This window comes from Melopsittacus undulatus, chromosome 7 (assembly GCF_012275295.1).
Source record: "Melopsittacus undulatus isolate bMelUnd1 chromosome 7, bMelUnd1.mat.Z, whole genome shotgun sequence".
Classification (NCBI taxonomy): Eukaryota; Metazoa; Chordata; class Aves; order Psittaciformes; family Psittaculidae; genus Melopsittacus; species Melopsittacus undulatus.
This window is the reverse complement of record NC_047533.1, coordinates 67,015,235-67,087,323: the sequence shown is the minus strand read 5'-3', so window position 1 is coordinate 67,087,323 and position 72,089 is coordinate 67,015,235.

Below are 72,089 nucleotides of genomic sequence, written 5' to 3'. Positions count from 1 at the left end.
AGCATGAAAAAGGATGTAAAGAGCAAGATCCTCAGTTTCGTGAGCCCCAGCTTAATACTGATCACAAAACAACCCTTACTGAGATAATGTGTATGGATTCGAAAGCTAAAAAGTGGGCTTTTCCATATTAATTTGTTTTGCTTCTTATATCTGATTGAAGATTTACAGGCAAGTCATATATCTCTGAAGTTTTCCTCATATATATATATATTCAATAAGAATGTAATGTCATATCTCTGTTACTTGTATTTCATAGTACGGCTTCTCACTAGCAAACTTACTTATTTCAGGTTATAACTAGTGCTTTGAGGTGATCTCAGCTGAGTGTTAGGATTAATAGTCTCTGTTTACTTTGCATCTTTCCCTTTTCAGTTTAAGAGTGGGAACAGAATAAAAACCTCCTCATATTAAGTAAACTGTTCTTTGTGGAAATTATGCAAATTATAATCGAGTACTAAATAAATTAATTGTGTTCATCAGAATAGCATGTGAAAAATGATATTTCCAAATGTTAAATAATGGCTAGATCACTCTGAAATTAAAAAAAAATAAAATTAAACAGATACATGGTCATAGTCTGCTATTCACCCTGTGAAATTGCATTTGACCTCCATTTGGGTAATTGTATTATGCCTGCCTAAATTCCCATGCACAGTGATTTACAATTGAACATATTATTCTACTCCTCCTATTCTATTGTATTGAATGCTGCTGCTATTTATTGCTATGCAGTTATATTTATTTAGAGGATTATTGTGTTTTAGTGGTTGACTCTCATGGCTCCTATACAAATTTCTTTCCATCCAGGTAATTAATACCATATAAACAAAGGATTATTTATGTGTCATATATATTCTCTTGTACTTCAGCCTTCTGATGAAAGAGAGAGAGAAAGGAAATGAAATTGTAGAACAAAAGTAAAACCTTTGCCTCTGTTTTTTTCATGAAAACTGTTGGTGACTTCTTTCTAAGGATTCCTCCCAGAAACACCCCATAAACTACTTAGTCCTTTTTATCAGCAGGACACAGTTTTCATGATGCTGGTCTATGGCTCCAAGCAGTACCTAGGGAATATAACTATACTACTCAGTGCCTGAACAGAAGTTATGTGACATCAGTCTTCAAACATAAGTGCAAGTTTAAACTCATTGAAGAGAGACGTATTTTATCACAAAGTAGTATATGTTTATTCTTTATTGATAATTAGGCTTTACTCTTTAGCTTTATAGTCTAAGAAAGATTCATATCAGATGGGAATAATAGGCAGAGAGGCTAATTAATGCCTAAGAATTTGAATCCTAAATTTACTCCTCAAAAAATAGATTGCTTTGGAATAGTTGAAATACAGTGTCAAAGGGTTGTTAAAAACAGGCCTTTTCTTCCTCTGTGGATGCAGTATTGTGCTTTGCAAAAGGATAGGAACTTGATCTAAAAGCATGGTTGACTTAGACTCATGAGCTCTGAGCTGTACATAATGCCTATTCTTGCTGTACATTTACAGTCCAACCCGAATACTAAATAATGCATATTGCAAGTAAATGTTAGATCTGAGTGGCTGGAACTCTGGAGACTCATGAAAACAAAGAGGATCTTACTGCTTTTGTTAGTAAATATTTGGACATTAGTAAGACAGAGAATACTTCTGTGAAACCTGCCTGACATGCTTTGTGTCATCCTCTTAAAGTATACTTCTGTAAGTATCTGTAAAAGGAGCAGTTTAGATAAAGTAAGAACTACTCTGACTCTGTCCCTGAAATACAATTCAGGCATGACCGTGTTCTGATGTTTAAAAGTGTCAGGAATCCTTATGTTTTCTGTCTCCCTCTCTTGCATTGGTATGCTCTGCTTTCAGCGAGACTAATACGAAGTACCAGTTTCTTGTTCCATTTACTGAAGAGACTAGGAACTGAAGTTTTTTCAATGCAGGAATCACATCATTCCCCAAATTCTGAACAGTTCCCAAGAACTATCCAGCACTTCTTTGATTTCACTGTTCTCTAACAAAGAGACATTTAGGTGGAATGCCCACCTGAAAATGCAACCTTTGGTCCTTCAAAACCTGAAATGCATTCTTGAGAATTACAAAAGTGCTTCATGAAGTGCTACATTAGATTTTGAACTAGAACTATTGTTTGAACTAAAACATATAATGTACATCCTAAACTCCTTAATTTCGTTAATTATCTCCTAATTATATTCTAATTAATTACTAATTCTTAATTTCCTATTGTAATTTCCTTATTAATCCCTATTTTAATATGTTACCTTTTTATGCTTTCTCCTTTAACTGGGAAACAGATTTTATAGTCTTTACTATGATAAAAGGTATGTTTCTTACCTGCTGTAAAACATAGCTAAAGGTGGCTTTGAAGTTAATCATGTTTTCATTAGAGTCTTGAATCACCAAACAGTAGTCAGACTCACTGAGAACACAGGAAAACTTAGGCTATACATTTCTCACAATAACAAGGAAAAAAGACAAAAGGAGGTTTTGTGTTGAGACCAAAGCATCCTGAGATTTCTTCATGAAATACAATAATTTCAGTGTTTAGGACCTCTGTTTCTACTTACCTAGATACCATTTCTTCTGTGTCTCCTTTGCGTAGATATATATGTGAGACTCTCATTTATTTTTTGCATTTCAGAAAGCACTGAAATAGATATATAGCTGTACACAATAGGAAAAGCCTATTCCAGAGTTCTCTCTTGCCTGAAAAACTGTACATTAATTAGAATATCTATTTATTTTTTTCCCTTCTCATTGGAATAATTCAGGCAGGAGGCAGAACTCAAATGCTTCTATCTTACATCCAAATGGAGAAAGAATATTTCTAAGTGAAGCAAGTGCATAGTTCAAATGAACTTTCACAGTATAACTCAGCAACATTTTAATCAAAAAGGATTCTGTTGTTAGCACAGATGGAGGCAAAGCAGTGGGAACATAAGCTGTCCAGCAGTAGCAGAGCCAGAAAAAGAGAAGTCCTCAATTTAACAGTGTTGGCTGGGTGCAGTTGCCTGTAATTGTGCAGCAAGTCTGATGCTGCATACAGGGATAAGTTGGAATTGTTTTATTTTTGTAGAAATTGTTTTCAGGAATAGCTTTCAAATTCCATACCACACAATTGTAAAATGAGTAGATTTATTATGCTGCTCAACTAGTCAGCAAAGAAGGCACAGAAATGCTCCCACTCTCTATGATATTAACAATCATTACTGATTTTAACTGTAGAGATGTATGCTTGGAGAGAAAAGGAAGGGTCAGAAGAAGAAAGTAGGAGAAACTGCAGACAGGTATTACATGTCTTTATTCACAGTTTATGATGTGTAACTTAAGGATGGTAACAAAACCTACTAAAGCTGTAAGTTGCTTAGGCAATTATGCCTAGGAAGCGTCTATGGTGAACTAAACTACTACTGTTTCTTGTTACTGCCCTGGATGCTGCCACTTCCACTGTAGTCAGGCCATTGCCCTAAAGGCAAAGTCCACAGACTGGCCACGTAGGGCCAGGGACAATGGATTTAATTGAAGTGCTTGATTATGAAGAAGCTCTGCAACATTCTCCTGAGAAGATGATAACCTCTGGCAGAGGGGCAGTAACAAACAAGTTGGAGTGTGGCATCTGTAACAGCCACAGCTGTTTGCTAATTAAATGTGTATCAGGCCTGTCAGTGTGGCCTGAGGTAAATTAGAAAGGGAACAGGGGACCTTCAGCTGGCACTTGGTCCTGTGGCCCCAGTCCATGCCTTCTCCAGAGAGCAGTGAGACAGTAGGGCTGGGGCTTCTGCAAGCTTAAAGCTTCCAGTAGCACTCTTCACAAGATGCATTTCTGCAGGCAGCTACACCCTGGATAGATTTTTCTTTCCAGAGGTATAATTTAAACTAAAAATCTAAATACACTAAAGCTTGCAAAAGTGGGTGTGAGTTACCCTTTACTCCTGGGACTTATTTTAATTCACTGATCCTGTGCTCTTAGTATTTCCCTATTCCTTTTAGCTTTCAAAGGTAATTTATTAGAAAAAATATTGCAGTATTACCATTTGCATTTAATTTCCCAGTTACCTTTCCATCAGGGTTTTGAGGTTGCTTGGGCAAGACGTTGTTTGTTTACTTCATGAGTAAGATTATCTGCTGCAACTGCTAAAATTAAAGTCTTCCTAAAATCTGGAAATGTGTCTGTGATCTCTCTTGGTCTTCATGTCCAGGCTGGATAGAAATCACAGTTGTTTTACTTGCCTCATAATATTTTGTAATACAAACCAAGTGGTTATGTATGACAAAGGAATTCAGAGAGTGAAGAAGTGCTTGACTTTCCTTTTCTGTTTGTCTTTTAAGCATAAAGAGTGGCCTCCACAAAGCCAGCAGCAAGCAGCCACATTGCTGTGAAATCTAGTCAAGTCCTTGTTATTTGATGACTTCTGCTCTTGGGGATTGATTCTTGATAACTCGCAAATCTGAGTCCAGCTCAAGGGAGAAAGAAAGGTGAGTGGAACAGGGGCTAATAAGCGACATCCTCAATCATGAACAAGCATTTAAACTTGCTGTTGCTGCAGGTAGTGAAGGTCACAGGGCTGTAGGAGTCTGCCTTGTGTACTCAACAACTCAAGCTTCAAAAAAGTCTCATCCCTTGGCTCACAGGCTGCTTAACTTGCAGCATGGAAAGGCCTGCAACAGAAACTAGACCCATGTATTTAGTCAGGCAACTCAAAGGAAGTCAAAAGAAAATCTTTGTAGATAAATCTGTATGGAGGTACTTGCTTTTCCCAATTATAATAATGTAGGACTTGAAAAAAAAGCAGAATGCATTCCCTTTGCTGAGACAATCAAATACACTCACATACAAATATTTGAAGGAAAACTAAAAGAGGAAAAAAATAATTCTCTTCTAGAACATAAGTATTCCCTCTTATATCTCTTGTTGATGAAGGACAAGAAATATGCTATCAGTTAGCATATTACTTAAGGGGTCTGCCCCCCATCCTAGGAATATAGCGCTTTAAAGGCATTTTGTTTTGTTTTGTGTTTCCCCTGAAGGCAGGAGATTTTGGTTTCAGTAAAAGTTATTTGAGTCCTTGATTTATCCCCCAGGCTATCTTTAAATCTAGTCTTAGCCAAGCACTTACTACTTCTATGATAAAGTCAGAGATTACGGGCCAAATTCTCTTTTCAGTTATTCCACTGAAACCCATTGAAATCAATGTGAGATTGGACTTGTGTAAAAGGAAAGAATTTGGACTACTATCTGCAAGAGATAAGAATGGGACCAATACTATGGCAGCATTTTTAAACAAACTGATTCAGACAAACTTAGGGTCATGTGCTGTCCTTGATGTGCATATAGAGCTTCAAGGGTTCAGTTGACTCTATGATTCTATGTTCGACATACACTTAGAAAAATGATTTGTTCCTAGCTTTTTCAATGAGGAGTTTTGATGGAAAGCATCCCAAATTTAATTAATTTTACAGTCAAGCTTAAGAAGCCCTACATTTATTTCATAGATGAGCAGCATTTTCAAAGTCAGTGTATCACAGTGCAAGTGACACTCCCAACAATCAGCTGATATTCTAACTGTAGGTGATGAGGAGCCTGGACAAAGTAGACTTTGCAGCATAGTGTTTCCATATGTTCTGTGGAAATAATGTGATCTCATCTCTTCTCCCTTCCCTTTTGTTTTTCACTACAGCACTTAATAAAAATAGTAACATTTGGTGCTGTCATGGAGTTTCAATCAAAGCATTCAAAAGGGGTAAGTCCAGTTAATGTGAAAGAAAGAACTTTAGCATAAAGTGTTAGTTTGGCCATGAAGTTGAATAAAGAACAAATTCTCACAGTGTCAGGACCTTCTTTTAGTTGGGAGTTAGAGAGACAATAAGAGTGGTTTTAATTTGCATTATGCTAAGTTGTTAATCTGCTTCTTCCATGGATCTTTAAATTCAAGCTTGGTGCATTTCTGTTTGTGCGTTTAGGCTTTTTGGGTTTAGGCTTTTTTCTTAATGATTAAGAAGGCACCTTAGCATCTTAGACACTGCTCTATTGTTGAGTTAATTTCATCCATTTTTACAAGCAGTGCCTCAGACTTCCCCTTAAACCTGCTACTATGGGTCAGCAGACATGTGGTCCTATTTTCTTGGTAGCAGTGAACATAGGAGCAGCAAATTTGCTGATACTGATTCCTTCTAACATTGCCTTGTGGTGTTTTTGCACTAAGATGCTTGTGATGCTGTCTTTTGTAGCCGATGTAGTAACATAGACAAGTTCAAAATGGTGTAATGCTGCTTTGTGCTGCTAAGCAGATAGGTTGTGTGTTAAAAGGAGATGTTTTTTCAGTGGCAGGTTGAACAATCTGCAGCATTATATCCACAGGAAAAAAAAAATCATAAAGTATTTTAAGACTTGTGGATAAAAGAGGATTTATATAAATGTAAGGTAGTATTATTATAGTCATTTTATTAAATAACAATAGTAGGTGTCTTTCTTTAAGCATAAAATCTATGCACATGAAAAACAATAGTTGGCAGCCTGCAGTAACAGCACAGTGTGCTGAAATAATGACAGTAATGAATAGCTCTGGAACACCAACAGAAGCCACTGTATTGCATATGTACTGTGCAGTATGTGAAGAGACTGCAACAGTTTTATTGAGGATTCTAAGGAAACATGTAAAACCAAGTTACAGCAGCATAAGAAAAATACAAAATAAAGTGAGCAGGCAAACTACAGCTGGGGCCCTTAGAGAATAAATTGGATAGATAGTAAAGAAGAACTTGTGTTGATTGGCAGCTGACACTAGTTTGCTCTTAAATTGGATATTTATTTGGGCTTTTATTGTAGCGCTGAACACAGGAAAAAGACCCATACGAGTTAGTCACCATGAATCAGAGGTGGTGAACCTTTTGAGGGACCTGCCACAATGAAGTTTGTTTATCCCCATTTGTACAGATTTTGTTCTCTGAGATGTACCTAAAAATCCTCAAGATAGCTTGATCCCTTTTGTTCCTTTATTCCTGTTCTCTCATTTTAATTCTCCAATGAATGCCTGGATTCCTGTAGGGTATTGCTGAGTGTGAAATACTGCCTTAAAGAAATAGCTAGTGTATTTCTTAAGTAAAGATTTTGCTATCAACAGCAAAGCAAATGTAGACAGATTTGGCTGGAAAAGAAGAATTCCACATGGAATACAACACTGAGCTTTCCATATTTATTTTTATTCTTTATTGGAGAGAACACTGCAACACTAAGTTCCAAATTATCATGAAAACCCAGAAATAGAGGCCTAATTATGTAGCCTGCTGATCAAGGCAATCATCTGGGTTTTGGGACACTTGTATACACATTCCTTTCCAATTGGTACATTCCAGATGAGGTCTCAGTAACTTGCCCAAAATCAGTTTGTCATAGATTCAGTAAATATTGTTCTGTGCAAAGGGAAAAACCTCAGGAAGTCATGGGATAGGTAGATGATATCTTTGAATATCCTGTTAGATATTACCCCCTTGCTTAAGATGTACAGCACGCAAGTCTCTAATCTGAATTTGAGATCAAAGTGTCATTTTTTATACAGTTTTGTCTTGTTGAGTTTAAATACAGTCTAAATACAGAGAGTTGAAAAATAAATACAATAATTTAAACCATTAGCATGTCATCATATGCTTGTGTTTCTTGATAATGCTCTCTGCAATTTTATTTAATTCAGGTTTAGTTTGACTTTTTCAACTTTCTGTAGTAGCTTAGTTCTGCATTGAAGATTTGATCAGAATCTTTACAGGAATATGTTTGTCTTAAACCAGTCCCTTTCCTGGTATCTGTAGGAATGGATTTTTTTGTTGCCAAACCAGTGCTATATTAACTTTTTCACACACAAAAAAATACTACTTGCACAATTTAAGAGTGTGATCAGATTAATGAAGTACTGAAACTGACAATGCAGGAAAACTGAATTCCTGCTGTCTGATTTCAGGAAAGTCTGGAATTCACAGAAGGAAAAAGCTTGCAGCCTTGTCACAAGAACTAGCTAAAAGGCTATGCCCTGCTATATAAGAATTTAGAGAGAACAGGGAAAAAGCCATTCATATTTAAGAAGTACACAAAGAGAATATACACATTTCCCATTTATCTGAAATAGCACATTTATTGGGCAAGTCAGGGAAGTGCCTATGTATTTTATTGATGTGATTTAATTTTTCCTCCTTTTGGTTTTCATCTTGCTGCATAGAGCACATAAACCAGCTTTTCAAGAACAAAAGCAAATGAAAACTATGATTTTCCTCTTTTCTCTTTGCCCCAAGTGTTCTTAAGCCAACAAGTAAAAATATGACTAGAAATAATTTTTAAATACAACTCCAGGTAAAGCTTAAAACTAAGGAGAGACATTTTTCAACCCACAAAGCCTTTGGGAGGCTCAGGGAAATGAGTAAAATATATATATATATATGTATGTGTGTGTGTATGTATATATATTTCTTCTTTAATGACAGTTTCTGCCAAAAGAATTCACGTTAGATTCGCCTGTCTCACTAAAATTCTACTTTTCTGTTTTTCTTCATGTTTCTAGTCCACTGTTTCTATCAGTCCATTAGTCTTTGTTTCATGCTAGTAATGATATGCGTAAGCTTTTCAAGAATGAATGTGCATCAAACACAGTGGTGCTCATGCTGTGGGTGAATTAATTAAAGCACCCAGAAATTCATGCTAAGCAACAAGAACAATTGGCTTGATGCACTCTAATGTAGATTTACTCACAAAGACCTAAGGGCATGTGAAATAACTGCTGTGAGCATCTACCACATATTGGAGCATACTGTAATTTCTGTGTCTCTATTCTGAACTTAGACTACTAGTCATACTGCAAGTGGCTCCTTTGCCCGCATCTGTTCATCCTGTCTCATTAATGGTGAAGACGCTGTCTCTATTATGCTTCAGTGGGGTGAGGTATAGTAAGAACAAATGTCTGGAGAAGATATTATGTGTAGGAAAGATGGGTAGGAAGGTGTCCAAGACCCTGGAATGAAGGTAATTCAGATAAAGCTCGTATCTGACAGCAGGACCTGGAGGAGAGTTACTGCCAAGCCATCTGGGATGGAACTTTGGTAATGAGAGGACACTACTACAACATTCCATCATCTGTGAAGATTTCCTGGAAATTGCAAGCCTTGATACACAAGAAAGTCCAGAACTGTAGAATAGGAGAGAGAGGATTGGATTGACGGCCTTTGTAAGGATTAAGCCAAATAAGGAATACTCACTTTCCCTGATGCAGTTAGATTTTAGCAGCCTAATTGAGTTACAGATGAAATTTCAGAGGTTTCACTGTGAATAAACACAATGTGTGTGTGTCACAGCTCATCCATTATTTAGCCAGTTATTCTTAGAAACCGGGTTCGCATTTGGTTACTGGGATCCTGCCTGTAGACATGTATTGGCGGAAGCAATCAATAGCAAGGGCCTACCGCTGTCCTTAGCAATGTCAACGAGTTTTGCAAAATGACTTCAAAGAACAGGGATAGCATTTAGGTCCACTACTGCATATCTGAAACTAGAACAGAGTTGAATGCACACTGATCCAAGAAGTCTCTGGTTATCAGTGTCTGTTATTGCTATTCATCAGCATATGATCTTATGACTCGCTTTCACATGAGCTGCATTGCTTTTTTGGATACCATTTTAGAGTTTATTTGGTTAAAACTATGCAACTTCCTGTATGAACACTTTTATTAACTTAGTTGAAGATTCCATTGATTTAATTTTATATGAGAAAGGAATCACTTCAAATTGATATGAATTGGGTTTAAATTGGATTATGATAGATTGCCCACAGACACTGTTGAGTCCACAAACTCTGGCAACCTAATAATATCTTCAAGCTTTCCTTCATTTTCGCTCTTTCAAACTCTATAATAAGTCAGTTGTTTGTCACACCACTCATCTTGCAGCAAGACTTCCCACAGTGAATTAAAATCAAGTTCAGCATCTTTTTATGCCTAACCTTGTAAAACCATAGACAAATATTACCTAAAAGCCAGAAGTGCTATACATATAATGTAATTTAAAACTATTAAAATCTATTAGATGCATTTAGTCTTCTAATGTGGCTGCGAGGGCTTTCTATTTTGTTTGTATTGAAGATTTTCTTTTTTCCCTCTGTACTATGTCTTAGTAGGAAATTTTAAGGGAATAGATTCACTTTCCTAACTTCAGACTAAATCTTCTTACTGAAGTTTTAGCATAACACAATGATGCAGTGAGCTGGCTTTGAGTTACTATCACACTCCTCTTGTTCTAAAATTGGGCACTGGTCAATCTGGTTTGCTTCATGAATTAAAGAAAAAGAAATCTTATAGCCCTAGTAGTGATTATTGATAAATAGGGGCTGCTGGAACTTTGGGACATCACACATCTGGGTTTTTTTTTTTACTGATTATGTTCTCTGCAGTAGAGCCCATAAAAAAAAGGGACATAGCATCACACCAGTATTCCTGCTCATTAACAACAATCCTGTCCCAAAGAAAATGGTGCTATTGGGCATATCCACTGATTGGCTTCAAAGCAGCTGAAGTGGTGTTATGGCTCTAGTATTTAGTAGATTATTGCATAGCAGTGCTACCAGTTGTGTCCAGAAAGTTTCTATCTGAAATGCATTCCTTTATAAACATGTGAAAGATGAGATATTGCAAAAGAGATAGTTGTTGCCTTGTAATCAGGTGGGTTGTAACTTACTGCAACAGAAGCAGGACAAGGATATTTTACAGCCTTTTGGTTTTGCCTCTTTGGTGCTGTTCTCATGAGGGGAAACAAAACTGTGCGCTAGCAAGCAGAATCTGCCAGTTGAGAGGAAATGTAGAGGTGAATGAAGGTGGTAGGAGAAATATGGTGAGACTCGTGGAAGTGACAAGACAAAACCAGATACAACTGCAAGCAAAAATCTGTGTCCTACAAGTATTGATTCACATGTATCTTATTTTTCTGGTGGTTAGGCATCCCACTTCTGGAGAACATGTACAGATAAAGTCTAAAATATGATGACACTGGAATTATACCAGATTTGAAAAAGGCCATTTGTTCGAGGAAGCAGTATGCCAGTGGATACATTGCATAATGGTAGAAAGCTAAGTAATGCAAAGATATTATCATTTAGCATTGGACATCTAGATGTGGCATTGTGTCAGACTGCGGGGCCTGAATGAGAGCTGTAAATACATTATGAACTGTTATTCTAGTAGCACTCAAGTAGCAGAGTTTCATTTGAGAAAGTCGTTTCCCTGTCAGATGCAGGATGACAGAATTTGCAGGAATTATGATGATTTTTGTTTGCACAATCTGTTATATCTGTGGCATGTGACAGTAAAACAGACAAAATTACCAGGAGTTGATCTTGCAAGATTTCTACCCAAGATAAAACTAATGCCAATAGCTCCTAGAAGTAATACTCCTTCTGAAAATTTTAGGCACCTTTTTGCAGATGTAGGAATTGAAAATAGTTAATGTTTACATTTCTAAAGGCATGTCTGTGTACGAGCTGGTTGAATCAGAACAGGGATCTGCATGCAGATCATGCCTTGTTTCAGTTACACAGCAGGTCAGATTAGATACCTTTTTCCTACTACCAAATTTCTATGATCTGAAACCAGTTTCTGAACTTTGGAGGCATCTTAGTTTTATTTTTTTTTATATGCAAATTATATCTTTTTTTTTTCCATAGTAGTTACAAATCATCTGCAATCAATGTCACTAGGATGGGATCAGGTTAAATCCAGTTCACAGCTCTCTGAATTAAACCATTTAATTTGCTTTAGTTTCTTTGACCTGCAGAAAGCATTCATATAAAATAATCAAAGTGTTAATTACTGCTGTAAAATATACACCTGAACACAATGTAGATTAAATTACCATGGACAATGGAAATGTGAACCCACTCAAGGGTTAGGTCATGTCAGCTGTATCTCAAAGGGGATTGCCACTTGTCCCATAGAAAATCATACTTTTCATAATACATTCTCAAACCCTGCATCCCTTTTGGAGGTGTGTAGACTATTGCTTAATGTGTATTTTCCAGTTCTATATAAAAAAGAGAGTCAAATCTGGCAACAGTACTTCTACAAAATCTTTTATTTGTCCCTAAGGCATTTCTGCTCCTTTCCTTTTTGGATGGGAACACCTCCTTGTTTCTGAAGGTTCCAGTTGGAGGCAACATCACCGCAACAGAACTGCTCATGATAAGATTTTTCTCCCCTTTGAGAGGAGCACCCAAATGAAGACCTTGAATATTCATAACTGGATACCTCCATTTTCTTCTGCACCTGACAAGGTGAGCTACTATTGCTAAATCTTTTCAATACTAGTCTAGCACATCTGGCTGATCCAGGGAAATTCAGAATCATTCAGGGCTGCCATTAAGTGATCATTACAACTAAGTGCATTTAAAAAAACAAAAGATTGACAAGGTTTTGGGAGAGGCCACCCTGATCCACATATTGCTTCTCCAGCTGTTGCCAAGGCTCCATAAAGCTGTGGCAATGTTTGTTGGAGAACATGGATAGCGCCTTGGCATTGTGGCACTGGCATTTATTTTCCTTGCTGGCTCTTCATGAGAGAAAGGGATGCTTGTGTCCAGTATGTTTTTAAATGTCTGTTCTGGCACTATAATCTTGGTCACTTAGCAAATGCAGAGAATGTGAGTCTCAATGTCTGTATGACTCACCTGAATGACACTTTAGCTTCACATACACAGTTGCTGGGTCTGCTGCACTGGTAAAGCTTTATAAGTAGAGAAATGAAGGTACATCCTCCTTGGATGTTATTTTCAAAATGAAAAGAGCATAACAGGAGCTTTAAGTCCTGAGGACAGTATGCTTTGTGTGTTACTCATGTATTATAATTGAATATAAGGGAATTGAAGAGGCAAAACTATGAGTCCTGAAGCCTGTTACTTTACAGGATCATGGAGTTTAGTGCCCCAGCTGTATGATCAGTTAGCTGAAAATGTTTGGTCCTGCATCTTCATGGTGATATATCAAATATAATGTTATTTTACATAGCTTCAAATAGTAAATTTTCTTATTATTATAAATGCTAGACATTAATGGATAATTAATCCATATAGTAATACTGCATTTTCATAAAAACAAAACCATTAATTTAAAATTGTCTCTAAGAACCTTTCTGACAGTCTTCACCAGAAAATGACTTCATTTTATTTATCCCTAATTCCCATTCTTCCTTAGTTCCAGTAATTACTGCTTCAGTTCTCAACTGTTCAGATCACCTTTGACCATAATTTCATAAATTAAAATAGAGCACCAGCTTGTCAGGCTTCAGATGAATGTCTAAGTGTATTAACCAAAGTATATACTATAAGGTAAGGCCCCACACATGAATCATTATTATATTCTATAGACTATGGTTGCATTTATTGCTATGCTATGTATAATTACTCAGGCAAGGGTTTACTGTCTTAAATAATCAGTCGATTAATTCATGTCTTGACATAGCTTGAGATCTGCAGTTAGTGATTCTTTTACTGAATTTTGGCAGCTTGATTTCTCTAAGCATAACCTTATGATACGCTGATCATTAAAATTCTGATATCATATCCTCACATAAAGGTCATTAGATAAAGACATAATAAATGAGGCTGTGTAGCTTAATGCACTACTTTTAAAAGTAGTGTCCTGGTCTTAAGATAAAGAAAAACCCCTAAGCCCCAAGTGCTCATTGCTTACCTTCGTGTGCTATGCAAGTTCTTATTGAAGACCATGGTTTGTAGTTGATATCAGTTGGCCAGTTTCCACAAATTTCAGGAAACTGAACTTAATTTATACCTAATGCAACAAAATTTTTCACAGTGGAATGAATAAATAAGCACAGGCATATGTCTCAAAGATCAAGATTCTGAAATACATTACATTTGATTGTAAACTGGATTAGCATCTTGGATCCATGGTGATGTAGTAAGATCTCAAGACTAGCCACACGGATTTAGAAAAAGCCTACTTGTTTAGTTTTTCAAACTCTTTTTTCATTGTTGATTGTAGGCTGAAAATGTGTATGTGTTTTCTGTATTAAGTCAGGATAAATAATACAGTGGAACAAATTATGACTTTGTGCTCTCATGACTGGGAAGTTAAAAAGTATAAACCCAGTTTTAATTGTTCAGATTATTTTTACCATTCTGTAAACCTATTAATAAATGCACTTAAACACAGACACATCATGTGTAGTTGCCTCCACTATATTCCAACTTCCCGATCCAGTTGTACTTCTGACTACCTCTTCCTGACTCAGCTACATTTGGTAAAGAATTGGTATATTAACTTGACTTAACCTCTGTTAAGGTATGCTGCTACAGTTTGACTAGTATCAGAAGCAGCGTGCTTCTCTTAGTACTGGTTGTGCTCCTACTTGTCTCAAGCTCCCACTCATGAAACAATGACTGCCTACTTACAGATTAAAGTCCTTGATGTCTATCACGCTTGAATTCTGTTCATAAAGCTATCTGGAGATTTATTCTGGCCACTTCTGTAGAATTTCTATGCTTATGGAACTATAGGGGTCATCCATTATGAACCATATAAATAGACATCAACAAACTTCCAAGAGTGTAACAAATGCTACATATGTAGCAATGTATAAGCAATTTTATTATTTCTGGAGATGAAGCTGTCAAGAAACAGGTTTTCCTCTTTTAAGCTAGAGGATCAGAGACTTGTAAAGCTTCTGGATTGAAAAAGTTTGTCAAACTTGGCATAACTTCATAGCCAGATTCGGGGAGATCTGCATTAAGCATATTCAGAGTCTCTTATAATTTAATTTTAACAGAAAAAACCCACATTCTTGCAAAGTGTATCTTCTTTAACTTTGATCATTAATTAGTAAATTGACCTAATATCTTAGGACAAACTGCCAGCTCTGCAGAGAGATCAAACTGTGACAAATAAGAGTAATCTCAACAAGTATAGCCTAATAATTTGAATTTGAATTATGATCTGGTGTTCTGGGAGCAGCTAGGTGAGGAACCATTTCAGTTTGCTTAGTTGAATTGTTTTTTTATACTGCTATCATGTAAGTTATATATATTATTGATAGCTCTTATTTTATGGGATTTTAATTTTTACTTTTCATCATGCTTCTGTTCACTTTTGAACTTCTTATTTGGCTTTTTTTCTTTCAGAATTTTCTTTGAATAGTTCAAGTTTACCTAAGCATTTTGCAGCCACATACTCTGTAAGTTTCACTTTTGAGTCTCTTTGGTGTAAGTTGATTCTTGACAATACAGAAAGTATTTCAAATATATATGGAAATGCTTTGGTATTTTCCTGCTGTTTGTCAGAAGAATTTTTGCCTTTACAGGGGTGCTTTTTCCTTGATCTTCATGTTCTGATTGGCAACATTTATTTTTACATTTTTTTTCCTTACTGTATAAAAATAATTTGAATAATTATCATATTTCTTCACTGATGTATTGCTGTGCTTTAAAAAATGCTTACCCAAAGAATATCTATGATGACTTTTCTTTGTTTGTTCTGAAGAAAGGTATTCATGAATCAGTTACTGAATTTTCCAAGGCTAGGATGTCTTAGAATTAAGACACCATATGTTTCGAAACTTCATCCAAGATACAAGGACAGAAGCACTTGAAAGAAATCTCATTAAGGAATCAGTTCAAAATTCATATGTATCCAAAACTAATGCTGCTTTCAATTGCAGCCTGTCTGCAAACCTTCCTCTTTCTTGGGACTGGACATGTTTAGAAGTGATAGTCTGCATCCGGTTTTCTTATTGGTCCACTTCATGTATCAATCATCTTCAGAGGAATAAGGCAAACCTCATGAAGTATTCATTTTGTCTTTGCTTTTTCATATTCGGAGAAAGATTATTTATTTCAGGCACCTAACTCACAGAGCTGGAGAAAGGATAGCATACAGAAGTCAGGGACGTACATTTATTGTATGTAATACAAAAGATTTAGGCTGTGTCCCTATAAATGATAATCTATAATATCCAGCATTATTACCTTGTGGACTAAGTACTTAATTTTGCTACTTTTTAGCTCTTGGTGTGTAAGCAATGCAGCCTGTAAGGTGGGTAATGCTAGTCTACCTAAAAACTAAGATTTTTTTAAAGTATTTGCAGGAATATCATTGTTCAGTGACAAAGCTCTAATTGCAGAATGCACTGATTTTTGTTTTTTTTACAGTGATTAATTTACCTGTTATATCTACTTTCTTGTTCTACAAGCAGAACAAGCATAAATTGTCATTACATTAAATTGCATACTAAAATACAATTGAAAGGCTAAATTATAGAATTACTTTAAGTAAGACACACAAGGAAGTCTAGAAATAAAGATTTCTTTGTGGGCTTTTTTCTGCCTTTCTTTTAAAATTCTAATGTATCTGCTTTGCATGAGCACCATAAAATAAGCTGGTCTGGAGACATTTCTAAATGAGGGAGAAGTCATTTAGCATAATAGCAAATACCTTTGCAAGTCTTCAAGCTGTTCTATTCAGTCTATGGTATTGCAATTTTGCCACATAGGGCACAAAAGGAAATGATAAAAAAAAGAAAAAGCTGAATTAGGATGTGGTGATACTGTAAATGGACTGTGATTTTATAGTGAATATGATTTTCTGAATCTGAAAAGGATATTGTGTGGGGTTGGGTTTTTTTGTTGTTTGTTTGCTTCAAACCATCATATTAGAAATTAATTATATGTTAGAAGAAAAATAGTAAGAGTACTGAAGGAATCTGGCAAAGGACATTTACCAAAAGTTATCCAAACACTGTATTTTACATTCATATTCTTTAATGATGCACCAGTGCCTATTTCTTACTGTCTTCTTCAGCTACAGAAGTAATCTTAATAGCTGTCTTTTAAAACCAAATGTTGAAAATAAGCCTGCAAAGATCAATAAAAAGCTAAATTATTCAGTACCAGACAGAGCAAAACATTTTGGTTTACCTTTTTTGTTATTAAATATTGAAATAACGCCTCTGAGTATTTCTTAAGTAGAGGAGTGTTTCAGCATCTTTATAAAAATAAGGAGCTGCTTTTAAAATCCACCTAGACGTGAATGATAGTGTGTATTTTAAAAAGTGTTGTTCTCTCTTTAAATTGTAGAGAATTTAAGGCTAAAGCTTGTCACGTGATAAACTGTTCATTTGATAAAACGGGAAAATGCTTGTTATTAATGATTCTTTTGCTGTTATTCGGTGCCTACTTCCTCTGAATTTTTACCAGCCACAAGTTGGTATGAGAAACTAAAAGAATAGTTTTGATTGCAGAAGGTCTTTTTTAATTTTTTAATCAAAGTAAGCACACTTAAAACAGATTTGATTGGAGAATATTTACTTCTGCAATGCAAATAAAAAAAGCTTGACTTTCTGCCTATAATGCCTTTTGGCTTGCCTCTGTAAATAACATTTTCATATAGCATTAATGGTCCATTTCCTTTCCTCGCGATGATAAGTATTTTTCATGTCTGTATTTGGTCTTCGAAAAAACAAACCAACCAGAAACAACAAAAGTACTGCATCCACATAAGACTTGTACATGCCAAATCTTTCAAGATAGATTCTGCTGAAGTCTAGAAGATTTCTTAGGCCTTAATAGTTTCTTTGCTGGCTCATTTGAATACAGACTTCTGATGTGCTTTGTGTTTGCAAAGTGCACTACAAGATGATGAGTTTTTGGAGTTACAACACTGCTCCAGCTTTCATTTTCTGTTGTTTCAGTTAAGTCTTTCTTGCTGTTGGCTTTGGGCCTTCCTTTTTTTTTTTCTATTGATAGAAATGAAAAACGGAAAATTTCCAGTTTTCTGTTCATGTGATCATTGAGTGCTTTATATGAAGTCTCATATAAAATTAATCAAATTTAGAGAGGAAAGTACAGAACATGAATATTCCAGTGGTTGGAAGAGAGATACTGAGGTAGAAAGCCATCATTTTTAATTTTTTAATGTGCATTTAGAATCTACTGATTCTCACATGTGCTATAGAGTACTGTATATCATACCACATCCCCCCAGTGTATGGCCCATGACTAGGGTGGGGATATCCCTGTATTGCTGCCCTTGAGAGTTTGGATGAGTTGCAATTTCTAGGTAAAAATCAAGACCTGGATGAGACCAGCATGATGCAAGCAAGCTTCTCTTTCACACTTGATATGTCAGCAGAGACATGATTTTGAGATTTTTGTTGATTTGTCTTTGGTGAACAGCAGAGGATGATATTTCCAGCTCTCCAGGACAAGGTATTTTACCATCATTGACAGTGAATTGTAGAATAAGATGATAGATACCACTGCACAGAAGACAAGTGTAGGGGCAGGTAAAAGGCATGATAGCAACTTGGGCCACACAGTAAGAAATAGGTGATAAGGTTCATGCTGTGTGAGGGCACAGGTTACCATGCCCTGCTCAGGGGTCTAGGGTTTGTGAATATGTTCGGTAGAACAGAGCATGATCAAAGGATGAGGAGCAGGCTCTGACCACTGATGAAATGGGAAATGAGTGATGGCAATGGAGAGATATGTTTGATCATAGCAGTTGTGATGATGGTGGAGCTAGAAAGTGGCCACCCAGTAAAGACAGTCCCTAAGAAAGGAGCTGTGCATATAACTCCATCCATCCATTGCACACTGCCAAGCATGCAATTAGGCTGCAGTGAAGCAGTCATTAAAAGGCTTATTGTGTAACACGCAGCATTATGGGGGGCACAACCCCAATATTTATTTTGCCCTCTGTTCAGCCAGTGAGAGTTTCCTCCTCCCTCTGCTTGTGAGGAAGTTATGTTAATATAATGAAACTTTCAGTGCTGCAAAGATGAGTTTGGTTGAATTAAACTGTAATTTTTGTGAAGTAGAGATTGAATACAGTTACACTTTTTTTCCTTGTTGCTGGGTCAGTTCACATGATGAGTTAGGAGCTTAATTTGATGTCTGTTGCAAAGCCATTTCTGCTAGAAAATATGCAACCTACCATTTTGAAATGTTTATTTCTAGCAGTTTGCAGCAAACTCTTGCCATGCACTGCTTTTCTAGTCATTAAAATGCAATTATTTTGGTGATGGCTTTCTTTCACATAACCAGGCTGCATCATGTGCTGAAGTAATAAATTGTAACTTATTTATATCAAGAAATGTAATTTCCGAAATTTGCAATTCTTGCTGCCTGTTCATTTTCCCTTTCTAGCAATAGATGGGGGTGCACAAATTTGGAAGTTTCTTGCCTTGGAGAAAGAAGAAAATTGTGACCATTTCTACATATGCTTCACCTTTCTACCAGAAGATGTAAAAAGGAACAAAGTGAGGAGGTAACACAAGTGACTTAAAACAGAAATGCAGAAGGCAGTTTAAAAGATTAATTTGAGCCTTAAATACATAAAATACATCTCAGAACTGCAATGGACTCTTCAAGTGTCCCCATTGCAGCTAATGTAATTTTGAAAATTTAGCTTCCTAGCATTAATTTCTGGTTTCATTAGTACTGTGTTGTCATGCTTTCCATATGGATGGTGTAGTATTGCACGTGTTGATCCAAAAGTTAATACCAAATTGTCATTGCCACCACATAAATAGTAGTGTTAGTTCTTTCAATAAAGTGCAGGGCACTTTATTTTTCTTCTAATTTCTTAGCCTTACAATTCCCACCATTTGGCTTAAGCCTTGTCAGGTATATTCATAAACTCTTCCTTAGCTCCTGCAATTCAAGAGGGGGAAAAAAGAACCTTACAGTGTGTGTATATATCATTGGATGCATCATTTATCAACACAGGAAGTTCTGTCACTGTAAAAACACTGTTGTACAGATTACACTAACAGGTTTAATAAAACTTCCAGGCCTTCTTCTTTTTTTGTGGTTATGGAGGGTTTGGATTTGATTTGATTTGATTTATTTTATTTTTTGTTAGTTTTGGGGTGCTTTTTCTTATTCTGGAAGTGGTAACTGATGGAAAAAATAGGTTTACGTTGTATTATTTATTTGGAAAATCTGCTGCCAGTTTCCACAGCAGCTTAGAGATCTAAAATGTTAAAGGAATTTTAAATATTTAAAATCCAGTGTCACCACCAATAGCATATATTGGAAACTCCAGAGATACTGAGGAGAATCCTCTTGTTGACATTTGTTAAGTCTAGTGCTTAGAGGAAAGAGAGATATGATCTGTATCTGCAAGAAGGGAGGGAGTAATTCAGTTACTATATGGATGTTGAGAGCAATGCAGTGTTTATAGGCATAAGAAAACTAAGGGAGTATATTATCTCAGTGTGGATCCTGACACAATATACTCGCCTTTTCCCATATGAGAAGATGTGTTCACAGATGTAACCAATATTTCTTAAATGCCAGACTTTGCTGGCTTGCAAATTTCAAGATGTTTGTCATTTATCATACCTTTTAGACCACTCTTGTGGTCTGTCACTATAGCAACTCTATTGGGTTCTGCAGCAACACCTGGTCCTATCAGTAGCTTTACCCTGTTGAAGTTTCTTCATAAATAATCCATGTGAAGGAGGATGTAGCTGTCATGTTAATTTGTGGCTAACCTGGTTCTGGCAAGTTTATAATTATATTTATGAAGCAAATAAAGCAGATTGTTTGCTTTTTCTTCAGCAATGACTTAACACAAACTGACAGAAACAAATAAAAGAAGCTTTACTAATCACAGTCAAACTAAAATAATGTCATAAGGATGTTCTAGTTACTATTTCACAAATACATTCCTACATCTGTCTTACCATCTTTCTCACCTCTAGTTAATAGACATAATGTGGTACTCTTCCAAAATGTGTTTACCTTTGCAGTAAATACTATGTACAACCTTTAGTTGCTTGATTCCCTTCCTCCTCTACTTCCCCCATTCAAGTCTTTTCTAATCTTGTCCCCACCCTAGTCTTATTCCAGTCCCTTAAAGCTGAGGATGGCATTCATGGATGACACAATAACATATAATATACAGTGTTTAAAAATAATATCCTAAATCCTAGGAGGGCACAGTTGAGTGAAGCTTCTGTTCACCACTCACATTAAATGTGGATAATGGTAGGCTGAGGGTTTGCATCTCCCTTGAGTTCCAGTGTCTCCTCTTTAGATTTGCTCTCAATTTTGTGGCAGACATTTTCATACATTAGATCAAAGAATCACTGTCTTTAGAAGGAGCCAAAAAATCACAAATTGTGTTAATGACTTCTCATTGCTCTTAATATCTGAATACATGTGTGGGAAGGAGCCAGAGCAGTAGAAGTCTGCAGTTCTACCCTTCTGGTTCTTTAACAGACAGTTCAACTAGAAAATGTAATATTGCTACTATAAGTAGTAACAAATAATCTTGGACTGAAAATAAACTATTTGAGAAACTGTAAGGGAAAAGTATGCCCACAGGACACAATATCCTCCAGAAGGACTCCTTATACATCACTGTTCGAGTCTGATGAAAACTTTCTGATTACTTTCAGAGGACTAGATTGTTATCTCTTCAGCCAAGATAAACAGCTAAATTCACCAAATACCAATTGTCATCAGTGGGCACTGCAGTGTGTCACTGAGAAAGATATACAGGTGATATAGCTCTTTGTCTCTACTCTTGTTTGACAAAATGTTTAACCTTTAGTAAATTTTATGGATTATATTTGTGTTTATACAGTTATTCTGCACTATATCTCTCTGACAACTGAAATATACTTATTTTGTTTGTTAAAGGATTACTAAAGCATATGTTTAATTTATTTGAGATTCCATTTTTACTATTTCCTGTACTACAGAAGATCTTCATAAATTTAGAATAATGTGATTTTTTTTGTAGCTCACATCATATAAAACAATTTCTCAGTTCATATTATGTCATCCTGCTAATTATTCTTTCTGCCATTCTCTGAAAAGAACTCTTTAAATACAGTATATGTGAGATGACTTACAAAACTAAAACAACCAAACCAACTGAAATCAAAGTAAGCCTTTTTCTTAGGAGTTAAATGAAGCTGGTCTTTACAAGACAGCTGCAACTCATGTTGTAGGATTGTTGCTGTAGAAAATTAGCTTCTTCAGTTTCCTGCCTCTTCCTTTACAAATGCCAGTTCAGTTAAGAGTGTCTGCAAGTTTATATCTGTGTATATAATTCATAGAGGGATTGCATCTGGGTATGCTGCTTACTGAAATAGCTGACCTGCTTTTATTCTCTGAAGGGTATTCATTCAGTGTATTCTCTGAAAAAAAGGATTTGTTGGCCCGTTGTAGTGTAATAATTAACAACAATGAAACACATGCATAAAAGTCTTGTTGAGCTGAACAAGGCCATTAATGCAGGAGCAGTGAGTGAGAATGTGATAGAAAATGAGAAACAGAGGAAAGAACCATCTTGCCCCCTTGTCATCTCCTTCTCCACAGTGCATGGATGAGGCAGACAGGACAGTCTGCCTCTGTCACAAGAATGCAAAATCCAGCTGGTGACTCTGACCTTACTACTTCCAGTGGGTGCAAAGAGAGGACATTCCCTATAAAGCGTGTATCTTGTTAGCATTTTGAAATAACTCCTTTACAAAGGCTGAAGGGAGTTCTGAATATAGCTGATTGAGTGCAATTTAAGTTATTGATACGTGTACAGTTATGGGAAGTTCATGTCTGAGCAGATAAATGAAAATAAAGAAATTGGATCAGAGCAACTTTGAAAGATATATCATATTGAATAACTTCACACATATTGGATATCAGTTCTGTAATTCACTGGCCAACAATGTAATGACTTCTGGGTGTGTATCTTTAAGATCAGGTTATCATACAGTCCTAAAATAGGGTTGAAAGCAGAATACTTAGTATACGGCAAGGAAAAGCTCTGTGACCCACATGGACAGGGTCCTAGTAGAGCCAGTACAAAAAATTGCTCTTGGCCAAACTGGTAACATCACTTATTTCAGAAAAGAAATGTCATGAAGCTCTCTGCTTTATCCAGGCTCAGTTCCTTGAGGGGAACCAGAAGCAACATCTCCGCTCCTTTGGCTGTGTACGGTTTCTGCTTGACATGTCTTGGGTTGTTCCTTGAGGAGATTGACTTGGGGAGTGAGTCAGAAGTGTAGAGGTGCTGAGAATTCAGAAATTATCTACACAAGGAAGAAATAAGGTAATTATGCCTGCAATTTAGTCTTTACAGTGCACTGTTAATCTTCAACATTAGGCAGTGAAGGAGCTGAAGTGTATCACTAAAGTCTACCATAACCAGCTAAATTATTATGCATATCTGGCATGTTTTTCAGGGCAAATGAAGGTCAAGAAATGGAGAGGGAAATGGGGAATGATGCATCTCCAGAGTATCTACTAAGAATGATTACATTCAGATGTGAAAATTATAACATTTCTCATTATAAATTTTAACATTTCTCATGATAAATTTTAAGGAGATTGCAACATTCTAAAATGTTGTATGGATTTTCTGGTATGACTTACCCATTGTCTACAGTAGGACTGTTCATGCAAAAGGATGAATGAGATTATTTGGTTATCTTTTAACTTCTTGCTTAGTCTGTCTCTAAGAATCAGCATTTCTGTAGTCTTTCCAGTTTCTTCTTGACTACTGGTTGTCATTTTTAGATGCAAGTTTGGAAGACACCATATGCAGTCCTGATCTTCCCTGTCTTATTTTTCCTTACAAAGGTAGGGAAAGTATATAATGCAAAGTTTGTTATATGAGAGAAAAGGGATGGCTGTAAAAAGTAGGGAATATGCTAAAGTAGCTAAGTATGCTTTTAGAGTACACATATCATTCAGCAATTACATTTGATTTGATAATGAAAAAAACCATCAAGAACAAAAGCCAAATAAATTAATCTATACAGTGGGGAGCAATATAATCTCTCTCCTTTTCCCTCCTCCCCCCAAGGTGAATCTTCACAGTGTCAAATAATGATTTGCCACTTCCTTACACACAGCCTTACAAGCAGCTTTCTAAACTTCGCTGCATATAACAAGCAAGATACAACAAGTAGATCTTACTATCACTTCTGGTTTTACTAAAAATTTCTTAATTTACAGCTAAAAACCCAAGCAATTTAAAACAATTATTTTCAAAAGTTCTAGAAAGAATTAACTTAGTATTCTTGGTACAATGTCAGTAGTAATTCTATATTGATATGCAGCTGAACAATGATATGCTTATATTTTACTAGAACAGCAGAAACTTGCTCTAGTTGTTATTGATTACTCCAGCCTCCAACAGTTGCATAAATATTCGTGAGCTTATAAAAGTATTCAGTTTCTCTTTGCTTTACTTTGAATTTGCAGGGTACATTGTATTTGTTTTTCTTCAAATGATTGCCTCTGTCAAAAGCTATTTTTTAATGATTTATTTTTTCTCTTTAGTTACAGGAAAATGTGGTGCAGTGACCAACTGATCTCAAATCTCAAAGCTTTCCCCACCAATTGATCAAAATAGATCTTAGGTGAAGAGCTCCAATTCAAGGTTATAATTCTTCTGTGTTTGGTAAGCTGATTTAAGGTAGTTATTACCATTCATCACTGAAACAAGAAAGCGTGTGAGATTGAAGAACTGGATAACTTGAAATCTGAGTTTAAGTAGGAAAGCTTGCGTGTACATCTGATATAACAGCAAGTGCTCCACCCGAAATATTCTCAGAATAAAGCACAACATATTTTGATCAGAGTGTATCTAATGTGATGATTGCAAACTTCATAAAATATACATACCCTTCCCTGTCTGATCTTAAAACATTTAGGCTTTAAAGAAATTATTATGAAGTGTCTCATGTTTATGTGGTTTGGCTTTTTTGATTGCATTTTTGGGTAGTGGGGAAAGATAATAAAATAAAAAGACCTTGTAAACTGAGAAAGCCAATTCATACTTCTAAAACTAAAAGGAATACTACCAAAAAAGGAAACTAATGTATACAGAAGCCTTAAATACTTTCAGTGGAATGGTTGTATCTACAGTACACTTAAACTAGGTATTTTAAAGCTAGGTGCAATTAAGTGTTCAGGTTAATTGAGCAGACTGCACTGTCCCTATATTCATGCTTTGGTTTCCTTCCTGTGGAAACTGAAGAATGTAAAGGTGGTGCACAGCTACATCTTGACCTGCTGTGTCCAGGGTGGATGAAGCCTGGCATGTCATCAAACCTAAAAATGGGGACGTGCCCCCATCTCAGATGTATTCAGTGCCCATTAATTTATGCTCCTCCTCTGCAAGGCAGGTCAATCCACAGGGCACACTCTGGTAATTTGGCAGCATGGCTACTGCTACCCTCTAACATGTGCCCTTAACTGGATGGGATGCTGCTGGGAAAGAGATACCCACAGCGAAGAGAGGATGGAAACAATATTAAGTGAGATATCTGTGTTAAAAACACTGAACTCTAAATGTGTCACCCTTGGTAAAGCTGGCACTGCAGCTCAGTGCCTTCTGCTGAAGAAAGGGCAAGGAAAACAGGAAGGTATAAATGGGAGCAGTCTGGCTGGGAAGGGACAGCACCCAGCTCTACCAGCACTAGGAGGTGAAAAGCGACTGTCTGCATCAGCCTGCATGGGCAGCAGACTTCAGGAACAAAAAAGAGATGTTCAACTAACCTGAGCGTAGCAGTGAACATCTGCTTTCTGCCTGGGTACTTGGTTTCCCTGATTGTTCTGTCGCTGGATACCTACTGGCCCTCAAGATGCTGTGTGTTTTCAGCCATATTTTCTCCTGGTGTAGTACCTGGCATGCTGTGGCTCTCTACTAATAGTTGCTAGGTCCTAATATATCCTTTGTGAAATCTGGTTTCAGCTGGGCCTGCAACCTTGCCAGTGACTTGCCTTTGGTATGATGGCTCCTTACACCACCACCCTGCAGCATCTGTGGTAATACAGAGTTATCTCTGAAAACTGTGGGATGTTTTGGAAGAAAGATGTCTCCAAAAAGGTACAATGATGTGAACCTGAGTAGCAAGTTCAGGAATTATAAGAGTATAGTATTTCTTTTATTTTTTCAGAAGGGTCTCCATCTGTGCTTCAATGTTATTCTAATGATCAGATTTCTTGGTTTCTGACTCATTTAGTCTTATTTATCCCATCGTCTGGTTTTATTTGTTCTGCAAACACCTTTCTTCCCCCCCCCCCCCAGTAATTTTTCAACCTATTAAGCAGTCTGATTTTGAGAGAAGAAGGTTTTTTAAACCTCTCCCAGGTTTGAACTGCCTACAATTTTCAGTGTCTGTCTTGAGGGAGGACATGATGTCAGTGATGAGAATTGGGGCAAAAAATACAGGGAGCTTGAGTTGATCTGTTTTGTCAATGTGCTAGGTGAGTTACTCAAAATATCTGTGAATCAGAATCAATCATGTCTGTTTCTTCTTTCTTAATAGGCTTTTAGGGGAAGATGTCACAGAGATGGGAAAGTACTGGGAGGAGTTTAGAGGATCTGGATAAAAGACTTAATATTGCAAAAGTAAGAAAGATAGATACTGGAATGCACAGGAAAGAATGAGAGTTACTGTAGAGGGGGCAGGGGATAAAAAGATGTCAAAATCATAAGTCCATAGGAAGGACTTTCTTACCTATACTCCTTATGAAAGAAGTAGTTTAAATGCAGAGATTTTCTGAAGTCTCAGGTCTTTTCACTAATCTCCAGGTTAGCACTTTAAAAAGGTTTCCTGTAAATTCAGCACCTGATAGTTTTCCCCCATTGGTGCAAGACTTCCCTGTGTTAGATTTTACACTTTTTTTTATTCTCTTTCAGAATTAGCACTAAGCAGCTGTATGCCACATGCACATTTCTCTATTATAGGCAACCCCCAGGAAGCTCATTAAGTTTTCTTTATGGCTCCTATGCACTGCTGGAACCATACCTAAGTAGAGTGTTTGACTGTCAATGATTAGATACCAGGAGGGTATATACTTTAGAAAATATCATAGTTGGTATACAGAAATAGATATGTATAACAGCACTGCAGAGGACCATTTGTTCAACAGGCATTTCAGTTGCATAAACAGTAACATTTACTGAGTTCCTGACATTGGCTTCCACCTTCAGTAGTGAAATTGTTACTGAAAGTGCTTCTCTGTGATCATATAGTATTGCAGAAATAAACATATCCTAAAATCAAGAAAATTGTGGATGTCAGAGATGAGCAGAACCCTACTAGTTTAAATTTGTACTGTTTATAATTCTGAGTGTTTTGCTGTAAAATACTTCCTTGAAGGGAACTACCCTTGTGAGAAATATGACACTGGTGGAATATTTAGTGGGCTATTGGGGAAAAATAATCTTCTTACTCAAATATTCTAGTTTAATATGATGCTTATCATAAAGACATTTAATGACAGACTGGAGTAATGCCAACAGATAGGCTACTCCTGAAGCAAAACATACCAGGTTTGAAACTCTTATGAGTTTTGCTTCATTCTTCTATTGGTGATCACAAAGAGCTGGTGCTGTCGTGCTGCTATCAAGGTAATCGGTGATAGTACTCTAGTAAAAGTACCATAGAGAAATCTTCTTTTCAGTTTTCCTTAATATCTTCCCTTTTTCCAAAAATTTCTGATTATTTGTTAATGTTCTTGAATTGTTTTTTTTCCATAACCAGTCATCTTTTCCATTTTAAATCTTCCTACTTTCTTCTCTAGCCGCACCACTGTAGAGTCATCGCAGAGTTTATGTTATATTTGAGTGGATGGGCTGATCTTTCATACTAAAATTACAGTTTTCAACACTTATAAGAAGACAGTAATGAAGTCACAGAATCATGAACTGGTTTGGGTTGAAAGAGACCTTAAAGATCATCTAGTTCCAACCCCCCTGCCATGGGCAGGGACATCTATCACTAGACCAGGTTGCTCCAAGCCCCGTCCGGCCTGGACTTGAACACTTCCAGGGATGGGGAAACCTGTTCCAGTGTCATATTACCCTTGCAGTAAAGAACTACTTCCTAATGCCTAATGACAGAGAAGATCATACAGAGATCATGCCCTACAGTCTGTGTACTTTAAAACATTTTCAGGCAAGGCCCCCAAAGGTTCTTGCACCAGCCGTGTTTGAAACCTCTTGTAAAAAGTTAGCCAGTACATTGCAGCTTGGTATTGAGAATCAATGCCATTAGTCATTGCATACTGTATCAGTCTGACTTAGGAATTAAAGTGTGTTTTAAACATCTGTCCCTTTCTTTAAATTGTTCAGCACAGTATAAGTCTCACTAAATAAGTAATATTTTCTGTTTCACAGAGCAGTCCTCCTGTTTTAATGTGAAATAACTGACAGGTCTCAGTAAATGTTACTACAGTCTAATACAATGACGTGTAAATTGTACCAAAACCATTAAAACAAATATTAGTACAATAATTAGCTCTTGTGGTTAGCATCATGATAATTAGCATCATTTTGGTAGCGACCAAACCTCTCCCTGCACTACAGTGATTGCTGAGACTGGGGGATGCGCTTGTGGTCACAGAAGGACAGAACTGGGCAGCTCCTCTGTGGCTCCTCCACACAGCCCACCCCAGCAGCAGCACCTTTCTGACCTCGCAGCCCCAGGCACAGCTCGGCTTCCCCCAGAAGTTAGAACATCCATGAGCTGCTCTAATTTCTCTTGGCAGAAAGAGCTCCCTGGAGGCATTCCTCTGTTCTGACTGCTTTGTGTTAGTCGAGACATTGCTTAAGATACTCTCTGTCTCCGTGTCAAGGACAGGGAATACATTGCATAAAGCACTTTGCTCAGAGGCCTGTTAAAGGCACCTTTATGTCTCTAATGGACTAGAGCAGTGCATGAAGGATTAATCAGAGGGCAGGAATGATCCCCCCCCCCTTCTTGTTCCAAGAAATATATGTATCTTACAGGCCACATTTTCATTTTCTTACAGCACTTCAAAAGCCAACTTCAGGACAAGTCGCTTATTACTCAGGGACAGTAAAGGATAGGAGCTTCACTGAGGCAATATATTTACTTGTAGGAAGAGTGTCTTCTGTCAGATCTCATTTTCTCCTTGTTTTTGAGCTTGCCTAGGAGCAATGTTGGTGAGATCTGAGGGGAATTGTCACTGAGAGGTCACTGTGACAGGACCCCCAGAGGAGGTCTCAGAGGGCTTCCAATAGGAGATATGGGGACTTCTTTTTTATTTGTTCTAATAGCTTCTACAAAACAGCAAACTCTTCTTCATCACACAATGATAATTTGCATACTTGTGTGAAGTGGTAGAGTTTTCCCATACCTGAAGTAAAATTAGAGACAAAGCAGTAATGGGTTCACAGCATGGATTATCTCCATGGCACTGTATCATATAATTTGGAAGCTACTTGGCCTAGATGTGGTATGTTAACCCTTTCTTTTTTTTCTAGCTAGATACAAAAAAAAAGATGTCTGAATTATTCTAATCAGCTGATTCAATAGTTACTCTTGTTTCATTTTTTCAATATCCCCCTTTTTGGTATCCTCCTATATCTTTCCTACTCTGTTAAGCTGGCATCAACTACAGGTAAATCAGAGTTCTCCAGCTTTTATATGATGAAAAATAAAAGCACTTGTACTGTTTCCTATTAAGTATCAAAGGTATTTAATGGTAATAGAGCAATGGTAATAGAGCAGATATTACTTTATGGTAATAGAGATGTAGAAGATGGTAGCTTTGAGCACATCTCTTTCCTTTCAGACTATCTTTTAGCAGCTTCTGGGCTGTAATTGGCCCTGGTCTGCGAATACCTGATTAGAAACCAAGAGAATAGATGAACTCATGATGGGTAAATATTTACCACTGCCATGACATATCTTTTTATATTCATTGTTTTGTAACACTCTTGCTAGTGTTAGCTTCAAAAATATCCATAGCAAAGTATGTTACCACATTTTCACTTCAAGGAAAGGGCAAAGGGCCCCTTCTTAAGAGACAGGTTCATCATCAAAGTAATGCACGAAAAGGTGAAAGAAAACATAGAAGAGAATGATAGAAACATTGGTTGAAAAGGAGGTCATCTAGTGAGCATCCCTTTCAAACTGAGACTGTCACCAACCCTAGGTCAGGCCAGCCAGGGCTTTGTCTGCTGGAGTTTGGAGAACTTCTAAGGATGGCATTTGCATTGCCTCTTGGGGCAAGCCCTTCTAGCCCTGCCCTCCTCTCCTGATGAGGAACTCTTTCCTCCAGGACGTTACAGTATCCACCAGTACTAAGAAAAGCATTATGTTCTTAAATGCCCCCCAATCAGCTGCAGGCTACAAATCCAGGTTCTTCAATCACATGCTGACAGCAAGGCCATTACTGTTTTCTGCTGAATTTCTCTCCAAATTCCCTATATGTCTCTTGAACTGGAGGGTCTAAAAACTGTTTAAGGAATTTCAGGTAAGTCTCAGCATGTGCTGAGTTAGAAGGGTATAATAATTGATCTATTGGCTGCTCTTCTCCTGACATGCATGGGTAGTTTGCTTTGTTGTTACAAGAACAGATTTTTTAGCTCATTTTCCACTAGATATCCCCAGTAACCCACAGATCTTTTCCAGCAGACCTGCCATGTTGCAGGTTGGCTTCCAGCCTGTTCTGACACACAAGATTATTCTATACTGTAAGGTGCAGAACTTTTTGCTTTTGCTTGTTGAACTTGAGTTGGCCTGATTCTGAAGCTTGTCAAGGTCCTTCTGGACTGACTGAGTAAATCTCCCTTCAGAGACTGAATCTCTGAAACATGTTAAAAGTTCAGACTTCGAGAATTTAACCACATTGAATCAAGTTTATCACAAGAGTAAGTCTCTTCATCTGTTTTAGAGACACATCATGCGGTTAATTCCTTTCCCCTTGCTATAAAATGTTGCGATGAAGAGTGTTCTGCTGGAATAGATCTGTGCCTGATCTTGACCCATATGCTCTAACTTGCATTACTATCTATTCAGTAAACTCCCATGGGCCTGGGTTTTATCTTCCTCATTTGTTGTATTCAATCAATCCAGATCAGACTAAACCAAAAAGTTTCAGTGGATCTAGTTCAAAACAGGCATTCTATTCAAGTATTACTACTCTTGTAGGTATAGTTAGTTTCACAGGCTAATTTATATTTAGAATCATCTTCAACATCAGCAATTTTTAACAGGCTATGGTACTAAATTCTGCCAGGACCCAATGCAGCAAATACTGCTAGTACTTTCTGCATTTTATTTCGTCAATCAACATAAAGCTATTCTGCATTTTCAAATGCAAAAACAAAACCAAAAACCAGCATTAAGACTGGGGGGTGGGGGCAGGATATTTTATTTTTATTGACTTGAAAGGTCTATTTCTTATTTTACTTCACCACTGAATCATTTCAAAATCATTGAAGGCAAAGGTGTTACACTAGTGTAAAATCAATAAGAAGGGAGTTAAAAGGGCCATGCTTTCCACATGCAGGGAATGAGAAATGAAAGAGAGGTTTATAATATCATAAACCTTGGAACTGTGTCTGATAATTATCCCTGATACAGCCTGCCAGGGAAATGACCACCATCTGCTGCTGCTGCCCAGCAGTGCCCTGAAAATACAGTCGGGCTGCTCTTACTCACTGGAACTACCAGCCAACTAATCCTCTCCATTTCAGCTCTTAAGATTACATGTAATTGCATGTAAGGTTCAGCCTCAGTCCACATAGATTTTGCAGGCTCTGAAATTGTGAAGATTGAAGTATATCCTGTTTGTCCTCTACTTGCTGCCCAGCTTCCCCCTCTCTATTTGTATTTTATTGCTCCTTTTGTTTTCAAATTGCTGGCAGAAATGACTACCTACCTACCTGGTTGTGGTGTGTTCTCTGTGGCTCATGCACTTAGAAGTAAGACTTCTTGTCATAGAGCAGCTTTGAGCTAAAGTTAATCTTTTTATTTATGAAACAGGGATAAGACTACTTTAAAATAGAGAAAATGTTTCGTGGTTCTGAGGGAGTTTCCGTAATAAACACACAGCTCTATGAGGAATATACAGGAACGAGACTGTGGTAAGACAAAGTGTGATAAAGAAATCTGCTGAAATGAAAGAACTGACAGTAGGAAGAAATGGCATAGAAAGTTTGATTACAAGGAGGAGGACACAAAATAGAAAAGGAGAGAATTTGTGAAGAATACGGGTGAACCCTAATTCTGGTTTTGCCATTTCTATATGCTTCTAACTTTAAATGTAATAAAAAAGGGTACCTTCCCAGAAGATTTCTTACTACAATAAGCAGAACAATAATAGAAAAAAAAGAAAGCATGCAAGTTGCTAGTACTTCAGAGAAGAGCAAAATACTACTTACATATTCAACCAATAGCTTCTAAAAGTAGAGGAATGTGGAATTTAGGAAAAAATGGGAAAAAGAATAAGGCAGAAAGGAGAGAAGCTGCAGAGGGATTTGGTTTTGTTTGCTCTCCCTCCCCCATTTCAGATAGATTAAAGTATTATTAAAAATTAAAATGCTAAATCACTCTCAGACAAACCAAGTGAGAATGGCTTCAGCTGAACTGGGTAATATCTAGATCTCAGGGGACACAGTTCTTTTTCATCTTGTTTTGGCTATGATATAAAGGGTCTCTGAATCATTTGGAGTGGCCTGCAGCAATAATAATGCATTCCTTGGAGCGACACTGCTCATTGACAGAATGCAGGACACGAGAGGCAAAAACCACTAGAGAGGCTTTGGGGTTTTTTTTCAATGTGAAATAAAGCATTTTGGCTCTTGTGAATGAAAACAAGGCTATAGTAGCATTAGGTACAAATTAAGGATGAAAACTGGTGCTGCCATAAGAGGCAATTCCCGACAGAGAGCCATCTCAATTTTTGGTCAGTGAATGCAGGAAGGTCTGAACTCGACTATATGGTGGAATGTGTTTGCAAAATTAGGGTTGTGAATATTTTAGAGAAACCTTGTAAAGTTTGTTCATTTAATTGTGAAACTATCATTAGGGATTCAGGTGGAAAATGTTACACTGATAGACAGTAGTGTTACAAGGAAAAATGAATCCACTGGCCTTCCAGGCAGTAATGGGCACTAAACACATAAATTCCACTCCATGACACAGAAAACACTGTCCCATACATAAATAGGGAGGAAAATGAGTGTTTACATGGCATACTAAATTCAGTAGTCTATATTAGGGACTCTCATGTGTAAGCTTATGACAATGAAAGAGTGGAAACTCCTGTGACTCCCTTGCCTACCTGCTTCGGTTGGTAGCTGTTAGTCCCACTGCACCTGGTGTGGAAAAATCACCCAGTCCAATGTAAGGAAAGAAGGTGCTGTGGGTGCCTCTGGCAGTGGGAGGCAGAGGGCACAGCAGAAGATAACTCTCATTGGTACTGGTCTTCTGAGGCAGCTGCTGCAGCTCTCAGGTACCTTTTTCCCCCCTCCATCTTAAGTTTCAAGTCTGTGTTTTTCTTCTAATTATAAAATAATAAAGGAACCTCACAGTGGTTCTGTGCAATCATCTTGAGGTTTTAGTCCCAATTCTCAACTCGCAATATTTTTATTTCAGCTTAATTTCCTTCTCTCCAGTGGTATTACTCCCACTTTCATTGAAACACGACTTTCTGAACTATCTTTATGGATAACTTGCATAGATGCAAATTCTAAACATATATTAAGCAACTTATTGCAATCGTTGTAGTATATACAAGGAAGAAGATGGAACCTAACATGGGAAAAGACAGATTGTTGTAGCATAATTCTGTTTCTGCCTTTGCCCATAGTGAGTGAAAGATGGCACAATGCATAACTGTGAAGACAAAGGTACATTACAATGCATTTATCTTTATACCACTCAAGTGAAACAACTGTGAGAAAGATATGGGTTCTAACCTCACAAGGTACATAAATGATGAATCTGCTATAATATTTCCTGTCTCTCTGTATTTTTTTTCCTTTGATATGCTGTTATCTCAAGATCTCTGCCACAGTATTATAAAATGCATTTTATTGTTATGTAAGCTTGCATGATATCTTTATAAATATGTTCAGCATATTAATTTTAAATGCAAATGCAAACATTCTCTTAGCATGTCTTCGAAATCAATAGTATATTGACAGTACTGTTTGATATGCTGAAGCCTAACGATATTTCTTGTTCAGAGTCTGCAGCCACTCAACTTGGAAACAAATAATTAAAATAAATTACACCTTTAGTGTCTACAAGACAAAAAGGTGAATGAAAATAGCTGTGCGGGAGGGAGGTTAACAAAGGGATAGCTGTTGACAGCATCACAGGGACCTCAGGGAGGTTCATGCGTTTGCCTGCCTGCAGTGCTGTGTGTGAGGAATCCCATGTCAGACTGTTCAGTTTAGCAAACAGGATTTCCAGTAATAGATTTTCAGAAAACCGTGGTTGCTCAGGGGTATTGAGTGCTTCTCAATTACTCAAACATTCACAGAGACTTTGGCCTTTTTCTCCTCTGCTCACGTATATGTGTATATATGCATATGACTGTCAGGTTTGCTTGTTTGCTGTGGGTTTCTGCTTATGCGGTGTTGCACTTGATTTAGTGAGGGAGATTCTGTGACCTTTAACACAGCTGCCAGTCACTTCCTATAGGTGCCAGTGTGGATACTCACCGGTTTTACTGATGGTGATGAGTGACTCCTACAGCTGTTGTCGTTTCACCTCACAGCTCCGTTTAGATTTCTTCCTCTGTTATTTTTTTTTTCAATGCTCAGTGGAAAGTTCTTGTGTTCTGGAACTTTAGGTCCCAAATATTATTAATGCTGACGACTCTGAGCTGCAGGCTCCACTGCTGTGCTGAATAGCTAATGACCATGAAGTTTCTACTGTGAGGAAATCATCATTAACCACCCAAAACTCTCAGCTTGGGGGAGGGCATCCTCTTTAGTCTTGTCGTTGTGTTCTGGTATTTGTCTATTGGCACTGATAGTTTTTGAGGAAGGAGCCAACGGAGGTGATATATGAGTAGAAACAAGGAAAGAATTTTAATAAGGAAAGCAGCATGGGCCAAGTGGCCCTCTCTATACTCTAATATGCCTTGTGTTCTTGTTGTCTCCAAACGCATCAGACTATAAATTACTTTATCTTCACCAATCTGCTACTCTTTAAGAGGAGAAAAGGGGTATTTGGCAGGGCTATGCTGTATTGCTGGGCAAGAACAACCCATGTCAGACCCATCAGTGGGTGAGCTGCTGAGACAGGTCATTGGAGTACATCCAGATCACAACTCTCCTGCCCACCTAGCGCAACACTGGTGTGTTTGTAGACATGACACCTGCCCCAAAAGGCTTATATCACCCTTCAGAAGGCTTGACCCATTGGCAGCTATGTGTATACCATAAAAATCAATCTTCAATAGCTGATGTATAAATGGGCTTACATGATTCATCACCAGCTGAAAGGGAGAAGACTGAAGGGACCAGGAAAAACGGGTTTGCAGTGGTTTGCAGAAGAGGTCCCATTCCTCCCTCCCCAAAAGACAGCAGTTGTGCCAAAAGTCCGTTCCCAGGCACTCATTACCCGAATGCCTCAACAGAAGGTGATGTCCCAGACAACAACCAGAATCCAGACTAATTTGATGTCTGAAAGTTAATCTGCTCTTGGCCTTTAGATGATCTAGGCTTTTCTGAATAAGGGTGATAAAAGTTGTCTCTTTTTCTACCCTGTTCTTCTTCTGTCCTAGCTGCTGTCTCAGGAGATCTTAGGCCATAAACAAAAAGTAGAATAATAAAAAGCCAGAAGGGAAATGAAAGTTTTCACAGGAAAAATGAAAAATCAGATTCAAAAGATGTGAAAAGTTCTGGCTGACTTTTGATTCTTTTAAAAATCACTTTCCCTAAACTAATGTCTGGATTTTTTTTTCCTTCCATTAGAAAAGGAGATGGTATTTTAAATTTAGTTCTCCTTAGAGAGAACTATTGTTAGCTTTAACTTGTATCACACTTTTTTTTTAATGTAAGTTTTGGGCATATCAATGAACAGTGTCACACTTAACAGCTATTACCTATCTGTCTCTTTGGATTTGAAACAGTGAGGATACTTCAGTGATTCAGTTACAAGACCAGAAGTCAGAAGATTTAGGGACAGATTTGAGACTTTTGAGACTTGTCTGTATTCATTTTAGCTATTTATGGCTTCAGAGTGAGTAACCTAATTTACATCAGCTTAGGACTTGTGCTTTACAGCCTCTCCCATCTATTTCTAACTCTGGCCAAAAGAACAATCCTTATGTAAGAAGTCCAGCAGAGGACTTAACCCCTGTACACTGGTTTTCTCTCATGTAAAATAGGATTATGACATTGGTGATAAGTCTGAATGTTACTTAGATAGTGATAGCAACAATGAATTTGAGATTTTCAGATTGAAATGTCTGTGAAAATAAAAAACTGTATGGAATGGTATCTAGGAATATCTTACAAAGAAATGGCATACAGAGCAGTTTGATTTTAGAACCCAAGCCTGTTTTGTCCATGTTTCCACCATCCAAACTAGATCACGACTCTTTGAGGATGGATACTTTCCCTCTCTCCCTCTGTTTTCTGTACAGCTTCATACATGCTGAAAATAAATTTATCTGAAAATCCTGATGACACAAGAATGTGCCTAAAGCCCAGTTATTGCCTTCCTTGCCTTTGCTGTTTCTTGGCCTCTATGTGTCTTTGTAGAATTCAAAGGTTATTTCAGCCCTGAAAATGGTGTTGCTGTTATTTCATTGTGCTGAGCTTTTCATGCAGTGCAGTAGCTAAAAAAGGTGAGAGCGCTGTCCATTTTGGAAAGAAGAAGCTGAGACCATCCATTTAATGTCACTTAGGACTTATTACAGCAGAATAATTTGGTCATTTAGAATTTTAGATCAAAGTGTAAATGGTCTAAAGCTACACTGCATCCCAGAGGTGAGAAGATGGAGATTATTTGCAGTCATAATACCAGATGTTTAGCCATTGCTATAAATTCAACAACAAAAACTGAAAGTAAAAAGAGAGCTGTTAATTTCAGATATTTGGAGTCATGTCACAGGTGAAAGATGATCTAAATGCTGCTCCATAGCACAATGCAATAGTGAAATTAGCACATCTATTATCACTGCTTGCAACTCTGCAGGAAACTAATGGAAATGGCTTAATCTTTTCAAGCTCCTCTAAAAGGAGAAATATAGGATTTCACCTGTGTTATTGAGTTTTCCCTGCTCTCCTATTCCTTGCCAAATTTGTACTGCACAGCACATTTTTGTTATTTAATAATAATAAATTGCCTTGACTGTAGATTGAATAAATAACTGCAGAGATCAGGGACCCGGTCACTCATTTTTAGAGGCAGCTGCAGGGATCCATTGTGGTAACGGTTAGAAAGGGAAGGAGTGCAGTCTTAAAATTCCCCCTCTTGAACCAGTTTCAGAGAGTTCTCTTTCCAAAGCAGTAAAAGCAAAGGCATTAATTATACATTTCCATTATGACAGAGCCAACATCAGCAGTGACTAAAACATAATTTGTTTAGGTGGCAGTGCAGGCTGTTCTCTGATCAAGTTTTGTTTCCCACAGGGAGGCATCAGTCTTAAATTACACAGCAAGCAGGCAAGAGAAAGGAAGCAAACAATAAAACACTTCCCAGAGGAAGAAGAGAGGAAAATTTGTCTCTCAACGTTCTATTAAATAAATAAATCTACATTTTTGTCACTTAACAAAAAGTCAGCGATGGGGTTCAGCTTTAATTAAAGCAGGTATGTCTTCTGTGGGGCTTCATAGGATTATATTTTAGATTTCCAGTGTTAAGTTGTTTTTCATGCAAAGGAACTTTCCCACTGGGAGAAATGAAAGGATGGAGAAAGACTTGGGAAGTGCTCAAAAGAAGGAAATGGGATATTTTATCTGTCCTACTGTAATCCATAAGGACAGAGTACTGTGGAATTTTCTTTAGTGAGATATGTGCAAAACCAGGACTGGTCTCTATCAGCATATTTAATTATACAGGAACACTGATATCTGTATATTTATATACAATTTAAGTTGGGCATGCATTTTTTTCTGAGGAAATATATACCTGTTTTAAGCTAGAATTCAGTTTAATGCTATTAAATCTGGGCCTAATTTTATTTTATCTTCAATTTCAGTGGATCTATTATTTTGCATAAATCTATGAATGTATTTTAGTACCTTGCTGAATCAAAGAACCCAAAGGAATAATTTTGTTATTTGCTTTTAATTTTTGGCTGCTATAAAGTACTGTTGCTGTGACTTTCTACTGTAATTTGACTTTTTATATCATATCCCCTGACTGTTTCAGGCTCTCTGTATTTAGTGTGCATAAAGCAAAAGCAAATATAAGCTGATTTCTGACTATGTATCTCCAACATTTTCAGAAGAAACAAGAAAAACTAGGTTGAACTGTGTGAACAAGGTTGAACAGGAGTATCTTCCTATCAAACACACCATTCCCTCTCCAGTGGAGTTTGCTGGAAGTCCGATGTATATCTCTAGGGGACCTGATTTTAGGGGAAAACAGCCAATGAACTCAACTGTATGCTGTTGCCTGCTATGTAGCACTTTTATAGCCCTCCAACTAGATGTCTTCATATCACCAGCGACGGGCTCTGACTTCCCTCTGACCATCATCCCAACGAAGAATGAACTTTGATGAAACCAGACAAGTTCTGAGGCAAAGAAACTATCAGCATCAGCAGGTAACAATCCAACACTGCACACAGCCTCTCCTGCTCTGAAAGACTGTTACAAGAGATGGAACCCGACATCATGGACGACATAGACTCAGCAGCTTTATAGGGATTGGTCCATGCACTAAGGAATGATCTCTCTCTCTCTCTGTAAGTATATATATATATAGATAAGAGTAACAGTATATTGAAAACGTGGGATCTGAACATGATGTGAATGGTATGGAATTAGGAGTGGATACTGTCCTGGGTTCAACAGTAGCAGTCATTTTTCTCCTTAGTAGCTGGTGCAGTGCTGTGATTTTGACTTTCAACCTGGGAACAGTGCTGATAACACTGATATTTCTAGTTGCTGCTTAGTAATGTTTACTCTGACCAAGAACTCTGTGAGTCTCATTCTCTGCCAGGGAGGAGGGAAAGATGGGAGGAATCAGAGACAGGACACCTGACCTAAACTAGCCAAAAAGATATTCCATACCACAGCATGCCATGCCCAGGATGTAGAACGGGGGCAGTTACCCAGAAGGGCTAGATCACTGTTCAGGTCAGGTTGGTTATTCGTCAGCAGGTGGTGAGCGGTTGTATTTTCTTCCCTTGTTATTTCCCTTATCATTATTATTACTGGTGGTAGCAGCAGTGATTTGTGTTATACCTTAGTTACTGGGCTGTTCTTATCTCAACCTGTGGGAGCTACATTCTTTCAATTCTCCTCCGCATCCCTCCAGGAGCAGGGGTGTGAAAGGGGGGAGTGAGACAGAGACTATGTGGCTCTGATTTATGGCTGGGCTTAACCACAAGAAAGAGTCACTGCCATATATTATTTTGAAAGGGAATGAAAGCAGCATAGTCTCCCTATTGCAGGCTTAAACTACTGTGGTTTATTTTATAATTTAAACTTTTAGTTTTGCCTTAATTATAAAATTAAATATACTATGTTAGTTATTTATTTGGAGCCTTAAAATACTATGGTCTAAGATTTATCTTGGTACATCTGTCATTCATAAATGGCCAAATTGCATTTTTGATTGCCCAAAAGAAATGATGGAAACAGAGATAAACACTATAAAAAGAATAGAATCATAGAATGTTTTGGGTTTGAAGGGGCCTTCAAGATCATCTAGTTCCAGTACCCTACCATGGGCAGCAATATCTTCCAATGGACCAGGTTGCTCCAAGTCCTGTCCATACTGGCCTTGAACACTGCCTGGGATGGGCAGCCACATCTTCTCTGGGCAACTTGTTCCAGTGCCTAACCACCTTCATAGGGATGATTTTTTTCCCTAGTATCTTACCTAAATCTATCTTCTTTCAGCGTCTCCTGGCTATTTAAGAGGTGGCAACTAAATTTTATAGATGGCTTAGAATATAGTCTGTATTTCCTATGCTACACATATGCTTATCTGCACTCCTGGCATGTATTTGCCTGTCTTTAATCAACATGGTCAGACAACAAGGGCAATCATAAGAAGCTGCGGCAAAGAAATGAAAGATGCAGCTCAGAATGAAATGTAAGAAAGATTTCAGCCAAAAATGTGCTCAAAGGATCCAACTTTTAATAGGCAGGGTTAATTTGAGTTGGTCTGGTTGTGCTCCTGAAATGCAGAACTATACAGAGACCAGTGAAGTTAGAGCCATGAGGTTCAGTCCATCAGAGCAAGGAGATTTTATAGTCATGCCTGACTCATCCAACCCATCTGCGAAAGCCTTTTGCAAAGGCAAAAAATCAAATGAGTAGATGCTGTAAAAGTCTGTGGATAAGTTTTCATCTCTACTGACTCTGAGAGCCTAGTGAATAAGATCACAGGAAGTGAATGGTGGTTCTTTCTTTGCTTTTTGGTGCACTTCTGTAAATGAGGTGGAGAGAAGCAGAAATGCCTTATTAAAGCAGAAAATAAAAACTGTCAATAGAGTAAGGCTGAGTAATCAGCCTCACATTGCTCATAGAACATGTTGTATCACTGCACAATGTTTTATAGCCAAGTCACCATAACAAATCTTTTCATTTAGTGAAAACCACCTTTCTTTTGTCTCTTCACTACCACCTTCCAGTGGACCAGATGATAAGACAGAGTTATCCTTGTTTATGTTAGTGATTTTACTACAAGGACAGGAAAATATTAAATGACTGGGTGGAGGTTTGTAGGTGTATATGTATGTCAGTGACTATGTGAAATTTCATCTATTGAAAATGGATAATAATATGACAATGAAGTATGTAAATTGGACAAATAAAATGAGCAAGGCTAATTAGATACGAAGAATAAGAATACTGGCCCTGATTATATTGATCAGAAAACCCTCCATTGATCCGAACCTGAACACTCGATGAACTATAACAGAATTTTATGTAGACTGGGAAATCTCGCTTGGTAATGTATTCTTGCCGAAACAAATTCTGAAGAATATTCCAAAATCAAAGCCCTGGATGGAATTATCACTGAACACAATGAAAATTGAGATCAGAAATTAAATGTAGTAACTCAGAACCAACCCTATATGTGTCTAAATTAGTACCATCTTTATGTCCTTTTTAAAATGTTTGAGTTAGCTAGATAATTTCTGTTGAGAAATCATTCCAAACTGTAAGATAGATAAGGGTGATGACTGAATGGTCTCACTCTGATTGTCTCTTGATTTGGCTGGGGCAGATTGCCATGGTGTGGGAGGCACAGAACTGTTCAAAACAGGAAAGCAGGCAGGAGCAGGAGTGCAAAATCACAATAGCAGCGATAGACGCCAGTATGCTGGAGCAGCTTCAAAATGAATTCCTGTGTCATTGGGATGTTTTATTTTGTTCAGGTTATGTTTAAAACCTAGTAAAACCTCATCTTATTTTTCTGTATATATTATTCTTCATAGGTCTTGTTACATTTTGATAGTTTAGAACCAAACCAAAAAGAACCAGGCAACTTGAAGAAGTGTATTCAGGATTTTTGATGCTGAAAGCTGTGAAATCAGTTGGGGTTTGAAATGTTTTCTGTGTTTTCAGATTTTGCTCATGAGAAAGGAATATTCCTAGAGAGAGCTTTGCATCTTCAGTTTTGCTTTCCCTCAAAACACAGTTATTTAATGATAATATGTTAGGTGACATTTTACATTCTGTTTGAAAAGCCATCTTTTATTTAACAGTGTTCTGACAATGTTTTTAAGATAATTTACCTAAAGGCATTGCCATTTATTCACACTATCAAAATATCATGCAGCCTTCTTGAATAAGGACACTAAGAAGGGCTCTGAAAGTTCAAAAATGCATTTTCTGCAGCAGCAGTTCTAATTGAGTTGTACTTGAGGAACATTTTTCCTCCAATGCCTTGTGCTTATACAGTTTTTATGACCTTAAGGGAAGATCTCAAGCTGATCCATAGCTGAAAGATTATTTTCCTCATAAATATGGCGCTGCCATATTTACTTTCCTCATAAATAAGACTTACCACCTTGATTTAGTGAAGTCACTGAAAATGTCTTCAGTCCCCTCATGTTGCAGATGAAAGCTGGGCAGCAGGAAGAGCTCCTCCCCCCTGTCCCCCCCGGGAGTGTAAATGTTCTAGTTTTCAGCTGTTGACATCAGGGCTTCCTGGAAGATGCCAGACTGAAATGGTTTGGATGTGAGAAGTGCCATTTGGTTAACATCCAGACGTAGCAAGGCATTATCTAAATTGTTCTTTTTTGGGGGTACAATGAATGCTGGAATCTTAGCAATTTCCTTTCTCAGCCCATTGAAGTGGACTATCTTTTGGACTAAATACTGTTGTGAGCAGATTGGAGCCCTGGATAAAAGGAATTAAGAAGAGAGGTTGCTCAGGCTGTTCATCTCCATAATGCGTGTATTTGAAATTTGGAAGTCTGCTGCTCCAGATTGGCTGCTTGTTTCCCAGGCACAGTCAGTCTTAAGGCCCCTTTTAACTCAATCTCCTCAGCAGGATTTCTTCTGCTTGCTAATTGCCAGCAGTGAAAAATCTACAGAGGCAAATCAATGAGAAAGAAAAGGTTTCCAAACCGAAGTGGCTAAAAGAATCCCAGCCACTGGGAGGCAAAAAGAAAGGCAAAAAGCATTTGGCATTTAATTTTCTTACTCTTTTTTTCTTGGTTACAATAAGGAAAAGATCTTTCCCTACTAACTCTCTTGATAATGATTTGGCACCTTGGGGAGTATTTTTGCAGTCTCATAGTCCTAGCTCCATAAACAGGCAAGAGATCAGTAGGTGAGAATAAAGACAGCAACTACATCTTCTAGATTCATGTAAAAGATTATGTATTTACTCATTGGTTTTTTTTCAGCTCTGAATCACAATATAGCTTGAGTAGAATGGCACATAGACCCATCGGTGTGGATCAGCAAGGACATATGTCTTACAGCTTCAAGTAAGTGCATTTCTTTTTCCCTCCTGATCATGTTAAAGAGGAGGTATCTGTAATACAGAATGGCAGATCTTAAAAAGTAATTGTACATAGGAAATCACCCATTGGGAGAATTCCTAACAGTTTCTGCAGTTACCTGTTCTAGCCCAATACTTGCCAATATCTATATCTATTAATAGAAGTTGTAGGCCAAACTGGTATTGTCCTAAATGAAAACAGCATTTAGATGAATGGGGCTGGAAGACTCACCCTGGGCCACATCATTAAAGTTTTATATTTTACAGAGAACTGTAGTTTTGTAGGTATAAACTGATGAGACAGTTTCTACAGAGCTGTGTGGGTCATCAAATTTAACTCATTTCCAATGTGTTATTACATGCATATAGATCAACATTTCCCTTGGAACAAGAATATAAGCCACATTTACTGTCGAGACTTGTAGTATCACAGGTCTAAACCAGGCTCCTTATTTAAAATTTTAAGATGGAGTTCCTTCATTGAAATTCGGGGGAATATGGAGTAAAAATAGGTATTTACAATTCTACTGTATGTAGCATTCATGACAGCGTTATCAATTGTTGGGTCAAGTTTAGTTGCGTTTTTAAAGTGAGTTCAAGAAAGAACTGCAGGAGTGAAGTTTAAAATACCTGCTTTTCAGCAGGAAAGAATTACTAGGAAGCGTACTCTTCTAGTAGTATCACTCCAGAAGGTTTTTGATGTTTCTTCAGCTAACATCTACCCCACAAGAAATTCCAGAGATGGAAAGTTGAATCTAGTTTTAGGCTAAAAATAAGATATAAGATGTAATTAATACTGGAACAACTCTACCAGGGATATTTCATTTGAGATTTTCAAATTAACTTCTAGGGACACATCTTAGCTAGACCAGAAATGCTAGATTGAATGTGAGGCTCACAAAAAAGTTCCTTTGTAACATTCAGATCTTTCTGTGCTCTTCTGTGAAGCTTTTTCCATGTATTTTCCCTATTCTAATCTCATTTTCACATGACTGTGGGTTTCTGTGATTCTTTCCTTTTCTGCAAGACAAAAGCGGAGTTGCTGTAACTTTTGCACTAGAATGAGGTCTGGATTATTTTAATTTGTTCTATTTGTTTTGGTTTTCTACACTTATTTTGAACCATTTGTATCATTGAAAACAAACACAGACGCTGGGTGTTTAGTACAGGACTTACTAGCACTGTGTCTACATTCCTCACTGCTAAATTATCAGGTTTTTTTTATATCCAAAGGCTTCATTAGACCTTTAGCAATGTCAAGTTTAGATACTGATGTGCTTACAGTTGATGACTCTTAAATCCTGTTTTATCAGAAAGGATCTTTTGTCATAGCTTGAATGTTTTCTTCACATATGTCTTGCACTAAATTTTTCTGTATTGAAACTTAATGACATCTAGTCAATCTGGTCATTCTTTAATGGTTCTTTTAATTACTTATTAGCCTTAAAAGCTTTCATAGGTGTTGGCAGGGTTGCTGGTAATTCTATTGTAATCTGAGCTACTGGTGAATATAGAGAAGGAGTTTACAAAATACAGACCTCATAAGGATCTGTTTCCTGATGTTCTTTATCAGGCAATTCAGTGTTTTGTTGGTTTGTTTTTTTTTAACTTGAAATCTGTTTTATTGCATGATTTGTTCATTCCATTTACAAGTTTTCTTCATTTAAGTTAAATGACCTGGAAAGTGAAAAATACCAGAAGTGGCTTTGTCAATCAAACCTCCAATCTTCAAAAGCTCTCTGAAAACCAACAGCAAAACCCCTCAAGTTTGCTGGAAAAGATTTGAGCTGAGAGAACACTGTGAAAAACTTTTAACTTTAAGAAGTTTACTCCTCTTAGAGGCTTAAATAGAGAGTGGTGTTAAATAGTCCTACTTAAGATCCATCAGGACCAGCACCTACTCCTTCCCCAGGGTAATTACCTTATCCCATTCTTTTCTGGTACTGGAATGATGGATATTATTCCCACTTGCTGTGGGATCAAAGTGGAAGGTGAGCATCTCAGAAATACTTCAAGCCACAGAATATTTCCACCTTCACTGAGAAACTGAAATGCTGTCTTGGCCAGGACAATTCCCTGCAAGGAAACTGAGCAGCCTGGTGGTGCCCTGATGCATGCCTCTTAATGGAAGCATCTATGCCAAGGAACACTTAGAGTACTGGTCAATCCTGTCATCTCTTTGTAGTTCAGAAAGCAGAAGGTACAAATACCTGAGTGGAAAAAACACCCAAACTTTAAACAGCCCTTGTGTCCTACAACAGCACTTGGTGGACTTATTCTTAGAGGCCACCAGCATCTTGTAGAGCTGAGGTCAAATGAAATACCAGGTGTAAGGGTATGAAGTGGCCTTGCCAAGCTGCCTTACCTCCTTTAGAGAAATATGAGGGCTCTTAAAGGAGCTGTATGGGAAAAGCACTGTCTGAGCTCACTGCACCCCTAAAAAGGGCCAGCAGCGGTGGATGGGTATCCAAGGAAATCATACCATTACTTGCTTTTCTCTTAGCCAAGGGGGAGAGCGAGGAAAGGGGATGTGACCTATTCCCTAGGCATTCCTGCTGTGACAGAGCCTTTTAACTTGCCAGCTCATTCAAAATGCTGAGAGCAAACTCAGACTGTCTCAAATAAGAAAAGGGGAGGCTGGTAATTTCTTGAAGATCTCAGTGTGAGAATTCCAACTTTAATTTAAAATGAAACATATGTTCCACCATCCAAATGTACCAGATTATTTTATGCCAAGTAAGTTTTAAATTTCATTCATACAGAATTCCGAAGTGAAGACAAAGAAAAGCCGTAGTAAGAGGTGAGAAGCATTCTTGCTATATGTTCAGGAATAAACTAGAAATAACACCTAAGGGAATTATTTATAGAAAGCAGAATTTGAAGAGAAATGCCAAGAGATGTCAAAACTGATTGAAACATACAGCTTTGACAGCTCCAAAATTCAGAGGCTGCCTGCCAGAACCAGTGCATGATGTTTTATTTCCTTCAACCAATAGGTTTGGCTATCAATATAGTGTAAATGAGTGAAGGAAAAAGAGAAACAGGGAAAAATTTGTTAGCTCTGCTTCCCTTCCCCGGTCCTGTGCGATGTCTGCTATTAACCACTCTGATGTAGTCAAAATGCAAGGAGTGGTGCAGCTCACTGAAGTACCACCCATTTCATTTAGTGCAAAAAAAAGCAGTTAAAAATAGGTTTCAGAAAGATTAAATTAGTCAAGCTTCATATGCAAAGCTAATTCTTGATTATGATGCTGAATAATGATTACATTCTGAACATTTAAACCCTTCTCCCAACAAATAAAATCATACAGAAAAGAAGCACCAGGTGAGAATGATACAGGGTGTGAGTGCTATGTCTTTGCTCTGAAATCTTTGAAGTTACACTATTATAAAAAAAAATATAATGAAAAGATAATAAAATGCAGTATTTTTGTCATTATAGACTTAGATTAATCATAGTTCTGTAATAGTAGCCACATAACTTCAGTGTAACTGAGGCATATTATAAAAGCAAACTTGCAACACCACTGAAAATATAAATATTATTGTACTGCATTATTAGGTCTTTGCCTGCCTTATTCTCCTTTCACAAAAAGGCAAAGTGAACCATATGATGGTTAACTGACCTATTTAAGGTTGCACAGTATCTTCAGAGGTACATCCAAAACTAGCTCTCTGATCGTCTAACCCTGATGTCTGCATAAAGCCCACTCAGATGACTTTCTTTTCTACAAAAAGAAAAATAAATAGGCTTTGGACAATGACATCCTATGTAGATCAATATAAAGGCTTAGTCAGATGTAACACTGTAGGGATTCTCTCTTATTCAGGGCCTATTATAATCCAGATCATCCTAGATACTTCTATGAAAGAAAAATCCATGCCTTGTTCTTGTTGTCCTGTAAACTTTAAAAGAAAACTATCTAAATTAGAAATAGCAATTGTGATTACTTTACAGTTTTAATTTACTTGCAAAGCTCTTTCAGAGACACAGTAAAATAAACACAGAAATACATTTGGAAGCATTCATCTGATTTGATAACTATACATTTCAAACTGGTATTTTCCAAGAATATCAGTTAACTATTCATAACCTTTTCTCAGAGTGGAAAAGTATGTTTTTATAATAAAAGCAAATTTAGGAGTAATACATTAAAATTGCAAAAGAGGTTTTTTGACTGATTTGGTGCAAACAGAAGGTAAACACTTCAATATTTCAATAACCATTCAGAATACCTTTCCAGGTTCAAGATGTAGATATGTAATCAATTTTATCTTTAATTATGCTTCATGGCACAACCTTCTGCTAACAGATTACTCAAGACTTATGTCAACCAGAATAATAGGTTGCACATGTTATTGATTTAACTATCACTTTCTAGAAACTGATCTTATGGTTTTATTAGACTCTTTTTAACAGTTCCTTTTGGACAAGCTGATTCTACAGATCTGAACAAATATAGATCATGTTCCCTCAAGATGTGCAATCATTACAACTTCCTTTTAAACATCTATGAAGATCGATTAAAATTACAGAGTGTTCAAGCGGGTGTTCAGATGCATTGTATTGGACACATTAAAGATAGAAAGATGTAAGCTAAGGAAGAGCGTGCATACAAGACAGGTTTATGCATTGAGAAAAGATTGAGAAATGTTTCTTAAAGCTTATCTGTAGAGTTTTAGACTACAAATCACAAGGATTTTATTTCCCCTTACAAATTATACCCAGGAATTAAAGAACTCCCCAGGTCCTTCATGATAGGAAAACCATCAGAGCGTCCATAAAATAACAATCACTGGATGGGGCTTTGAGCAGCCTTGTCTAGTGTAAGGTGTCTGTGCATGGCAGGGGCCTTAGAGCTAGATTATCTTTATGGTCCCTTCCAATCCAAACATCCTATGTTTTTTTGATTCTTTTAAATTTGATTGAACTCTAGTTAATGTTTAAAAGTAATTTTTTTATATTTAAATCCTAATTCAGTGCTCAATAAATTAGAAATGGTGAGATTTTTCTTTCAGTGTTGATGTGTACCTGCATTTTCTCTCTTCTCTCTGCTTGTAAACCTTTCCCAGCTGTATGCTTCTGAGTAGGCATTCCCATATCTACATTAGGGATTTGGGATCCTTACCTCTAGGTTCACGTGTGGACATTTACACCTTACACCATTTGCTGTGTGTCTACAACCTCCTCTTGCTGTGTACATAGGTGGTCACTAAACTCTGGTTTATTTACTCAGTAAACCAACTTTGCTCTACTGAGGTGAACAGAAAGCTGCAAAATTACACAAGTTCAAGGTGTCATTTGGACTGAAAGCATAAAGACTCCGCCAGCAGCACCAGGCTGTTGGGTACACTGGACCACAGAACAGTAGTAGTAGTCCTTAAAGCTCAGTTATGAAAAGGGTCAGATTTATCCGTGTTGGGCACCAGCATGCATACAAGAGACCAAGAACCCAAAGCAATGACATGATGCTTTTCAAAACCCTCCTCCCCTGAATTCAGCAGTTTTTATTCTGAAAATCCTAGCTCACTTGTCTTTCTCATTGGAAACTTCTGGGGATATTTGAGAGATGAGGAAAAGGTGAATTTATTTCTTTTAGTTTTGATGCTTCCTATGTTCAATTTTTTCCTTGTCTTTCTTTTCCTTAATAGAGTTAAATAATTAATAGAGTTTCTGCCTCCTAACTTTGCAGCACAAAATGGTGAATCATCATAGATCTTTCAGTGTTACCTTTAGGAAAACAGAGAACTACCTTAAAAAGTCCCCTATGGATAAGTAATTTGATTTCTCTTCCCCATAAATCATTCTTTTTTAGAATATAAAATGGAAGAGATTTCTTGACATTTACTTGCCCTTACCTAGAAAGAAAACAAAACTGAAAGACACTTATATTTGATGTACCAAAATTTTGCATGCCATTTCAAAGTTGCATTCAAGCCTTACCTTAGTTTAAAATAAAAATAATAAAAATAAGATAAAGAAAATACAAAGCTTTCCTGTGAAACGCTCTGGGACTGAATCTCCTTCTTTGCACTAAGGCTGAGATGCTGATGAAATGTCAAGTAGTTGATATCTGCCTCATCTGCTGAATATAAAGCTCTTGACAATCGTAATCTTCTTCAAGCTTTCCTACCTTGTTAGCTGCAGTAGGATAGCTACTGATGTGTTGGGGGTAGATGCACATAACTTGAAGATTTACTCAAAATACTTCCATCTTTGAGATGTCTGGTCTAGTGGAAGGTGTCCCTGACCTTGGCAGGGGGGTTGGAACTTGATGACCTTGAAGGTCCCTTCCAACCCAAGCCATTCTATGACTCTATTGTCTTCTAACGCATATTGTCATATCCCTGCAGAATATTCAAATCCACTGATATTATTACATAGGCACCTAATAATAAAGATGGTCTTCAACCCACTGTAACATGTCCTGTCTCTTAAAATGATCTTAAAGTTCCATGAATACCTTATCATTTGATACTTGTAGCAGACTTTAAGGTATGTTGATGGGTTCAGAAGAATGAAAACCTACATGCATGTATATACTGTCTTTAGCAGACCTACTTTGCACATATAATGTTTAGTTACCGTTATATAAGCCTATTCAATCCCATTTGCTTTATCAAAACTCATTTGCTTTTCATTATAGTCAAATGCAGGCAGCATTTCTGATGTCTTAGCTCCCCTTTATAGAAGAGTGGTTTGAAAATGCCTTTTCATATGGTATTGCAAGCTTTCTAAATAGGTCTATTTTGATAGCTATTTTGTTAAAAAGAAACAAGAATACAGAACTCTCAGCACCAAAACCAGGTCCATATACTTGACAACTGAAAGGATAGCAAGGCTCTGTGAAATGTCTCAGTGGTAGTAATTGCAATTTAAATTATTTTGCTTCCTTCTAGTTAGTGGAGTTGTCTCCTACACCTGTAAAAATGTTGTGATAACCAGGCAATAGGAAAGTTGTACAGAAAGTGTACTATTTTATCCTTCTCTAGGTATTTGATATGTGTAATACATTTTAAAGAGCAGGCAGAACATTCTGCTGATATGATTATGCTTATTTTAATAATGTTCACTGCTATTTTAGGCTTGTTCAGTACAAAATCAGACTTGTAAAATAGATATTTTTTTTATACTTTTTAAAAGCTCAATAATAGACAAGTTACAGCTTGCAGGATCAATGTATTGCTGGGAAGAAGACTAGGAGGGATGAAAAATTTGAGGGAGAGACAGATGAAAGCAAAAATGAAATTGTCAAATAGAGTAAATACTTGGAATATTTTAATTACTGAGGGTATGACAGGGTGTAAAATAAAATGGTTGTTCATAGTCACTTATTTCTGTTGTGCCGCTTTTTTGACTGAACAGAACTTTTAATTAGCTTTGTAGGTTTTGCATGATTTGTTATTTCCACACAATGTCCATTTGATGGGTATCAGGATATCTGGGTTGCTATTTCATACCTAGAGACTTTTATCAATCATTTGTCAACATTCACAGTAGAGTTTCACAGAGTATCTTCTATTTAGGTAGTATCTAAATTTGAGAGTTCCATGGATCCCAAGTACAGCTGTAACATAAGGAGAACCAAAAATCTGAAATTCCTCAAATCACAGTGCATTTCAACAATAATTAAATTGATTTTATATACCAACCTTTAGGAATTTTTAGCAGAAGCTGCTCTATTCTGCTTTAGAGATTTGGAACAAAACTACTTGCTCTACTTTTTGTTAAGAACACTGTAAGCACAAGTAATATGAAAAGAGAAACATGTGCTTAGAGTTGAGAATAAACAAGGTCTGCAAGAATGGAGACCAGTACTTAAAACTTATCTCTGAGGTCAGGCAGCATGGCAATAGTGACGTCCTGCTTGCTTCTGTTCTTTTTAAGTACTTGCTAAGTCAAAGATGAACCACACTAGGTGTTCTGCAAAACAATGTTTAATTAATTTTCACTCAGGCAAAGCATTTGTATTGTTACATAGTATGTCTTAGATTATGGTTTTTGCTGTATTCTAGGAAAAGATACAGACTGAAGGAATATGCTGTTACAGAAATAGCTGGATATTAATATTTGTAGAAAATGATACTGCACGAGAGGTCTTTTAAATATAGTAGAGATATTTACTGAAGTCAGCAAGAACTGACTGGGTTCAAAACACATGTACTTACCCGGGGTGTTGTTACGATTCACTTCTAGAGCTGCATCTTTTGCTCACAGCAAGGAGGCAGCATAATCTTGTGTTCCACAAAGCTTTAAACTACCAGGAGTCAAAAAACTTATGCTATTGAGAAAATTTGTAGTGATCCTAGTAATCCTTAGTGTGAAGGTTGTCTCTCAAGTTCCTGAATACACTGTATGTGATCAATATTTGAATTATATCCCTTTGAGAAGTCAATATTTTCCTTTTACTGAGCCTCATTCCATTTTTGTGTTACTTTCCACCCTCCTAGTGCACAGTATTGCTGCTGGGTTGATTCTGAACTTCCTGTCTTTCAGTTACTGGTAAATCTAGTAAGTTGTTTTTTATTCAATGAAACCTTGTAGTTACAGCAGTTTATGATTAATCCCATATGTGCTGTTTGTTTTTTGTAAGTCTTTCAAAACTGGGAGATTTTTATGGAAAATAAAAATCTTTTTCCCTATTTCTGTTTCAACTAAGTATATTTTATTTATGACAGCCCATTTCAAATGTCAGATCCCTGGCTTCAGTGTTTCAGTGAAATGGGTTAACGCTGCTGTCAGTCTCACCTGAGAGTAGGACCTCTGGACATGCAGACCTGATGCAGGAACCTGAAGAAATGGATCATGGCTGGTGAATTCCCACTACTTTTACTTTGTATCCTAGACTGGTCCTTTGTTACACACTGATGTGTCACACTCTGAATTAGATGTCATGATGTTGGGCAATGCTCAGGTTAAATATGAGACTGAAAGAACCAGACAGCAGTTTACCTTTGTGCATGTCTCCCATTCCTGGCCTATGTGAAGTTCTCATTCAGCACAGATGCAAACACAGGGTTTGCTCACTCTGTCTTCCCCACCACTCTTGCCATACTGTGGGCATCACTGCTTTTGAGGGCACTTTGGGACCCAGGTGAGTCCAGTTTTCCTTTGGCTTGGCACTGGCTCTGTGGCAAGAGGATGGGAGTAGTGTGGATCCCATCGGGTGGAACACTGAACATTTCACCTTTCTGTTATCTAAAAATTCTAGCTTACTGCAGACCACCCTGTGCTCTTGTAACAGTTCTTCTGACTTCAGAAGAACCAGTCACAAACCAAACACTGCTCCTGATTGCCTAGATCCCATTTTTTTCTTTGACAGAGTTTAAGGGGTATGAAGTGTTATTATTGATTTCCATGGGAACAGGAAAGGACTCGTGTTATCCGATGCATGCTGAAAATCCTATGACAGTTACTGGAAGGCAAAAAAGATACACTAACTCTCTCTTTTAAATTGCAGGATGAAAATTGTGTATTAGAACAATTATGCCTCAGGGTGGATGTGTAAGTATAATGATACTGAAACTTGGCTTCTTTTCAAAATACACAAGTCTGTGGCAGTTTGGTATTGAAAAGCCAGTGATTCACATCCGTAAAAAATAGAAGCTGAGCAAAAATGTCAAGGTATGACAAAGGGCAAACCTCAGTTACTTTCAATATGGAAAAAAAGTGGTTCATTTTCAAGAGAATAATTGCTGAGCTTCTTTCTAGGAATACATTTATATCATTAAAATATCATTTATGTATTAGACATAATTATAACTTAGATGGAATAATTTTTTGAAAGGTGCAAGTATATAAAGAAGCCTCCCACTCTGCACATTTCCGATGCACAGGAACAGCTCATAGCGCAGAGAGGAGTCGTCAACGGTCAGTTTTCTTGCTGGGAGAGAATCACCACAGAGATCCATGGGGATGTATTCATCAGTGATCTGCAATAGAGAATGAGCAGTGAAGTGACACAGGGTAATGAAGGCAAGGGTAATGCCAGAAAAGATGCACTCTCAGGGGCTGGGTGATAAAAGAGCAGAACGAGATGCATGTGGATAGATGTAGCATGATAGACATAGGAAGGAAAATAATTGCAATTTAACAAAAATAATGGTAGGTAGTGAAGTATTTCTTACACTAAGAATCTTATTACTGAGTATTGCAAGATTACACTTGTGTAGCTTCTACTGAAGTTGCTGGATGTCCTCCAAATTCTAGCAAAATGATAAACAGTTGGACACTGGACTGAGTAACAGAGGAATTCAGATGAATCCATAAGTCGTGAGTAAATAGCTTAGCACCCCTTTGGGCTTCAAATCTTGCATCTTGGTAAGTCAATTACATATAATAGTTACATTTACTACCTCTACTGTGATCCAATTTACAAATGAACTATAACGCTCTGTCACTTCCATTTATTTCCTATTTAATTCCTTTCTTTCTGGCACTTTCAAACCATTCTGTTCTTTTATTAGAGTTTAATTAGGACAAATTGAGGAAGAAACAAGAGACTAAATTTCAGACTTTTTTTGTTACTTTATCTCAATGTTTAAGCCTCCCTTATCTTCTTTTCACCAGGTTACTAATACCACCTGTTAAATTTTTTGGAAAATATGTTTTAAAACATCATGAAATGTGTGCAGGCCATGGAAAGGTCTGGGTTTACGGCTGCTCTCAGGCTAACAGTCAGAGAACTGTATATCTCCAGTCAAAAGGAACATTTCATTACAAAGGGCCAAGATTTATTTTCAGGACTGCTTGAAATGGTGCTAGTTCAGAAACACCCAGTGCTGCTTTGATTTTCATCATAAAATCATAGAATAGTTTGGGTCAGAAAGGACCTTAAAGATCATTTGGTTCCAAGCCCCTGTCATGGGCAGAGACACCTTCCACTAGACCAGGTTGTTTCAAGCCTCATCCAACCTGGCCTTGAACACTGCCAGGGATGGGGCAGCCACAGCTCCTCTGGGCAACCTGTGCCAGGCTCACCACACTCATAGTGAAGAATTTTTTCCTAATACCTAATTTAAATCTCCCCTCTGTCAGCTTAAAACCATTCTCCTTTGTCCTATCCCTACACGCACTTGTAAAAAGCCCCTCTCCAGGTTTCTCGTACGCCCTCTTTAGGCACTGGAAGCTGCTCTGAGGTCTCCCTTGAGTCTTCTCCAGGCTGAACAAACCCAGCTCTCTCAGCCTGACTTCATAGCAGAAGTCCTCCAGCCCTCTGACCACCTCTGTGGCCTCCTCTGGACCCCCTCCAACGGGTCCATGTCCCTGTTGTGTTGACAGCCCCACATGCTTCTTTGGGGGAAATTCAGAAGTAAGTGTGGCACCAACTAGTGCAGAAGGATTTGCGTTGCTTATCTTGGCACTGATCACTTTTACAAATACCTCTAGAAGTCCATGTCAGTATATTGTTAACAGTACATTATTTTTTTGCTTTGACAACCTATTTTGGTTGCACAAGATAGTTTCTGAAGGGACACTATGCTTTGTATTCATGGTGACCCTTAGGTAATGTGATGGTTTTACTAAACCGTTATACCTGTCCATCGCAAGAGGGACTGCCTGAGTTAGTATTGTACCTTGTGCAACTGGCCAGAAATTTTGCTCTGCCCCAGAAGAAAATCACATCCGGAGGAGTTCAGTGTTCTCTGATCTTTTCCACATATGAAAGGGGTATTTAAAAGTATAATGTCTTCCATGGTCTTATTTCATCAATTTGAGGGGAAAATAATAACAGTATTAAATGAATTCCTATGTAGAAAATTGCCTAAGGACTCAGGCCCCAAATGGTTTGCATTTCAATATAAAATGAGAAATAGCTGCTTTTCACCTGTCACAGCAATTTTTTCCTTCAGCTTTTCAATTCTGCCTCTGCATGTTGTGTAGCTTCAAATGTACTGATATCCTGAGCATGAAAACAAACTCTTTTGGATATTTTGAATCCCAATTTTTATGAATACTCTTTTGAAGTTGCCTATTTACACACCAGCTTTTTTCCAGCTTTGTGTTTAAGTCAGCCACTCTCAGTCGAATAAGTGGGGAAATTGGCATTTATTCATATTAGATCTATTAATACTGCTTTTATTTAGCTACTTTGCATACTTAAGCATACATTTACTAGCATGAAACCTTACAATCAGTAAGATACTAATGGGCTGAGTGGTAGGGAAAGGGACGATTTTGTAGATAAGTTACACGCTTACGAAACTTACCTATTTATGAAATCTAAGAGATATCAGTGTGTAAAAGCTACAGATGCTTGAGTCACTATGAACAAGTTAAAAAATAATTCCAACTAAGGAGAGTTTTGTCAAGTTCATTCTGATAAACAACTGCACAGTGAGCCTTTGCTTCATCAGGATTTGCTACCCCTTTACCTCACACTTAATTCTCCAGCATCCTTTTTAAGCATTTGTAGTTTGAATACTACTTACTATTAAACTGTTGTTAAGCCAAAAAGCTTTTTGAAGTGCTCTCCCAATGACATATAACTTCCCATGTATTTTTTCAAGCTTCTTCATATTAAACCAAGCTACTTTTAACTCCACATGATATTTAGCAATACAAGCTACATTAAATATTCCAATTAATCCCATGGTAGCTGCTAGGAGGATTCTGGATTTATTCTCCTTTTAAATCTTCCTTCAGAAACAGATTTCATGCTCTTCTGCCTTTCCAGATAAGAATAGGCCAAGTTGTTCAAATCTGGTAGCAAACGTTCAAGACCAAGGACATACATAAAACAGAACTCAACAGTTCCTTCTCCTATAAGCACATGATCAGCTACAGCTACTACAGGCTGGACAGGTTCCAAGGATCAGGTGTTACTTAAAATAAACAGCTGCCCTTACACAGCAAAACTGACATACAGATAGACAAAAATAACCCCTGTGCAGTGCCAGGACTTGAACTATGGAAACATCACTCATGAGGTGAGATGGTGCTGGTTTAATTTTGATTCCAAAATGGTGTACCCTTTTAAAGATGGTACAGGTTAAAATGTGACATTCAAAGCATAAGGGCCAAAGAATTTCACTATTTGTGCAGTTACAACAATGATAGAACATACCTTCCATCCTTGCTTGAGAAAACAAGGAGAGTTGTTTTGGGACAGCAGAAGAAAAGTGTGCATTCAAAGGGCCTACTGTATTTCCAGGCTGATGAAAGGGAATTAAAGGTCACTGCTTCTGTAAGGAGTGGCCATTCAGAGCCAATGCGTGTAGTTTATTGTGAGTGAAAAACATTCTGATTTGACCAAGGTCATGCAGAACAGCTCATTTTTTTCTGAGTGGGGGGAAATTGCTACATAACACACAAGTTAAATCTTTTCAACCTTGTGCCAAGCATGTTTCTTAGCCCATATTTTCTATTGTAATACACTTATTTGGAAGGATTTCTGGAAGACTGAAATGCCCATGTCTTTTTCACAGAAAGATGATCTTCACTGGAGAAAACCCCTACATGTCATTAAAGAAGATTCCCTCCCTCCCATCCTCAGAAATTCCAAGACTAAGGTAAACATTCCACCCCTACTCTATCACATCATCAATAATTAAATGACTAGGGGGAAAAAAATAAGAACTTTATTTTGTATTTCTGTAGCGCTCAGATGGTGTTTTGTGGTGTCCCAAACGCCTGCTGACCTGTTCTTTTTCATCAACAGACTGAGTTTGTGTACACTGTTTGGGTTCATGAGCTTATATAAATTGCACTTCCTCGTGGAATGACACAAGAGTTCCCTTTTTAGGAACACTCAAACCACAGAAGCAAATGTGGACCTTGAACTGTAGAGCAAGCACTTAAAGAAACAACTCAGTCTGCAGTTTACTGAGTCAGCATTATGTGAATTCTAGTTTGTTGTTTTTTATACAAGTCTTGATGTTACAAGTTACGTGTGTAGCTCATGAAACTAAACTAAGATGTGGTTAGAATTGTTCTGTTTGTCTCTGCACGTAGATTTGCTAAATCTGAGGACTAAGTGATGCTAAATCAGTGTCTTGTATGAGGCAAGAGGTGGTAACAGTAGGAACGGGATGTGAAATGGTCACTTACTGGTGCTGCACCTAAGGCTGCCACCTAGTTTTCTAGAGGCTGATTTGAGGTCAGTGTGAAGGCTCCCCTCAGTGAGCAAGTTCAGACTATCCTCCCTGAGATTATCATATGGTCTCTGTGGGGCAGCAGCACCAGCACTGTTGCAAAGCTGGTGTGCTTCTGGGTGGCCAGGTGGGGTCTCCTGGCTCCCTCCTGTGCTTCAGTGCAGCTTCCCAGTTGACTTGAAAATTAAGAGAGGGGAGATTCAGGCTGGACATGAGGAGGAAACTCTTTACAATGAGAGCAGTAAAACACTGGAACAGGCTGCCGAGAGAGGTGGTGGATGCCCCATCCCTGGAAACATTCAAGGCCAAGCTGGATGTGGTTCTGGGCAACCTGAACTAGTTGGGGATGTCCCTGATTGTTACAGAGGGGTTGGACTAGATGACCTTTAAAGATCCCTTTCAACTATTCTGTGATTCTATGAGGATGCTGCTGAATCATGGTGTCACTTCTGCATGGTGAACAAAGAGCTGTGACTTCCATGATATGACATTTTACTTGGAATCCTATTAAAGACTATGTAAGCTGGGAGTTAGATCAAAATAAGATCTTTAATGTACTATCTTTGGGGAAAATCACCTTTTTTTTCAGATTTTCCTGTGCTGGAATGCTTTCACTATCGTAACTGAAACTTTGTCATTGATTCCTTTTACAAGACATTTAACAATAACATAAGCTTCAGCTGAGCCCTTTTACGGTAGATAGAAGGTGTTACACATAATCTTCTTAAGGAGCTTTGCATGCATCTCCTTATACAGGCAGAATAATAATAAAGTTATGTTGACTTGCTTTCCAAGGAAAAAGAAGTTACTACAGCAAATTAAATATTCTCCTAAACAAGCATTTAATTAACAAAACAAGATACAGTAGTTATTGTTGGTCAATTAGAGATGTAATAATTACTCCTGATTAGCTTACAAGAACAGGATAAGTGGGCAATTACCATAAAAAAGCTAAAGTGCAAGTAGAATTAACTTAAGCATATATTACGTGGAAACAAGTAAGTGGTAACTGAAGTACAGCACCAAGTCTTCTCTTCATCTTTTCAAACATGTTAAATTTAAAAAGTCAGTATAGAATGATATCATAGAGCTATTATTATAGTATATATAATATATAGAAAATTCAATACTATGTTCTTAGCATAGAATCATATAGAGCCTCTTTCCCCCTAACTCTTTGCTTTCAGTTGCCCCAATTTCTATAAAAACATGAAAAAAATCTGGCTTCCAGATTTTGTCAGATTCTTCACCGAGAGAAAATCAGGCTCAAAAGGGAACATATTTTCTAAAGATTTTTATTTTTAACATTTATTAGAACTGGGGAAGCAACTTAGAAAAATTAACATATTCAAGAACGTCTGTCCTTATTCTGTTCATAAATTATTTCCAAACAGACTGAAATTAAGGAAGTCATTCTTATTCAAAGTTATTCAGAAATAGATTGTACACAGATAAGCTAGCTGTTCACGAGCTCTTTTTATAATACTTACCTAAATCATATTCCATGGGGCCTTTACTTTGATTAGATCACTAAAATATTTATAAATCTGCAAAAGAATAATCAAAGATTTTCTAGTGCTGAGTTCTTGAGGCTGTCACCGAGATGCGGACACTAACAAATCCATCCATTAATGAAAAATAAATTTGATTAGCAAATATTTAATCAAATGTCATTGACAGTAACTTAACCTTTCCCTTTTGCAAGGGAAAGGTGCCCCTATTAGATGCCAAGTCATTTTCATAATGTTTCAAGTAATTTAAAGGAGACACCGGCTCTGGGCTGCAGTGCAGTATATTTTTCGTCACTCAGCTGCTGTAAAGAGATTACAAAATAAACTCCATCTGCTCCAATGGATAGCTTTAAAGCATGTTTAGAAGTGAGTAAGTACTTTATACATCTATGGCTTGGTTTTCAGGGATCAGGTTAGGGGTGAACACGGTCACAGCCAGAGGGCTCTTATCGGCCCTAGGGTCAGGGTGCAGCCTATGTGCAGGAGGGTTTTAGCAGCTCTCTAATTTAGATGAGGAGCACGGACTTTTCCCAAAGGCTGAATTCTCCTCCTGCAGAAGGGTGTCTTGTGTGCCTCTTTGAAGGAATACTGGCTTAAATATCCTTATCTCTAACCACTGCTCCCTGCCCCTCTTGCTGCTGTGCTGGTACTGCTGCTCCACAGCCTAGTAGTAGCCTGGACAGGGGAACCGATTCCTTAAAAATCCCCAAGGATCATATACCACTTTTTAACTAAGTATTTCTTTCTTCTCTTCCATGATATCTAAAAATAATGGATGCTTATATTAGGTTCCTATTTTTAGGGCAAATTATGTAATTTTAGATGTAATCATATTTCAACTGTCATACACTTTAAGATAGACATGCAAAAATATTTTCTAACTGTAGCCAAGTCTTCTTTTGAAATGAGGTTCAGCTGGTTTTCTTATTTAATTATCCTAAGTTTAATTGAAATGTTCAGTATAATTATGCAGATCAAATAATGACTGTGAACCTGTGAAGTGATGGATTTTGAATTCTAACATCAGGTACGTCTATTGTTTCATTATTTTCCGTTCATCACATGCAACATAAGGGGGGAGCCACTGATTATACAGCTCTCTTGGTTCTCCAGGTACTTTAACAATGCTCATCCGTTTTGCTTTCTGAAGAAGCTGCAACTTAGACCCAATGTTCAATTTGTGTAGTTGTTACACTCCCACTAGGGGAATCCAAGCACTGCAAGTAGGTTCTTCAGAATGATAATGAATTTGTTTGTATGAAATGTGATGCGTATAGACCTCACTTTATTAGATACTGTCCTTACTTATCACCTTCTTTATATAGTTATACCAAAGGGTTCAGGGGAAGTTAAACTAAATTCTTGTTTTTTTCTTCCCTTGTTTTTAACTTAAACACCTTCAGGCCTTAAATTCATGGAAGTCCAAAGCACAGACTCAAAGATCTGACTCTTTTTAAGTGTTATTCTGTAGTATTTGGTTTAATTTGGGGATAAAAAAAAATCCATTGTTTTTGTAACTTTATTTCTTAGTCATGTCTGAACCATGTATTTGATGAAAACGGAAATATTAAATGGACAACTATGAATTGAGAGTTTAGGTCTATGGTTTGCTGCACTGTAGGACTAGACAAAAGTCAGGATTCCCTTCCATGACTGCTCAATGTTATGGGCAGGAAAATCTTAGCCTGGAAATTTCGAAGCTCAGGAGACTGATATCATCTCAGTGTATGTTCCTTAGCATGGTCTACAAAATGAAACCTTTTGACTTTGCTCTGTAGAACTGGGTCTTACTTTACTCCATGCAGTTTTCCCCATAATTGTGTTTTGGACACAAGAACCAGAAGGTCACTGAACTTTTGGTATCTCTATTTCTTTACTGTGTTTTTTTTTAATTGTTTTCAGAAATATTTGCAGCGCAGTTTTTGTTAATGCACAACCTTAGAGATATAGGTTATCTTACCTATAGATCCAATCAGTTTTAATTCCAAACAAACAACAGGTACACACCCAGACACTTGTAGCTCTGAAGATATTTCAGTAATAGCAGTAGACTTGGAGGAAACTCTCAAGAATAGAGAGCGCTTTTTTAGTGCGGAAGTCAGTGGCATAGGATGGAATAGAACTTTCATAATAACTCTTAAAAGAGAAAAAAATTGCTCCAAAGTTGATAGATCTACCTGCACAATCTCAGTCTGATGCTGGCAACTAAGATGAGTAGGAACAACTTTGAGTGTTCCTCTGGCCTTTAACCATTGGATCACCCAGTATCAAGCATTGCCAGAATCCAGGGTCACCTTCTCACTGTGCTTTTCATCTGAGCAAACTTGGCTATGACGGGTGAGAACCTGGACCAGTGTATACTGATACCAAGAAATCAATCCTTAATTCAGCAATAATAGCTAATTAAACATTGGTAATTTAAATAGATAGCCAGAAAGAACATTTTCCTAATTAATGTACTGGCAAGAAAACTCTCTCAAAGAATGCCAGACTTATGTATTTTGAAAGCACATTATATATATGTAATTTGTTAATGTGACTCTGGAGAAACTTGACATCACAAACTCTAGAAAGGCAGTCTGTCCTTTAAAATCTTTAGCCTAATGGAAGTTGGAGCACTTATAAAAACAGATGGAGAAAAGTGAAGAGAAACCATGAAGGAAAGTACATTTAATTTCTAAGGATTCAATTTAGAAATATTGAAACAAGTGTTGACATCTTCATAGTCTTAAAATCATAACCAGCAATCTCAATATAGCTGCATGTTGAAACCCAAATTTAAGCTGTTTAACCTTATATTTACCAAAAAAAAAAGAGTAAAGAAAACCAACCCTAACATTTCTATATTGCTGTGGCTGTAGAAAGGTTAGTATGTGTCAGAAGAGAGATACTAAGTCTAGTAATATCCTAAGTGTTAGAAAGCAGAGTCATCTTGCTTTTTTTTAGTAATTCAGTAAGTGTAGTACTATGTAGGCAAAGTTCTGGACAAAAAATCAGTATTTCCTCGTCTAACTCTGATTTTCCACAGTGGTGTCCAAACCATAGAGCACATCTAGTGCAACAGTAAAACAACAGTACTCGCCATCATCTATGTTATATTATTAGCAGTAGATTTAAACCCCCATATGTTCAATTTGTTTCATTTTCAATAGCTACTAAATACCTTGTCAGTAAGGTTCTGCTGTGGGTTTATTTTTTTAAACAGTGTCTAACCTTAACATGTGTTTCCTTAAAAAAGTTATGGATATATCCTAATGGTGGCAGTAAGACTGGTCATTCATTTAAAATTAGAGGCATCGTTCTTTCCAAATTCAGAGTTATGACACCAATATAAATTCTACTTGTGTGCTCTTCCACAGAAAGATGTACTTTTTTTTGGGTAATGTTCCTGTTTTTATGTGGTTCCCAAAGGATTTTTCTTTAGAAGGCAGGTTTGTGGAGTGATAGTTAGCCATGACAGCTACAGAGTGTTCTTGGATAGCTCAGTTTTTTGTAGGAAGACCTGTCAAAAGCCAGACAGGTTGAGGTATTTCACAAGCTGTCCATTTTTACCAGAGAACTAGGCAAGCAGTAGTGATAACATTTATAGTTGAGAAAGAGCAACTTGCTGTGTAGTCTCGTGGCATTTTAGATCTTATACAAGATGGACATTCTTCTCAGTTGTATTTTTGCGAGATCAGAAGCCAATAAAATGAACAGAGAGTATTACACTCTACCGTATTTTCATCAGCTGATCAGAGGGCTGGAGCACCTCTCCTTTGGAGACAAGTTGGGAGAGTTGGGGTTGTTCAGTCTGGAGAAGAAAAGGCTTCAGGGAGACCTTAGTACAGCTTCCAGTACCTAAAGGGGTAAAGACAGATTCTGCTCTGGAGTTTAATGACTTTGCTCAGGGCCTGGCCCAGTTGAAATCTCTAGCACAGAGATGTAGCATGAAATGTTCTGAACTTTCATAATTGTACTGTGCAATCAAAATGGGAATGGAAACCAAGTTTTTATATGTCTTTTCTGGTCACAGATTGTACTAAAATGTGTATATAGTGTCTGAACATATGCCTTTTGGTCAAAAACTCCATTCAAACACCATTGCAGAAAAGTCAATGGCAAAATGTGATAGTGAGGTGGAAGGAATATAGAACACAGATCTGGAATGGAAACCTGGGGAGGAACATCATGTATAACTCAGAAATTGTATATTTGCTACCTGCTTAGGTATTTATTTTCTTAGTGGCTTATTAATATTTATCATATGTGTGTTAATATCAGTACAGACTTCATTAATAAGAACCTTTATATGATAGAAAGTATTTTAAAATGCTGCTACTTTTTTCTTTTAGATGCCTGAGATAAAGAATGCCGGAACTGCAGCAACTTCAAAAGAGCCAATTTTCAGTGTGAGTGGCAGGTTTTTTAATGTGTATGAGACCTTTTGACATTTCCTCTTGGGTTTAGCAAAGCAGTATTTTTTTTTTCTTAAAATCTGACTTGGTGTTTAGTCAAGTACATCTATTTATCAACATAGTTCTAATTCTATGTAGGCCTGTGGGAAAGTCTCTGCTCTCTAGATTTGATTTTTAAAGCAACTGAAAGGTCTTTTTAGATCCTTCTTTATACGGGAATATTGGAAAGTTTACTGGTAATTCAATTAAAAGCAAATTAGCAAATATGAATTAACAAACAGCAGTGATAACAGGCTGGTAATAAGCTAGTTACATTCATGATGGAAAAATGAGAAGTAGAATTTTGCCAATTTGATTACTGGATATTGAGTAATATTAGAAAAATCCTCCAGTGATAGTTTGGAAAGAAATGCACTGAACACTTAAACCTAAAATTCAAGCAATCAAAGTTGTCATTAAGTGTAACTTTTATGGAGCCTGAAGTTCTCTTTTATTCTCTATAGACTCATATATAAATAGAATTTGCAAATCTGCACTGATAAGAGAAGGAAATGTAGTATGTTCTACAGTTAAAGTACTTATGCAAATGCATGTTGCAATGTTACGTTTGGGAGGCATGATATTGCTGCAGTAGTTCTCATATAACTAACACGTGTGGTCATATACACAACATATTCAGGATTAATGTGTCATTGAAACATTAAAAGTCTGCTAGCTGTAAATGACGCATTAATATGCTCATCAAACATAATATATATAGATTCAAGGACATTAAAGGTATAAGGGAGCATTAGATAATTTAGTTTGAAGTCTTCTGTACCAAAGGTGTTACATTTCACCTACTCCTAGACATTCTGCCCAAAGAAAAAGAGAATCTCTATTTTCATTTGTCTCATATTTAACCATCTTCACTGCTTACAAATGGATATATAGGTGAGTATATCCTTATATCCTTCAACAACCCAGTCTGAAGTTGTTAGTTCAAAACCCCCTTAGCAGGTCCACCTGTATAAGGCAATCATACATGTATTTGTCTGGCACTCAGGTGTTTGATACACCTTTATCTGAATTCGGAACCTTTCAGAATTCAGTACTTTTTTGTCTTTCACATATAATTCTACAATCAGGTTTTGCCCCATTCTTTTTCTCAAAAAGACAAAAAGACTAAGACCTTTTATTCTCAATATAAAAAATTGTCTAGTTTTTGCAACTTCTCATTTTTTAAATTTTTCAGTTTTTCTTTTTTAATGTGGGCGTAAGATCAGGGTTAAGCATTTGAGTGTTGGTATCTTCAGTGCTACCTAGAAGCATTAACACCACCTAACAGCTCCTGTCCATTATTTTGGAGTTTAGAAGAATGTAAGATAGCTTCATTTTAATTTCATTTCTCCATACCAAAGTTTGTTTATTCAGTATAATCCCCAGAATAGATTTCTGTCCTTGGAAACCTTAGCTCAGTCCCCTGTGCTACACGTAAGACTCCAATTCCTTTTCATTAGATGAAAACCATGGCATTTTCTTCTTTTAAAACTCATTTTTCTGGAATGAGCACAAAGTAGCAAGGGTAAAGGGGTCTTTAAGGAAGACACAAATGCTTTCTACTAATACTCTGAACCCAGTCAGCAGCAAAAGGGAAGCTGTGCAGGCACAAGTAACAGGACAGTGTGCTCAATAAGCTAATAAATACTGCTGAGAGTTCAAACACACTTGTTAGGCTGACTGCATCTGCACACCTTTCGAATCAGAGCTAGCACAGGTCTCGCTGCCTCAGAGCAGAGCCAAACCCAATAGAAGTCAAATAAATATAACTATTGTAATCCAGATCATTCCAGATGAATGCAAGGCTTGATTATAATTATTTACCACTCAACCAACCCATGCATCAGCCATAAATTTTATCAGCAGTGATTTTGTGCTTACTTCCAAGTCATTGCTCAAAATATTGAGAGGCATTTATGCTGGAGTCCTGTAGCAGAAACCTGCACCACTTAACTTCAAACAGTGCCATATGTTTAAATTGTTTGACCAAAACTGCTTAAGAAATATGCCCCAATAAATGTATACAAGTTGGAAGCATATATATGTAAATGTGGTTGGATATAAGAGCAAGAAATCCTCCTAGACAACTACTTGTAATTTGCCTAATGATAAATTTAGACAAGTCAGATCTATCAACCATACACAAACCTTACAAAACCATGTGTCAACAGTTTTAATCATTAAAAGGCTGTGAAAACAGCTTGCAAAGCATAGGAGTCACAAAGGGCAAAGGGACATGCTACAGGGGTAAAACCCTGCCCTGAAAGTAAGGAATTATGCAGACCTGGGCGTTTAAAACTAGCATTTTGTTACTAGATTAGTAACAAACTAGACTGAATTCTGGCATCTATGTGGAAGTCTGAAATGGAAATAATGAGTGATTTGATGTTCTTTAGGATTGCTCTGATTTACAGTCTCCAGCAATGATTGGATCCTTAGAAGACTGCCAGAACACCATGCACTCAGGTCACCCCTCCCCCTTTCCCCCAGACACTCTTGTCTTTGAGATAATTAAAATACTTGTTTACCACTCAGGTCTTCAATTATGTGGTCAGTATCCCCAGCTGGCCACTTAATGCAGTTTTAGGTTTGTTTTTACCAGTACTACAGCAGAAAAATACCTTTTATGTAGCTGGATCTTGACTATACTTTTCAGAAAATCAATTAAGTATTATTTGCTAATTTCATTATTGCTCTCTAACTGATGACATTGTGGTCCCCTTCTTTATAGTATATTAAGAATATGCACCAAAATCAAATCTCTATCTGCATTAAGAAAAGGAGTGGTCCAAAATGCAGTTGGAAGAGTAATAGAAGTAATGGCAGTTTAGTTTCTTTTTGGCTCTAGACATTTGGTTTTAAATACCAACTTAGGAACTATGTTTTGTCTTCAGATGTAGCACCAATAGGGAAGCTGGTGGTTTTCCCAGGGTAGCTCTTCCGACTGAAGTTTTCTTCCATAGGGTTAGATTTTCAACGACAGTGCGTAGAGGACATGGAGGGATAAGAATATCATTAGCTCAGTAATTCAGCTCACATTAGAGTGACCTGGCTGTCCTAATTCTAAAGGTTATTTTAATTTTATGTAAATCTGTAACTGCCAGTCACAAAAAAATCTGCATAATATGCCTTGCATTTTAGCTTTACTTATCATCCACTTTTGTCCATGAACATGAGTTAACTTTTTTTCCTGGTGTCTTCTGATACACCAATGTCTTCTCAAGTGAAACTTTGATTAAAACTGAAGAGGTTTTTCTCCCCCCTCATGAAACACAAATTTGTAACTTTCCTTTCTTACTTCTTTTTGTTCATCAAACCATTTTCAGGATTATGTGCAGCCAGAGCAGCAAGAGTTGACTGTTTCATGTCTAGGAAAGCATAATCTGAACCAAGGGAAATATTCAAATGCTTAGGCTAGACTCTGACCCCAACACTCCTATTAGTGAAGGGTTATTCACCTTATTAAAATTAATCCCATGTTCATGTCACTACCTGCCCCAGAAGGCATTTCTTTATTTTAATATTGATTATATTTCATATTCTGTGCTTTTAATTAAATTTTATCTTTAATAAATCCCCTTTTGCTTTGTTTCACCGCCTTCTGTGATTCACTAGAGAAGCTACATGGTAGGGACTCTAATTTCCTGATTGGTTAAGCCTGCTTCCAGAACGTCTTTAAAACCAAATGACCACCTTTTATATGCTACCAGAAAGTCAGAGAGAAAAGAATCAATATAAGAAAATGCTCCCTCCTCAACACCAGCGGATGATATCCTCTGCTTTCTGTACTTTCAAGTTATTTTTTACTGTTTAAGGTTGGCTCTGGCACAGAGTGAAAGAAATATCAGAGCACAGTGTTTGAAAATCACCTACTGGTGCTTGCCTTGTTTGGTAAAAGATTTTGCTTGGGAAGACATGGAAATGCACAAAAAATACGTTGTGGGGTTGTTTTTTTTTTCTTAAGTAGAGGATATGACATCTTCACTATGAAGGTGATAAGGCACTAGAACAGGTTGCCCAGAGAAGCTGTGACTGATGGCCTAGCTTCTGTCAGTGCTCAAGGCCAGGTTGGATGGCACTTTGAGCAACCTGGTTTAGTGGAAGCTGTCAATGGCAGGGAGGATGGAAGTAGATAATCTTTAAGGTACCTTCCAACCCAAACCAGTCTGTGATTCTATGAATATAAGGAGGCACAAAGTTTCTCACATATACCGTGTCACGTGAACATATATTAAATTCGTGGCATCCAGTCTCAGCTATGTAAGAACTAGACATCTACTCTTAGTGGCTCTCCTAGGCGCTCCAATCAATGCACAGAGGTAATGAAGGGTAGTAAATTAAGGCTGTAAGCCTCTGTAAGATAATACAGAGACTCACATGCTGTAAAACTCTGCCTATGTCCAGTAATGCTAAATATCTAAAATATTTTCCAGAATGCTAAAAAATCAGTACATCTCTGAAGAAGTCAATTAAGTGAAAATCATTATTTTTTGTCATTAAAATAGCAAACTCAAGTCGTACCATAAGATCTTTTCAAAAACCTGAGCTCCAAAAACTCCTCTCCAAGTGAGGATATGCACCTCAGATACTAACTTCATAAATTTGCTTTTACAACCACATAGTAGAATTATTTCAGTTAGTTTTGAAGTATTTGGATAACCTGGATTTTAAATGTCCTTAAGTTCACAGCAATTTAGGGTGGACCCTATCTCATTTATCTGCACATCGCACTCTGAATTTGTTAAACCTTCCTGCCCTTTCACACCTTTGTTCTGACTAGGAACATGGTGATAATGAAGTCTTCACAACAGCAGCATCCCGTTAATCTTTTATCTGTTGTTGTTGATTCTGGACTTTGCCATCTTATAGTTCTTTTTAGTTTAACTCTCGCAATGACTGTGTTCATTATTCTCATTTCATGTTCGGCAAGGCTCATCAGGTGATGAAAAAAAGCTTGAAGCATAAAAAAACTTCACAGAGACTGTCAATATCTCATTAATAAACAAAACAACAACAAAATGAACAAACAAACAAGGAAAACAGGCTAAGTGAAAAGGTGTTAATTGAGGAAGGCTTGAAAACTCTGAACATAAAGGATTAAGAAATGAGTGAGTTTTTCATGTTAATTCATCTGTTTGGAGGTTTAAGCTTATCCTGCACACTTGTGATCTTGTGAATCAACATGAAGAATACAGGCATAAGCAAAATCAACAGAACTGGGGAAGAGTGTAGGTGGACAGTCAAGATTCTGGATTAGTGTAAGTTGAACAGAACTTTTCATTTTCAGATATCAATGGAAAAAAGATATTCCAGTCATTTCTACTAGCTGAACACCAAGCCAGTGACCTGAGGTAAGGAAAATATGAAGTTCAAGCTTTCTTTGAAGGGCTTGGTGTGAGGGATGTGCAGCACATCTCAGGTCCTTGGAACCCATTTACCCATATTGGTCACTTACCTGGCTATTTTAAATGCTAAAATGGATGAACGTAGTTTGAAGACTAGTTTAGTTGAGGTTTTGGTTTCAGATTTTGTTGGTTGGTTGGGTTTTTTGAGAGAGTTGGGAAACTTGGAAAAAAAAAAGGGGGGTGCGGAGGACAGATGGAATCCTTCACATATATGTTACACCTGTTATATACTAAAAATCTAGTTAAGAAAATCATTGATAAAATGAATTCCAGTGTGGTAATGTTCAAGGACCAAGTTGATAAGTCCAGTGGAGATTACAGGCAAAGAATAGTCAAACTAGACCTTTGATCACTGCATTACTGATGTTCGCTGAATCTTTTAGTTACTGAAAAAAAATGCATTTGTTAAGGAACTTGTTTCACATTGTTGTGTAGGTTTAGTTATAATTAAATAATAAAACATATAAACAAAATATGAAGCAAATTTTCATGTTACATGTTTAAGAGAAATTTTAGTTTGTCTTCTGTATGATTCCCACTGTTAGCATAATCATCTACTATTGTGTGATATTTTTCCTTTATTTTCACTAAGACAAACAAAAAGTGTAAAGATCTCGTGACACTAGTATTTTTAAAACTCTTAAAATATTTTTATACAATGAAAAACACTGGCTGAAATTGGCACAGAAAGAAAAAAAATAAAAACAAAAACCCCCAGCATGATCATTTTTACATCTGGCTTCTTGGGCTGGGTATCAGCTTTGAGCAACCTGGTCTAATGGAAGATGTCTCTGCCCATGGCAGGGGGTTTGGAACCAGATGATGTTTAAGATCCCTTCCAATCCAAACCATTCTATGTTTCTACAGTTTCAATTGAATGAAGAAAATGCTTCAGAACCAGTGTCATACATTCTCTTTTTTCAGGTTTACTTTCTAATGCTGTCAGGTTAAACCATTTTATCAAAACTAAATTGCCTGAACTAAAAAAATACAAACAAACAACAGCAAAACCTAGACCTTCTTCATTTACTACAGTGAATAAGGTGCACAGTATTTTTTCCAGAAGACCAATTTATTCTGTGAACCATGCATGCAAGCTATCAAAAGCTGTAAATTAGTGGTCACCTCAGGCATTAGAAATAAGAGCTCTTTACAGGAGTTCCCATTGAGTCAGTCTGTTTCATCTTTGCTAATTAACACTTTTTTACCAGTGCCTTATAATAAATAATTGAAACTATCATGTAAGACATGATTCAGGGGAAAAAAAAAGGCAAAAACTTTAAACTAGATAATTTTCAAAGAAATCTATCTCTGATTGGCTTCTTCAGTAAAATCCTGTGTAATTAGGAAATAAACTGCTTTCTAGCCTTAAACGTCTTTGAAAGTCACTACTGCTTGAACAACTTTAATTTATGTGCATCTGGTGCTGCAAATCAAACTTTTCATTCCCTGAAAAGCCCAGGTAAGCCGTTAAATACTTCACGGTAGCACAAGGATCACAGCAGTGTGCCATCCCTATAGTATGTACAGATGCTTCAGTATCACAAGATCTAACATGAGGAAGCAACTTCTAGTATGAAAAGGAGTTAATCTTAAAGCTTTTGGACTGTGTCTTTGATCCTGACTGTACAAGCAGAACACCCAGCCAGCAATACAAGAAAGGTTTTGCTTGTATTTCTCAGTAGTTTTTAAAGCATCCTAACTTTGTACTAATTCTGTGCTAGTATTAACTCTTGAGTAACACCAACAGCAGTAGATATTTGAATATTATGAGCTACATGAGGTAACATGATCATAAAATACTATTTGTGTGTCCTAGCTCTCACCTTTGTGTGTTTCAGGTAATTCTGTAAGAATTAAGACACACCTGCATAGCCTTCATTTGCAAGAAAGACACTTCTGCCATACTGTGGTTGTCAACACGAAGACTGGTTTGATTAAGCTGTGCTAAGCAAACCTTGAGCGTGCCTTTGTCAGGACTGGTCCACAGAGCTTCACCACGAGGAAATGCTGTATGAATAAATACACTTACAGCAAAGGAAAGCCTAAAGGTAATTTGATAGCCCTCTGCAGAATTTAGCAAGATGTCTCAAAATGAAATGTTGACATTTCTATGGTTACTTTCCATATAAAAGAGGTACCTTTCAAAAAAAGCAAAGCACTTAGTTAGCATTCCTCAAAGGTGGATCTAGTATTCTTCATTAGCTAAGTTTCAATTGCCTTTGTCAAGCTTGTCTTCCTGGGAAAGGTCTCTGTCAACTGTGAAATCCACTTAAGGTAATTAGTATTCTGTTAGATTTAACTGAGACTATGAATTAGAACTCTAACAAAAGAGAGAGTCTACTTGTTTCTTCATCATCAAACAAGTGGAGCTTCCAGCTCTTGTGGCAGCTGAATCTGCCTCTTTTTCATGTCATACAGGTCACACTCAAGTCAGGATTAACAGCTCTGCACAACAATTTCATTTTCCATTTTACCAGAAAGCTGGCATCTCAAAATGTTCCTGTTCTGATTCATAACAAGAGTAAATCTCATCTTCTGCACAATCAGGAAACAATTTCCTCCAAATCATTATAACATTTTATTTAATTTTTTTCTACAGATGTTTAAATTTTGTTTAAGAATTTGACATATTCTTTGAGGTTTAGTTGTAATCTACAGACATATTGTTAATTTTATATTTAATTATGTCACAGAAGCAGTGGCCATGTACAAATGTGCAGATGTTACAGTCCTCTGAAACTCTTGATAGGGAGAACATTGGAAGTATTCTAATGCATACTTTATTTTTAACATCTGTCACTGAATGTTTGCCACTTGCAGACTGGAATATTTTCTCATTTCTCAGCCAAAGGAGGGTTGTTTTTTTATTAAAACAAACAAAAACCCCTCCACCTAACAGGTTGGAATAAAACTGAAAGCTTTGCTAGGATCAAACCAGCACAGGCTTAGAAACAAAAGCACCCAAATAATTATAAGCAGATATAAAATCTGGACAAGGAAATAAAAACTGGGGAGTGTGTTATTCATTGTAAGATCAAAGAGACAAGGAGGAAGGTAGTGGATCAAAGGGGTGAAAGTCTCACTGTCTCTGTACCAGTATCAGAAATATGATGAATAAATGAGAGAAACAAGGAAATCTTAATAGTTTATGAAAATACACATTTTAGTCTAAAGGTATGATTTTGCCAGCATAACAGAACTTGCTAGGGCAAGCCTTCTGACTGGAATATGTTAATATCAAAACCCAGTATCTTATCAATGAGAATTGACATAATATGAAATGAAAATGTGTTTGCCTGTACAAACATTATGTGCGCACCCTTTGAACTGCAGAGTGTAAAATGAGATGTTTCTGTTAGTAATCTCCTAAGCACAAAAAACTTTATTCCTTTTGTTTTTCCTTAGCAAGCCAAGGGAGTGTCCCCATCAGCTTCTTCTAGTTTATGCTTAGACATGCAGGCTCTTACCTGCATGTTACCCATGCTAACTAAATTCAAACTAGAATGGATATCTGTGCTGTCATCACACCTCCAGTACTTTGTGTAGACATACTTTGAGATCAAAGTGTTTTCTGTTTGTCTTACAGTGACACTTTGAAGTATGAAATCACTTCATTACAACATAAATAAGAGACATTTCTGATGAGAGAAATCTGTTTCAATCCCTAGGAAGGGCTTGTCTAAATGAAGATGCAAGTGGAAAACTCAGAGTATGAAT